The sequence below is a fragment of the Triticum aestivum genome, chromosome 5A (genome assembly GCF_018294505.1).
Source record: "Triticum aestivum cultivar Chinese Spring chromosome 5A, IWGSC CS RefSeq v2.1, whole genome shotgun sequence".
NCBI classification, from domain to species: Eukaryota; Viridiplantae; Streptophyta; class Magnoliopsida; order Poales; family Poaceae; genus Triticum; species Triticum aestivum.
In genome coordinates, this window is record NC_057806.1 from 53,477,743 (window position 1) to 53,549,831 (window position 72,089).

General features: G+C 46.4%; 2 protein-coding genes across 2 annotated transcripts; one reads left to right on the plus strand and one right to left on the minus strand.

The window, feature by feature from the left end:
• Positions 1-17,396: 17,396 nt before the first annotated feature.
• LOC123102286 (11-beta-hydroxysteroid dehydrogenase A) lies at positions 17,397-20,871 on the plus strand. The gene is made up of 6 exons (XM_044523587.1): positions 17,397-17,723; positions 18,927-19,119; positions 19,505-19,590; positions 19,734-19,865; positions 20,068-20,232; positions 20,354-20,871. Exons 1-6 carry the CDS (start codon positions 17,526-17,528, stop codon positions 20,633-20,635), a joined length of 1,056 nt encoding a protein of 351 aa, XP_044379522.1. The 5' UTR covers positions 17,397-17,525; the 3' UTR covers positions 20,636-20,871.
• A 302-nt stretch (positions 20,872-21,173) lies between these two features.
• Positions 21,174-38,095, minus strand: LOC123102285 (protein ROOT HAIR DEFECTIVE 3 homolog 1). The gene is made up of 22 exons (XM_044523586.1): positions 37,761-38,095; positions 36,727-36,793; positions 36,509-36,611; positions 35,442-35,512; positions 35,240-35,303; positions 35,075-35,140; positions 34,903-34,950; positions 34,488-34,550; positions 34,352-34,408; positions 34,065-34,223; positions 26,785-26,853; positions 26,624-26,715; positions 25,816-25,894; positions 25,575-25,740; positions 24,709-24,833; positions 24,315-24,577; positions 24,141-24,237; positions 23,897-24,055; positions 23,704-23,808; positions 22,684-22,778; positions 22,498-22,594; positions 21,174-21,920 (listed from the first exon to the last, which is right to left on the minus strand). Exons 1-22 carry the CDS (start codon positions 37,933-37,935, stop codon positions 21,567-21,569), a joined length of 2,574 nt encoding a protein of 857 aa, XP_044379521.1. The 5' UTR covers positions 37,936-38,095; the 3' UTR covers positions 21,174-21,566.
• Between the last annotated feature and the right edge of the window lie 33,994 nt (positions 38,096-72,089).

Below are 72,089 nucleotides of genomic sequence, written 5' to 3' on the forward strand. Positions count from 1 at the left end.
CCGTACGCTATTCCCTTTGTCTATCGATATGTTACTTGCCCGAGATTCGATCGTCGGTATCCCAATACCTCGTTCAATCTCGTTACCGGCAAGTCACTTTACTCGTACCGTAATGCATGATCCCGTGACCAGACACTTGGTCACTTTGAGCTCATTATGATGATGCATTACCGAGTGGGCCCAGTGATACCTCTCCGTCATACGAAGTGACAAATCCCAGTCTTGATCCATGTCACCCAACAGACACTTTCGGAGATACCCGTAGTCTACCTTTATAGTCACCCAGTTACGTTGTGACGTTTGGCATACCCAAAGCACTCCTACGGTATCCGGGAGTCACACGATCTCATGGTCTAAGGAATAGATACTTGACATTAGGAAAACTCTAGCAAACGAACTATACGATCTTGTGCTATGTTTAGGATTGGGTCTTGTCCATCACATCATTCTCCCAATGATGTGATCTCGTTATCAATGACATCCAATGTCCATAGTCAGGAAACCATGACTATCTGTTGATCAACGAGCTAGTCAACTAGAGGCTCACTAGGGACATGTTGGTGTCTGTTATTCACACATGTATTACGATTTCCGGATAACACAATTATAGCATGAATAAAGACAATTATCATGAACAAGGAAATATAATAATAATACTTTTATTATTGCCTCTAGGGCATATTTCCAACAGTCTCCCACTTGCACTAGAGTCAATAATCTAGTTACATTGTGATGAATCGAACACCCATGGAATTCTGGTGTTGATCATGTTTTGCTCTAGGGAGAGGTTTAGTCAACGGATCTGCTATATTCAGGTCCGTATGTACTTTACAAATCTCTATGTCTCCATCTTGAACATTTTCACGAATGGAGTTGAAGCGATGCTTGATGTGCCTTGTCTTCTTGTGAAACCTGGGCTCCTTGGCAAGTGCAATAGCTCCAGTGTTGTCACAGAAGAGCTTGATCGGCCCCGACGCATTGGGTATGACTCCTAGGTCGGTGATGAACTCCTTCACCCAAATTGCTTCATGTGCTGCCTCCGAGGCTGCCATGTACTCCGCTTCACATGTAGATCCCGCCACGACGCTTTGCTTGCAACTGCACCAGCTTACTGCCCCACCATTCAAAATATACACGTATCCGGTTTGTGACTTAGAGTCATCCAGATCTGTGTCGAAGCTAGCGTCGACGTAACCCTTTACGACGAGCTCTTTGTCACCTCCATAAACGAGAAACATTTCCTTAGTCCTTTTCAGGTACTTCAGGATATTCTTGACCGCTGTCCAGTGTTCCTTGCCGGGATTACTTTGGTACCTTCCTACCAAACTGACGGCAAGGTTAACATCAGGTCTGGTACACAGCATGGCATACATAATAGAACCTATGGCTGAGGCATAGGGGATGACGCTCATCTCTTCTATATCTTCTGCCGTGGTCGGACATTGAGCTGAGCTCAATTTCACACCTTGTAACACAGGCAAGAACCCCTTCTTGGATTGATCCATATTGAACTTCTTCAATATCTTATCAAGGTATGTGCTTTGTAAAAGACCTATGAGGCGTCTCGATCTATCTCTATAGATTTTGATGCCTAATATATAAGCAGCTTCTCCAAGGTCCTTCATTGAAAAACTTTTATTCAAGTAGGCCTTGATGCCGTCCAAGAGTTCTATATCATTTCCCATCAAAAGTATGTCATCTACATATAATATGAGAAATGCTACAGAGCTCCCACTCACTTTCTTGTAAACGCAGGCTTCTCCATAAGTCTGTGTAAACCCAAACGCTTTGATCATCTCATCAAAGCGAATGTTCCAACTCCGAGATGCTTGCACCAGCTCATAAATCGAGCGTTGGAGCTTGCACACTTTGTCAGCATTCTTAGGATCGACAAAACCTTCCGGCTGTATCATATACAATTCTTCCTTAAGGAAACCATTAAGGAATGCCGTTTTGACGTCCATCTGCCATATTTCGTAATCATAGAATGCGGCAATTGCTAACATGATTCGGACGGACTTCAGCTTCGCTATCGGTGAGAAAGTCTCATCGTAGTCAACCCCTTGAACTTGTCGATAACCCTTAGCGACAAGCCGAGCTTTATAGATGGTCACATTACCATCCGCGTCTGTCTTCCTCTTAAAGATCCATTTATTTTCTATGGCTCACCGCTCAACGGGCAAGTCAGTCAAAGTCCATACTTCGTTTTCATACATGGATCCTATCTCGGATTTCATGGCTTCTAGCCATTTGTTGGAATCCGGGCCCGCCATCGCTTCTTCATAGTTCGAAGGTTCACCGTTGTCTAACAACATGATTTCCAAGACAGGGTTGCCGTACCACTCTGGTGCGGAACGTGTCCTTGTGGACCTTCGAATTTCAGTAGGGGCTTGATCAGAAGTATCTTGATCATTATCATTAACTTCCTCTCTAGTCGGTGCTGGCACCTCAGGAACATTTTCTTGAGTTGCGCCTTTTTCCGGTTCAAGAGGTAATACTTCATCAAGCTCTACTTTCCTCCCACTTACTTCTTTCGAGAGAAACTCTTTCTCCAGAAATGACCCATTCTTGGCAACAAAGATCTTGCCTTCGGATCTGAGGTAGAAGGTGTACCCAATAGTTTCTTTTGGGTATCCTATGAAGACGCATTTTTCCGACTTGGGTTCGAGCTTGACATAAGCATCGCATCCCCAAACTTTTAGAAACGACAGCTTAGGTTTCTTCCCAAACCATAATTCATACGGTGTCGTCTCAACGGATTTCGACGGAGCCCTATTTAAAGTGAATGCGGCAGTCTCTAAAGCATAGCCCCAAAAAGAAAGCGGTAAATCGGTAAGAGACATCATAGATCGCACCATATCTAACAGAGTGCGATTACGACGTTCGGACACACCATTACGCTGAGGTGTTCCAGGCGGCGTGAGTTGTGAAACTATTCCACATTTTCTTAAGTGTGCCCCAAACTCGTGACTCAAGTATTCTCCTCCACGATCTGATCGTAGAAACTTGATTTTCCTATCACGTTGATTTTCAACCTCACTCTGAAATTCCTTGAACTTTTCAAAGGTTTCAGACTTGTGTTTCATTAAGTAGATATACCCATACCTACTTAAATCATCAGTGAGGGTGAGAACATAACGATAGCCACCGCGAGCCTCAACACTCATTGGACCGCACACATCAGTATGTATGATTTCCAATAAGTCGGTTGCTCGCTCCATTGTTCCTGAGAACGGAGTCTTGGTCATTTTACCCATAAGGCATGGTTCGCACGTGTCAAATGATTCATAATCAAGAGACTCTAAAAGTCCATCAGCATGGAGCTTCTTCATGCGTTTGACACCTATGTGACCAAGGCGGCAGTGCCACAAGTATGTGGGACTATCATTATCAACCTTACTTCTTTTGGTACTCACATTATGAACATGTGTAGCATCACGTTCGAGATTCATAAAGAATAAACCATTCACCATAGGAGCATGACCATAAAACATATCTCTCATAAAAATGGAACAACCATTATTCTCAGATTTAAAAGAGTAGCCATCTCGAATTAAACGAGATCCCGATACAATGTTCATGCTCAAAGCTGGCACTAAATAACAATTATTAAGGTTTAAAACTAATCCCGAAGGGAGATGCAGAGGTAGCGTGCCGACGGCGATCACATTGACCTTGGAACCATTCCCGACGCGCATCGTCACCTCGTCCTTTGCCAGTTTCCGCTTATTCCGCAGCCCCTGCTTTGAGTTACAAATGTGAGCAACTGCACCGGTATCAAATACCCAGGAGCTACTACGGGCACTAGTAAGGTACACATCAATTACATGTATATCATATATACCTTTTGTTTTGCCGGCCTTCTTATCCGCTAAGTACTTAGGGTAGTTCCGCTTCCAGTGACCGCTTCCCTTGCAATAAAAGCACTCAGTCTCGGGTTTGGGTCCATTCTTTGGCTTCTTCCCGGCAGCTTGCTTGCCGGGCGCGGCAACCTCCTTGCCGTCCTTCTTGAAGTTCTTTTTACCCTTGCCTTTCTTGAACTTAGTGGTTTTATTGACCATCAACACTTGATGTTCCTTTCTGACTTCTACCTCTGCTGATTTCAGCATAGCAAATACTTCAGGAATGGTCTTTTCCATCCCCTGCATATTGAAGTTCATCACAAAGCTCTTGTAGCTTGGTGGAAGCGACTGGAGGATTCTGTCAATGACCGCATCATCCGGGAGATTAACTCCCAGCTGAGTCAAGCGGTTATGCAACCCAGACATAGTGAGTATGTGCTCACTGACAGAACTGTTTTCCTCCATCTTACAGCTGAAGAATTTGTCGGAGACTTCATATCTCTCGACCCGGGCATGAGCTTGGAAAACCATTTTCAGCTCTTCGAACATCTCATATGCTCCATGTCTCTCAAAACGCTTTTGGAGCCCCGGCTCTAGGCTGTAAAGCATGCCGCACTGAACGAGGGAGTAGTCATCGGAACGTGCCTGCCAAGCGTTCATAACATCTTGTTCTGCAGGGAGAACGGGTGCGTCACCAAGCGGTGCTTGTAGGACATAATCTTTCTTGGCAGCTATGAGGATGATCCTCAGGTTCCGGACCCAGTCCGTATAGTTGCTGCCATCGTCTTTCAGCTTAGTTTTCTCTAGGAACGCGTTGAAGTTGAGGACTACGTTGGCCATTTGATCTACAAGACATATTGCAAAGATTTTAGACTAAGTTCATGATAATTAAGTTCAACTAATCAAATTATTAGTGAACTCCCACTTAGATTAGACATCCCTCCAGTCATCTAAGTATTACATGATCCGAGTTTAACTAGACCGTGTCCGATCATCACGTGAGACGGACTAGTCAACGTCGGTGAACATCTTCATGTTGATCGTATCTTCTATACGACTCATGCTCGACCTTTCGGTCTTCTGTGTTCTGAGGCCATGTCTGTACATGCTAGGCTCGTCAAGTCAACCTAAGTGTTTGCATGTGTAAATCTGTCTTACACCCGTTGTATGTGAACGTCTGAATAAAACACCCGATCATCACGTGGTGTTTTGAAACAGCGAACTGTCGCAATGGTGCACAGTTAGGGGGAACACTTCTTGAAATTATTGTGAGGGATCATCTTATTTACTACCGTCGTTCTAAGTAAACAAGATGCAAAACATGATAAACATCACATGCAATCAAATAATAAACGTGACATGATATGGCCATTATCACATAGCTCCTTTGATCTCCATCTTGGGGCTCCATGATCATCTTGTCACCGGCTTGACACCATGATCTCCATCATCATGATCTCCATCATCGTGTCTCCATGAAGTTGCTCGCCAACTATTACTTCTACTACTATGGCTAACGCGTTTAGCAATAAAGTAAAGTAATTTACATGGCGTTTCTTGATGACACGCAGGTCATATAAAAGAATAAAGACAACTCCTATGGCTCCTGCCGGTTGTCATACTCATCGACATGCAAGTCGTGAATCCTATTACAATAGCATGAACATCTCATACATCACATATAGATCATTCATCATTCATCACAACTTTGGCCATATCATATCACAAACCACTTGCTGCAAAAACAAGTTAGACGTCCTCTAATTGTTGTTACAAGTTTTACGTGGCTGAATTAGGGTTCTAGCAAGAACGTTTTCTTACCTACGTTAAAGCCACAACATGATTTGTCAACTTCTATTTACCCTTCATAAGGACCCTGTTCATTGATTCCGCTCCAACTAAGGTAGGAGAGACAGACACCCGCCAGCCACCTTATGCAACTAGTGCATGTTAGTCGGTGGAACCGGTCTCACGTAAGCGTACGTGTAAGGTTGGTCCGGGCCGCTTCATCCCACAATACCGCTGAAGCAAGAAAGGACTAGTAATGGCAAGAAAGTTGACAAATCTACGCCCACAACAAATTGTGTTCTACTCGCGCAAGAAGAACTACGCATAGACCTAGCTCATGATGCCACTGTTGGGGAACGTTGCAGAAAACAAAAATTTTCCTACTCGTTTCACCAAGATCATCTAGGAGTTCATCTAGCAACGAGTGATTAGATGCATCTACATACCTTTGTAGATCGCGAGCGGAAGCGTTCAAAAGAACGGTGATGATGTAGTCGTACTCGACGTGATCCAAATCACCGATGACCAGCGCCGAACGGACGGCACCTCCGCGTTCAACACACGTACGGGACGGGAGACGTCTCCTCCTTCTTGATCCAGCAAGGGGGGAAGGAGAGGTTGATGAAGATCCAGCAGCACGACGGCGTGGTGGTGGATGCAGGGCGTCACAGCAGCAGGGCTTCGCCGAGACTACGAGGAAGAGACGTAACGGGGGGAGATGGAGGCGCCAGGGGCTGTTGTAAAATCCCTCCTCTTCCCCCCACTATATATAGGGGTGCCAGGGGGGGCGCCGGCCCTAGTAGATGAGATCTACTAGGGGGGGCGGCGGCCAAGGGGAGGTTTCCCTCCCCCCCAAGGCACCTAGGGGTGCCTTCCACCACAAGGACTCCTCCTTGGTGGAACCCTAGGCGCATGGGCCTATAGGGGGTGACGCCCCAGCCCACTATGGGCTGGGTTCCCTCCTATTTCAGCCCATGTGGCCCCCCGGGACAGGTGGCCCCACCCGGTGGACCCCCGGGACCCTTCCGGTGGTCCCGGTACAATATCGATAACCCCGAAACTTGTCCCGATGCCCGAAACAGCACTTCCTATATATAATTTTTTACCTCCGGACCATTCCGGAACTCCTCGTGACGTCCGGGATCTCATTCGGGACTCCGAACAACATTCGGGTTTCTGCATATACATATCTTCATAACCCCAGCGTCACCGAACCTTAAGTGTGTAGACCCTACGGGTTCGGGAGACAAGCAGACATGACCGAGACGACTCTCCGGTCAATAACCATCAGCGGGATCTGGATACCCATGTTGGCTCCCACATGCTCCATGATGATCTCATCGGATGAACCACGATGTCGAGGATTTAATCAATCCCGTACGCTATTCCCTTTGTCTATCGATATGTTACTTGCCCGAGATTCGATCGTCGGTATCCCAATACCTCGTTCAATCTCGTTACCGGCAAGTCACTTTACTCGTACCGTAATGCATGATCCCGTGACCAGACACTTGGTCACTTTGAGCTCATTATGATGATGCATTACCGAGTGGGCCCAGTGATACCTCTCCGTCATACGGAGTGACAAATCCCAGTCTTGATCCATGTCACCCAACAGACACTTTCGGAGATACCCGTAGTCTACCTTTATAGTCACCCAGTTACGTTGTGACGTTTGGCATACCCAAAGCACTCCTACGGTATCCGGGAGTCACACGATCTCATGGTCAAAGGAATAGATACTTGACATTAGAAAACTCTAGCAAACGAACTATACGATCTTGTGCTATGTTTAGGATTGGGTCTTGTCCATCACATCATTCTCCCAATGATGTGATCTCGTTATCAATGACATCCAGTGTCCATAGTCAGGAAACCATGACTATCTGTTGATCAACGAGCTAGTCAACTAGAGGCTCACTAGGGACATGTTGGTGTCTGTTATTCACACATGTATTACGATTTCCGGATAACACAATTATAGCATGAATAAAGACAATTATCATGAACAAGGAAATATAATAATAATACTTTTATTATTGCCTCTAGGGCATATTTCCAACACTACCCTAGGTACATAGCTTCATCAGCCGCCGCATCTGGCAAGTCAATACGCCTAAGTTCCATAAGGGAAGTAGAATTCTAGATTGGGAGAGACGGGAGGAGAAATACAGGGGCATAAATCTTGGCAATGCATCAGAGTGTCGAGAGCTCACTGTGACGCCGTCGCAGACCGCTATTGCCGGCGCAGAGCGGTGCAGCCCCGCAACACTGCCTTGAGGAACCAGAGAGTTTACCACACCGCCGAGGCCACCACTGCCACCGAGCACCACAGGCTGAAACTTCAACGCCATCACCAACCACGGCGCCGCCCAAGACCTAGGCAGCTTCCCCACCTACCCATGGCGCCGCCGTGCGCCGCCAATACTCCAGATACGGTTCGCAACTCTTCTTTAAAAAAACAAAAATAGTTTGCAGCAGTTTAGAAAAGGACGGAGAGGTGGGACCGTGTTCGAGTCAACGCTTGAAACTTCAACCTCAATACTCCAGCGAGGGACAGTGGGTTAGCTTTTTCCCAATCGTAAAACGGTGCCTTGGCTGGAGGCATGGTCTGGCTCGGTTGATCGACCGGGGTGAAGAATTATTCTTCACCCTGAGTTATTAATAGAGTTTATATATATATAGTGTTACTATTCATCACCCAGGGTGCAGAATAAGTTATTCTTAACCCGAGGTAATTTTACGATCATTTCATAATTAAATTACGTTTGGAATTCAAATAGTTACATTCTTATTGATTCACTACGTAAAATTTGACATAAGAAAATAAAAATATAGGTCATAAGACAAAAAAAATTGCAGTTTATGTGTATTTTAGACTATATTGTTACATTTGTAATTTTACATAACATAAAATATTTTTTACGGCGATTATATATTTTCTTACGGTCAAATAAGATAAAACTTACGTAATGTAAAATTAAGGTGCATTGATGGTAAAATAAAGGGGGGTGAAGAATAACTATTCCTCACCCAGGATGACGAATAGCACGACCCTATATATATATATATATATATATATATATATATATATATATATATATATATATATATATATATATATATATATATAGGCTCTACATTTTATTCAACCCCCTAAAAATATTGTTGTGTTGCATCAAGACTACAACTTTTACCTTTTTTTTACTTTGTATGCCTTGTCTTTTGTTTTAACTTATTTTGTATTCTTTTAAAATTATTAGTTCTTTATTCATAGACTACTTGAGGACTTCTGCATAAACTAGAGGTTACCCAGCCGTAAGAATTGATTGATAGAAATTTGGGTTGATAACATGAGAACACAAATTAAAATATATTTGATTATGTATAGTTGTAACAATATTTATGAAAATAAATAAAATAATTGACTATAAAACATTTTCTTATGCATGGTAGAATGTTGCAGTGGGTCTTTTTTCATGCATGATTGTATGTTAAGGTGTGTCTTATCCCATTCATAGTTGTATGGTGAGATGAAATGCTTAGATGTCAAGATAAATAAGTTGGTGGGATGACTGTATTAGACATATATAGGAGCATCCTTCACAATTAATTTCATTATTTATTTATATGTATATTTTATTTATTAAGTAGTGTTAATTGTATCAGATTTGCGGCCCGGAGAGTGTATACCATGCGCTCCCACCCCTCAAATGCTCATATGGCACTATCTTCTAAGAAACACATTTTAAAGCTTCAAAAAAATCAAGAAAAACTATCCATGTTATCGAAAAAGGCTTTCGCCCCGCTTTATATTATAAAGCAACTGCCCAAGCCAAACATCCAACAAGGTTCAAACACACACACACACACACAAAAGGTCTAGTACAGACAAGTAGTCAAAGGGTTAATGCTGAGGGCACAACTCAACAAGCCCTGAAGAAACAAAAAACATGCACACGCGCGGGGTGCAGCAGAGCATCTAGTCGGGCTCTTGGGGGGGGGGGGGGGGGGGGAAGCGGAGGCGCCAAGCGGAAGGCCATCGATCGAAGGTCGGCGAGGAGGTTGTTGATGACGTCCCGGTCCTGGGGGTGGCTAAGCGGCCGCCAGAGCTGCAAGTATCCACACATTTTAAAGATGGCATCAGTAGTACGTCAAAGAGGCACTTTCTGTATGACAAGCTTATTGCGTACGGTGCAAACTATCCATGTTCACAAGACATATGTTGTGAACCTCTTAGAGATGCAACATATGTTGTCAACCTCTTAGGGATGCATTGACGATTTTAAGATCGGCAAGGGCATGTGCACACTACTCAATCATCTTGTGAAGCATATGTGGATTGACACTAGGGACCGTTAAATTGAGAGAAAACTTTGTTTTTGCCACCTTAGTTTGTTCCCACTTTGCTTATGCCACTGTAGATTTTGTCATTTCACTTTTGCCATTCTTAGTTTCTGACAATGTATCACAAATGCCATTCCGTGGCAAAAGCAAAATGTTTTCATTTCACTTCTACCACTCTTAGCTTTTGACAATGTATCACAATTGCCATTCTTTTTTTTTTTTGATTTTATGCTTGAACTATGCACTTCGGACAATATTTCTGTTTGAACCACATGTTTATTTTAAATTTAAAAATTCATTATTGAATCGCCTTTTGTTATTTTGATTGTTGTGTGCTATTTGTATGGTTTAGTAATCCACATGCATGAGTTTAAATGAAAATGAGGGTTTGCAAATGGGAGTGTGTTTCTGTGGCTGTCCGGACGGACAAATGTGAGTCGTCCGCTTCTGTTCACGCACGTATGGACTGCATAGAGGGTTTAACTAGGCAAGTCCGGTTAGAGATGCCCTTATAACACTATATCTATTGCATGGGCAGGCTAGTCTGCTCCAGCAACAAAATGAAGCCAAATTGAATGTTAGTTTGACCATAGTTATTTAAGTAGACCCAAGAAGTATGGTGCTCATTACTCAGTGGGAGCGGGTAAGCTTCAGATAAGTAGCTTTCTTTGCCCACAAAGCAGCATGGGCAACGCAATTATGCATGCACCGGGTCAATCACTCCTCTCCAGGAGACCGATGCCCCACGACCACCTCCACCACATCCATCTATGCATGGGCAGGCTACGACTTCACCTCAGCTCGCTCTCCCGGCCGTCCAAATCAAAATGTCAAATACAAACTCTCCCCCGTCGATCGGCACACCGGCGCAAGCCTCTGCCATATATCTTCTTCAACACTGACAGGGCAGTTTTGTGGTACTATGCATGCATGCACACCACGCGTCGCATGAACGATGACAGGGAAGCTCACGGCGCGACGGCGTCAAACACGCGGCCGTAGGCAGTAAAGAGAGTGGAAGGTAACTGGAAACGGCAGCGGTCAAGTCAAAAGCAGAGATTTATTATGCGGCGGCAGCGGCGTCTGGGCTAGCTCCTCCGTCTGTCGCCGCCGGTACGGCGCATGGTGTTGCATTCAATACGCCCACCTTCCTGGAGCCGTAGGCCGTCCCAGTACGTAGCAGCCGTGCTGATGGTTTTTCTCCCACGCTGGGTGTCCCGGTCGTCAAAGCAGGTAGCCTCTCCGTCTTCTTCCTCGGTGGTTTCCCGTTGGTGTTGGGCCGTTGGTGCCGGGGGCGAGAGTTACGGCCACCAAAGTGTTGGGTGCATCCATCCATCCAACTGACGGGAACGCCGGTCTATTTCATCGTCCAACTGACCGACGGGAACGTCAATCTGTTCATCTAATAACTGACGGCAACGTCAATCTTTTTTTTTAGAAAAGGAGAACGACCCCCTGCCTCTGCATCTGGACGATGCATACGGCCACTTTATTAATTATTGACACAATATCGTACAAAGTCATCAGGGCAGGCCCTGGGGAGGGGCAGAGGGGGCGGCCGGATCCGGCTTGCCTGCTCCCTCTCCGTGCTCCCATCTGTGCTCCCACTTAATCCTACGGCTGTCTTTTTTTCTTTTTTCTTTCTAATTTAATCATCTCCTCCCCTGATTTTAAGGGGGTGGGGCCGGGTCTTATTTTGCTCCAATTAAATCAAGCCACGTAGACGGGAGCACGGATGGGCACACGACGAGGAAGCAGGCAAGTCTCGTCCGGGGCGGCCGCCCCGAGCCCCCAAAATCCAGGGGCCCCTCCCTGGTATACACGTAGGCTATGGCCTATGGCCCAACAAAACGTACACACCCAGTAAGTCACGGAGGATGAGCCAACGAAACCATTCAATCCATTCAGTACATGCACATAGGAAAAAAGGAAATGATTGATCCCTTTCGATTCTTTCCTTAGGTTAGTACATGCACGTAGAAAGAAAAGGAACTGATTGATCGCTTTCCATTCCATTACGCATGCATTCATGCAACGCTTTCCAATTTCCCAGCAGTCGCCGATGTTTGTCTCTTGGCTAATCGCCACTGTGCGCATGGCGCTTCTTTTTTCCCTTTCCCCTAAATCCGTTTTTCATTCCTAAATCAGTGAGGTCGTCCGCCAATTTCAATTCCCCGGCGGCCGGTGCAACCTCGCTTTGCTCTCCATCCATCAATAATTCGACTCCTTAAGGTATATCTTATATTCATATTGTGGTTCCTACTTCCTAGTCTCCTAGATGAATAGCCCCCAAAATCTCAGGAGCGACCATGTTTATTAGTAGAATAAAAGTGATAGTTATGTTCGACTGGAATCCTAACTGTGGTAGTTTTTATTTAAATGCTCAGATTTGAGGCCCTGGATTTGACTAAAATCTTGTGCTTATTTTTGTTATTTGTTTTACATTTGGTTTTTCTTTTGAAATTCATCCATGGTTATTAATATGATGCCCAAGCACGATCTTGGCCCTGATTACATTATGGAAAAATGCATCCAAATATTCGTATTATTATTGAGCTCGGACACCCTGAAGTCATTGCATGATATTGAACTTGAAGAGTCTTGCACAAACTTTCTCTCTTAAGGGTTCATGAGATGTTCAGGTATATGATCTTATTTTTGAATTGAAGATTATAATATTAACTTTGCCATACGGTGTAATGTTTGCAATGGATATTTTCGAGCATGTCCAAGAAGTTGATTGTTATCCTAATATCTTCATTGCCTACCACATTTTATTTACTATAAGTGTGACTGGCTTACAAAGTTGAAATTACTGAATAACTATCTGAGGTAAACAATGGTTCAGAGCGGTTAAATGATTTGGCAACATTATGCATCGAGAGGAAATTATTGGATGATATTGACATTGATCCCATCATAGTTGACTTTGCATCGAGGATTGTTAGAAGAAAATTTTAAGGTAATATGTATAAATTATTTTATATGCATACCGATTTAGATGCATTTGAGTGTTATCAATAAATATTATATATATATATATATATATATATATATATATATATATATATATGTATATTCAATTTTATTGTTATGGCATCCATATTAAGGGCCCCGATTTTTATCTCGCCCCGGGCCCCCAAAATCTCAGGACCGGCCCTGAGAGTCATACAACAATAAGTTTAAAGCCATCAAACTAAGCAACAACTGTCGCTATCCCTATCCAATTGATGTAGGGGCGCTGAAAAAGTCTGGGCCTAATACCAAACAGACCACATAGCCAAACCTAAACATCTAAAGACTGGAGGTCCCACCCAGGACGCCTGCCGGGTATGGGCACCCACCAGTCCGACGTGCTTCTCAACCAGGACCCCTGCCGGGTATGAGGCCGCCGCAGCCACCTGCCACGAATTCATCTTCAGAGCTGTACCGCTGCATCAACCTTGGCCGGTCCAACTGCCGCCGACGCCACCATGACGCCAGGCAGCGTCACCCTCCTGCGCGAGTCCATCTCCGCTCATCAGGCGCCGAGTCTCCACTGCGCCACGCCGTCGAGATCCACCGTCATCAATGGAGCAGATGAAACACCGCTCCTCCTCTTGTCCCCTCCAACCAGCACTCGCTCCAAAACGATGCCTCCATGAGGGAGAACGATACCGATAGTACCGTCATTGTCCGATCCGGTAGACTCAGATCTAGGGTTTCCCCTGGAACTTCCCGATCAGGTTGATGAAGCCTACAACGACGATGCCTCCAGAAGGAAACGACGTCTGAGACGCCGCCATCGTCCGCCAAGACCGCAGTCTGGCACGATTTTCATCGGAAGCCACGTCTTCCCGACCTCGTGGCTGGCTGGAACCGAGCGGAACCTCGCCACGAAGACGTATGTTGCCGTCGGTACTCCGGCGGAGATCCGGCATCTCCTCACCGGTCCCTCCACGCGCCGCCGGTCGGCGAAAGGCCTCCCCACGACGGATCCAAACGGGGCGTTGGATCCGCAGTAGCCGTCGTCACCATCACGAGCAGGACAGCCCACCTCGCCGGATGGGGCGCTGCCACCGCTGCGGTCCATGCAGGGCCGCCGCTCCGCCGACGATGATGCTCGAGCCCCCGCCGCACAGCCCGGATACTTCGTCCTAGCTGCCGCCGTTGGATCTCATGAGAAGGGCCGCGCGCCCCCGCCGCCTTAGATGGGATCCGCCGTCTCCCCCCCGCCCAGGACCTTTGGCACCAGACCCGCCGCCACCGCGGCCCACGCCGGCGGTAGCGGCGGCAGGAGGGGGAGGTGCTGGCGGCGCTAGGGTTGGGGCCCCCGGCGTCGCCCGGGGGGAGGCGACGCGAGAGGTGCGAAGGGGTCGTTCAGTCTAAAAATGAGGGAGAATTTCACTTCCCCGGCCTCTGCACCAACTAGGGATGCATACGGCCATTTTAATATGAGTACCAAGATAAATATGGTCCTCAAATTTTTTTTAAATGAGTATCAAGATATTTTTTGATGAGTGGTTCCACCACACATCAAACTTGATCCTCAATAAATGAAGAAAACCCCTATGCATTACTTGTCAATTCTAGGAATTGAACTTGGGTCATTAGGCTGCACAACCGCATGCCCAACCACTGAGCCAAGGCTCTCAATCTGCAACCGGAGTAGCAGTATAATACAGTACAAAGCAGTACTACCACCAGTAGGTACGTACGTACGTAGTGAATACCGTAGACGTAGAGTATGAGCGTATGGCGTCCTGGTGACAAAATACTTACCAGTAGTACTCCCTCCGGTCCTTTTTACTTTGCATATTAGGTTTGTCCGAAGTCAATCTAATCCAACTTTGACCAAGGTTATATAAAAAATTATAGACATTCACATAACAACACCAATATCATTAGATTCATCTTAGAATATATTTTTATATTATATTTATTAGATATTATAGATGCTAATAATTTTAAATATAAATTTGGTCAAACTTAGTAAAGTTTGACTTTCAGCAAATCTAATGTGCAAAGTAAAAAAGACCGGAGGGAGTACAAGCCATGGGGTCAACGCTGGCATTTGTTGCCGCCAGGCGCTCGGCGCCATTAATCGTGCACCCTATACTTTTCGCCAGCGTTCCAACCAACTCGTTGCCAGGTTTAATAAATCTCATGGCCTCATATGGGCCGGGCAAGGTATAGACACTGTTTGACTTGGACTGGCATGGGACGGACGGACGACGCCAGTGGACGTGTCCACCATATTTTGGCCCGGCCGGCCCCCCGGTAGATGTCGCGACTGCGACAGCGATGTGTACTCGATCGTCTTCCTTGAGAAATGGTGTCTAATGGACTATACGGTTCGAATTTATAGTCCTACAAAAACTCCAAAGAAAACAATAACTAGGTAAGTACTCACGGGAATAGATTTTTCATTGCATCACTGTTACTGAAAGTACAGTACTAGCAGACTAGATTTAGCCGTAATAGCATGTTTAATCCTAATGTAGGTTGTGTACTACGTCTCCAAGGTCCAAGAGCTAGCAGATACTCCCTCCGTCCGAAAATATTTGTCATCAAAATGGATAAAAAGATATGTATTTAGAACTAAAATACATCTAGATACATCCTCTTTTATCCATTATGATGACAAGTATTTTCAAACGGAGGTTACATGATTGGCTTTGCTTCCAAAGGAAGCCAACCCCACCCCTCGACGGACAAGCCCACCGGTATTAACTTTGGTCATCACCTCACGTCCCGCTCCTCCCTGCCCATCACCTCACTACACCACCAATCTGGACAGTGACCAATGATTAGGGCACTTTTTTTAAAATAAAAAACTTTCGATCTAATCATGGCAGCTCAAGGAACACTAAAAATAATAAAAATTACATCTACTGAAGCGAGCCGAAGGCGCGCCGCGGTCATCACCTCTCTCTTGTCGGAGCTGGACAAAATTTGTTGTAGTAGACAATTGAGAAGTCATCGTGATAAGGTCTCATAGGACAGGGCCTCAGAATTGATCAAACGGAATTTGTAATTTTTTTTTGTGTGTGTGTGGTGGTGGTGGGGGGAGGATTTAGACCATAGAAAGGATTCCTGTACTTTTTTATATAGATTGCTTGGTTTGTGCTCCATTTGTTTTTAAAAGGAAGACATATAACTTCGGCTCTAGTCAAACGGTACAAAGTTTGACCGAGTTTCTAGAGAAAATATCAACAACTATAATACTACATCATAAAATATAGTTTCATATTACTTTTAGTTTTTTTTGCAGGGTACTTTTAGTATTGTAGTTGTTGGTAGTTTTCATGTAAAATTTGTACCCTTTGATTTCATTCAAAAGTTATGTGCCTTTCTTTTGAGAACTGAGAAAGTAGGACTTTTTGCATAACTGCAATTCTATTTTCTTTCCAATCACATGCACACAACAGCACTATACGGTATACCGCAAAAAGAGCACTATATGGTAGCTAGACGCGCCGCTTATGAAACCACGACACAGTTAAATGAAAGGAACGTGGTGCTTGGCATAGCAAGATCCCGGACAACAGGGGTGAGGACACGAAGGGTGGCGACATGTGTTTGTCAGTGATTGTAGCTACAGTAGCAATTGTGTGTAATCAACCACATGTTTTACAGAGTTGGGATACCATCAATGACATTTACGGTGTTATCTATAACCTGATACTTTTCTCCCTCCTTAATACAAAAGACACACAATTCTATTATGTATATTGAAAAAAAAATAACTTTCAGTCTCTGGCACCAATGCTCCTTGTGCCAAAAATATTTCCACTTTTGTAGACACATTTTCCACTTTTTAGGCCTGTCAGAAAATCACCAAAAGAATATACACGTTGTTGAACTAATAATTGTTTTATAAAATAATTCCGACGGATGTTTCATGTGCAAAAAATAAGAAGCTTGGCCGTTTTTGTACAAGTTTAAATCAGCCTTTTCGACCCCTGCTGCTTGTATTTTTGTGCAGCATGCTAATCTAAGTTTTAATTTTGAAACTTTTTGCGATGGTAAAGAACACCCCAATCTGCATGCATAAACTTTTATATGTTTTTCAGTATTACTAGAAATTTTGAAGAGAACAACATGCACCAAGAACTCTAGTGCGGGAGTCCCAAAAGGCTGCTTCATACGGAGGAAAAATATTCCATCCCATTTCATATTAATTGCCGCGGGTTTAGTACTTAACTTTGTATTAAACCATCGATTTAATATGGGTGAGAGGGAGTATTTGTTTTTCACTCGCAGAGAAAAGAGTGTTTCTAAAAAAAATTAGATGGAAAAAATATATCTTAATACAACTAGTACTACATTTTCTTTTTGGGTTGAATACAACATTTCAATGGCCCTATAGCCCACCCACTCATCAATTCCCTCTCAACCCCTCAACTCCACACACGGGCACATAGGCGGCCGGAGCCATAAATAAATAGACACCGGCCACGAGCTCCCCATCTCCACCACCACCTGAGCTACAGCCATCCAACATCTTCTTCTCCGGCGGGCAGGGCATCAGAAAGGACAGCCGCCATTAGCGAAGCTTCGTTCGGCATGGCGAGGCAAGCCCTGACGAACGGGTTCCTCGGCGGCTTCATGTACGTGGGGCTGGCGCTGGTGCTCCTCGCATACCTCCCCGTCGCCTTCCTCTGCCGCCTCGTCTACAGGCTGCTGATCAGGCCCTTCGCCGCCGGCGAGGACCTCCGCGGCAAGGTCGTGCTCATCACCGGCGCCTCCTCCGGCATCGGCGAGGTCAGTAAAGCCTGCCTGCCTCCCCCTAGGCTCTTGTACAGTCGTTCCCGACTTCCCGTTGCGCAGGTCATTCATGGCTTGGGTTCCACCCATGCGGTAAGATCTTGACCCGTCCGTCAGTCTCGGACCATTCCCTGCATCTACATGCATGCGTACATATGTACGTACGCGGTAATAAACAGACTAGACTAGACCCGTACGTACGTGTTGGTTTGTGCTGGCCACCCTTTTACAGTTCTACTACTGAAACTATCTCGACCGAAAATTATACGTTAGTTGTTTCTGTTCCATTGCTGGCATACTCGTTGTCAGATTATCGGTTGGTTCAGCAGAATTGGGTTTTTTTTTTCCTTCTAAATTTTATTATAAAGTCTGGTCCTCCTTTTGTTGGTGTATATGCATGCTTTGATTTGATGATGATAGCTCGTAGAGACCTCGTTTTGGCCCCTCATTTAGATTCCATGTACACTCATGAGGAACGCTGATTAGCAGCAGGCGTCTGAAAATGTTGTTCAAACATCTCTCTTTTGAAACCTTGTGCCGTAGCTAAAATAGCGTTTATCTGTGGCGGCCTGGCCCACGGTTTCCATAATCCACTACCACGTGGGAACGTCTTCTCCAGCGGCTTTCTTCTTTTCGGTTAGCGACACTCAAAACCAGAAAAAAGAAGTAGCACACAAAAATTGCGCCATATTTGGTAGTAGTAAAACGCAAACTGACTAGAAAACCCACTCATAGATAGAATAAATAGAGAAGAATTGTTATACGTGTGCAGAAGCTGCAGGAAGAATATAAGGAGAGGAGATACTACAGGAGTATATATATAGTACCACCTTGAAGGCCTTGAAAGCTTCCGGTAACTAGCGTAGTACCAGGAGTACAGTAGTACCAAGATGGCATCAATTGCTGATGCAGCGAGTAATTCCCTGGCCGGGCAGGGCAGCGCAGGATGGAATTGATTGAATTGAATTCTCACCGTCCACCCCATAAATCCTGGAGCATGGGCGCCAGTCCTGCCCGTCGCATCGGCCTCCTGGAAACCTGCGAGCACCGGCAGCTCTCGTGCACGCTGCCGCTGCATGTGGCTCCGCGGTCACCGCCCGGCCGGAGTAAATTATGAAGGAGAGCCTCAGTTATAAGGCGGTGGTCATGAATGAACTACAGTATTATTTACAGATTTTGGCTTGTGATTTGGATTTGCAGCACCTGGCGTACGAGTACGCGAGGAAAGGCGCGTGCGTGGCGCTGGTGGCCCGGACGGAGATCGCGCTGCGCGCCGTGGCCAAGACGGCGCGGGAGCTGGGCGCGCCGGACACGCTGGTGGTGCCGGCGGACATCACCGACGTGGACGAGGCCAAGCGGGCCGTCGAGGAGACCCTCGCCCACTTCGGCAAATGTAAGTGCTCTGTTAATCTCAGCGTGCGGTACCTGACACTGACAGCAAGCTCTCACTCAGATAGAGACGGAGTATGATTAATATATACTCCTACGTGCATCATTATGGCTATTAGTTGAAGCAAATCACTTTCCGGAGCAGTGATGCATGTGAGGTTGTCCATGCCTAGTCCGGTTGATAGGAATGTACCCCAGCTACTTACGGTTGTTTGCACCGATCAGGCGTTGAGTGAGTGAGTGAGTGCGTGGTCGTAGTCAGTTCAGCTTGCCGATTCAAGTCTCGCTGGATCATTTGGAGCTACTAGCTAGCAAAAAATGGCACTGCTCCAGTGAGTTTCAGCTGCTAATACTTCCTGTCTCGCTGGGTTCTGCATGAATGCACGCAGTGAATCACCTGGTGGCCAACGCGGGCGTGTGGTCCAGCTGCTTCTTCGAGGAGATCACCAACGTGTCCGCCTTCCAGAACGTCATGGTAAGCAACCTACTCACTTGAGAAACAAGCAACAGAAACCCACGATTAGTTTCCTCATTAGCTACTACCTTGTAAACAAGTTTATACCAAGTATAATCATGTTCTTAATTTCTCCACCATACGTACCACGTACGTGTACGCAGGATCTCAACTTCTGGGGCGCGGTGTACCCGACCTACTTCGCGCTGCCCTACCTGAAGGCCAGCCGCGGCAACATCGTGGTCACCGCCTCCGTGGCCGGCAGGGTCCCCGTGGCGCGGATGAGCTTCTACAACGTACGTAAACCCTTGTTTTTGATGTTGCTGAATGCGCATGCCGCACATGCCACCGCCACGGCAGGAGAAACCCAGATTTGATTTTAATCACCGCAATGAATTCGGGATCAGCAGCTCACCAAACATCTTTATCGATCGCTGCGTACGTGCCACGTTGAGAATTAACGCTCCGGTCGGTGGATGTACTCCATTGCATTTGCAGGCGAGCAAGGCCGCGGTGATCCGGTTCTACGAGACGCTGCGGGCGGAGCTGGGGCCGCACGTCCGCGTCACCATCCTCATGCCGGGCTACGTCGTCTCCAACCTCACCATGGGCAAGGGCGTGCAGAAGGACGGCAACGTCGGCTTCGACGAGGACGCCCGCGACGTACGCGCACACCCAACCATCTCCCTCCCTCCCTCGCTGAACCACCATTACATTCACGGCAGTTCCTCCGTCGATCGATAGGTTGGTTTCACTGATTGATTGATGACGGATGGGATTGCAGATAAACGTCGGGCCGCTGCCGGTGGGGAGGACGGAGACGCTGGCGGAGGTGGTGGTGGCGAGCGTGCGGCGGGGCGACAGCTACGTGACGTGGCCCGGGTGGTACTGGCCGTTCCACATGGTGATGTGCGCCGCGCCGGAGCTCGTCGACTGCTTCTCCAGGGCCTTCTACGTCTCCAAGTCCAGCGACAAGGACGGCGACGCGCTCAGCAAGAAGATCCTCATGGCCGTCGGCGGCGACAAGTTCTACCCCAAGAACATCCGCTCCTCCCAGCCCCAATAAGTCGATCATGACACAGAGCTAAGCCAGCCATGCACGCAGAAAACGTATGCTGGCTTGGTTTAGCACCAAAGTATAGCAGTGGTGTACTTGGGTCTCTTCTTTTCTTCTCCTCTCTCGTTTTTTCTTCTTCTTTTCTTTCGGTGTGATGTGATGTGAGTCCATACGATGTGAGATCTGTTGTTGTATTGGTGGTACACGACACAGGCGGTGTTGCAAAGAGTGGTGCTTCTAAATGACCGACTGTTGTTTGCTTGTACTGACCAAAAAGCATGAGGGAGACAGGTTGTGCGTGGACGACTGCTTCTCCCGGTCACCGTAATTTGTGTCTGTACAATGGTACGTACCTTCACGCGGATATCAGTGAAATGCGCCAACTATTACAGGGCACCACTGACAAGGAGCTTATCGCAAAACTTTCTACCCGGCGATCGCCAACTCGGCAGCTTACTGTGCTCTGCACTCTGCAGTAGGAGTATGCCTTCCCAATTCCCTTGAGAAACCTGCTTCTCACAAGCATTAATTAACATATCAAGGTATATGTCATGAAAAAAGAATGGACATTTTCCTTAAAAAAAGAAAAAGAATTGACATCAGGACTACGGCAAAAAATACGGTTCAGAATCGTGTCACTGGAGCCTGGACATGTCCTACGTGTCAATAAGAGCGTCTAGATCACTAAAGTAGTGATCCAAATGCTCTTATATTTCTTTACAGGAGTAGCTTCCTCTATGCTTGTATATAGTTCTATACATGCTCATGAAAATGTCATATGGTGACAGCTGCTTGTCCACTCTACAGATTATAACTTTCCTTACAAAATTGCAAGAGAGAAAGGGTGCTACATTATTCTATCCGGGCATATACTCACCAAGACCGTTTGCTATATGCATTCAGTTGGGGTAAGAAGATGCTCAAACCCCCCCTCCCGGGATCACACTATGGAGTAAGCACTGCTGGACTCGTTGTCAGGTGCTCGTCTTGGTTTCTGCTCCTCTGCCACTTTGCGGGGCGACGCCTTGGGTGACGGCGGCGAGGAGTGTGACGGGGACGATACCGATCTGCGCACCGGGCTCGGCGGCGTGTGCAGCCTCCGCAGTTCACTCATCGAGCTTTTGGGGCTCAGGAGTAGCGGGGGTGGCGGTTGCTGCGCCTCCGGAGCTTCTGCGGCCGGAGGGCGGTGCTGCTGCCCTTGTTGTTGCGGCTGCTGCTGATCAGTTGCGACTTTGTTTAGAAGATTCTGCAGAGTGGGTAGTAGTTTTGCTGAAACAGATAGGATCCCAGGAACCTGCAGAGTAACATCAATTTAATTTATGTGTTCATCAAGATGAAGAGGGTTCAGTTCAATCTGTCACAAGCTTATTTCGGAATAAACAGAGTTAAAGCTAACTAATACTAGGTCTCTTCTGTCCTCCTAAAATGGGCTATTCAATGTTAGGAACAACTGATTTTAGGAGCATAGAAACCCATGCCTCGGAATTGACTTGTTCTATAAAGTACTGTAGCTCAATAGACAATGCAGTTCTCTGGTCTATAGGATTCCTGCACAGTACTCGTGCTTCCTCCACAATATGTTGCTTTCTGATGAAACATAACCAGGCATCAAAACATGTATGGTAAGTACAAAATTAGTTGACATTCTGTGCATTTTTTTCAACACACCTTCTGCACAGATGATTTCACGATAGCATTGTACTCCCTCCGTCCGGAAATACTTGTCGGAGAAATAAATGTATCTAGATGTATTTTAATTCTAGATACATCCATTTCCATTCGTTTATGCAACAAGTAATTCCGGACGGAGGGAGTACAACAAGAAAAACACTACTACTCCGTTCCATTTTAACAAATGTTCAACATCTTACCATTCCATTTTGGAATTCTCTGCCAATATCTAGCTGCACTGCTAAAGCTCTGACAAGTAAATAACCCACAAATAGCAAGAACACGTATATAGGATTCCTGCACAGCAGAACAAGAATGACAGCACACCATGTTAATAGTTTTTAGTTTGTGTAAGAAACCCCTGCGCATACTGTTGAGCTACGTACCTCAGAAGCATCATGATCTCATCAAAACCAAGAACTGCCATAGCAACCAGCGCCCAAGGAGGAGGCAGTCTGCCATTACCGCGCCTGTGAGCTTGCTGGAGTGAGATAAAAAAAGAGTTCAAGTCAAAGACAATACAATAAGAATCTATTTCACCCTCTAGAAAAAAGAAAGCATCATCAGAAAATAAAATCGAATCCAGCACTACACAAAAAATGCACAATCATTAATAATCCAATTTATGGAGGGGAGCAATAAATTCTTCAAACTGAACAATTCTCTAATGCAACTATAGAGGTATTCTAAGGCCCTGTTTGGTTCATAAGTCCTAGGACTTTTTCTAGTCCTAACTAAAAAGTCCCTAGTCCCTAAAAAGTCCCTTGCCGTTTGTTTCCAGAGACTAAAAAGTCCCTAGTCCCTTCCTACAGGTTATTAAATGACCATGTTGCCCCTAGTATATAAAAAAAATAACAATCAAACAACACCATGGGGTGGCGGGCCAATGGGTGCATGGAGGGGCATTGTTGGAAAAGTCCCAAAAAGTCCCAAAAAGACTCTCCTTGAGAGTCTTCTTCATTTAGTCCCAAATGCCTAATTTAGTCCCTAAAAAGTCCCTCCCGTTTGGTAAAAAAGTCTCTAAGAGGGACTTTTCTAGTCCCTACACAAAAAAGTCCCTGAAAACAAACACCCCCTAAAGCTCTTTACTTCTTAAATGCAAAGGCATCACACCTGCCATGGTTCCTGAAAAGAGTTGTTCTACAGAAATACTCCCTCCGTCACAAATTAAGTGACTCAACTTTGTACTAGCTTTAGTACAAAGTTAGTACAAAGTTGAGTCACTTATTTTGGGACGGAGGGAGTAAATAATTTGCTAGCACAACATCTTGAATATTAAATACACTAAAAGAGACCAAAACTATGTACTCCTTCCGTCCCATAATATAAGAACGTTTTTTACACTACATTAATGTCAAAAACGTTCTTATATTATGGGACGGAGGGAGTATTAAATAAATTCAAACCTGCGTTGATACTGCTTGTGTAATGGTGAACTCAGTTTCTGATTGGAACTGCTTCCACACTGACTTGCACTGAGCTGGCGTAATAAGCGTATGCTTTGGATGAACCTGTTTCAGTTGTTTGGTAAAGTGATGGATCCTCGGTATAAGCAATTCCACTTTTTGCTGCATGAATAACAAATAAACACTAAACTACCTCTTCCCAGCTAGTTGAAGCAAGCGGGTCACCAGAAGAAGCACTTGAACTCTTTGACGCAACAGAACCATCTAGAAGTTTGGAAATCAGAATGTTTTCAATCCTATCTGGCTTGTCATCCCAGCGAATGACGGCTAATACAGACAGAAGTTTGAGAGCCTGCAATGTAAGTGTAAGAGCACTTAACAATAAAACAAAGGGATATATTGTTTGTCATCATGTTAGAAAGGCGAGAATCCTGTACAGCAGATCGAGCCTCCTTTGCTATTGCACGGACATCTTCCTTTCCTGTCCAGGTCCTTGGCATTGAGTCCTTGTCATGACTAAACACCACTGTGAACCTGGCAATAACAAGGAACTTTATCAGAAGGTTATAATGTTAATTGGTACATGGAACAAGCAATAAGTATTTCTGTACCTTTCCTTCATATGCATCAAAATTTTGCTAGCTTCTTCTTTAGCCTTATTTTCCACAATGCTTTGACCATAATCCCTTAATTTTGACACCATTTCTTCTGAGAATTCGCTTCCCATTTCAAACCCAGAAAGAGCTTTAAAAACCTCTGGCAGGATGGCCTGTGTCTCACGTTTATAGAGGCTTTCTATTGATGCCCAAGTTGTTTGGCCGGCGGCATCAAAAAGAGATTCCACAGGTTCAACAAGTGCTTTTCTTAGTTTCTCCTGAAAGTATGCATAACTTAAATTATGACCACGAGGTACCAAAAGCTATAGCAAGTGCCAAAAATATGCAGAAGCGAAGTATGTGCTGAGAAACTAATAAAAAAAAACTTCTCTAGGTTTCCATACTTAACCTTAGCATGATTTGTTAGTTCTGTTAGCTTGCTTTCACGAACTGAAAGTGCATGGTCTTCAATATCACGCCGAACTTTCTCTAGGATTTTAGAGTAGTCCCAATCCGCCTGCTTGATTACAGAATCTAGAATATGAAGACTTGTCAGATTGCAGTTTCGGTTTGAAAGGGTTGGTATTCCAAAGAAACAGACAAAATTGCCTTCCCAAATTGCATATCTTACAGGCACATGAAGTAGATAGGACAGACCCAGTGCATAGAAGCTCCCACACAAGGTGGGGTCTGGGGAGGGATTATAGGAACCTAGTCTTACCCCTACAAAGTGCAATGCAGAGAGGCTGGTTCAAACCCAGGACCTCTTGGCACAAGTGGGGAGGACTTCCCCACTGTGCCAGGCCTGCCCTCAGGCACATGAAGTAGATACAGGGATAAAAATGCAATACCAGAACAATAAGGTACACTGGCTCTAGACAAACCCAATGTACTTGGACTTCAAACATCACACTACTTCAATACAGGGAGCATATGATGGCTTGAAAGTTAGATTTATGGGAATCTCAGGATTGCTGGGAATCCTAACCGCAGAAATGAGATAGCAATAAGAATGTGGTGGGAATATCAGATACCTTCCTATTTCAAAGGGAATGCAAAACTCCTAAATCCCAGAAACTTGTTCCTCCCGTAATCTAATATTGCTAACTACTCTAGGTTCTTGTGTCAAACTCAGGAACCTTATTGGATTACCCTCTGATTCCAGGGAAGCCAACTGACATTCTAGTTACCAATCCCCATCAGTGTAGTCCTTGAATAAATTCTACATCATTGGGAAAATAATATTTATACAAATTATCAAGCGTGCAAATTTACCTGCACACCCTTGATTAAATTCACTGAGAGAGGATTCAGTAGTTTCTCGAACAGATGCTGCGAAACCTTTTCCACTCTCAAGAGATTGATTAAGGCCGGTTTTAAATTTTTCAAGAGCCTTAGTACGTAGATGACTCAAATTTTTCTGGAATGCAGGCTGGACAAGCTGCAAAGAATATGGGACAAAATAAGTGAAATGAAGGGGAAGGCGTAACAATGCCTATGTACAATAGCACCTTACATTCAGTATTCTAGATTCCAGCAGTTGCCGTTTGGACTTCCTAACAGCTTCATCAAAATAGACAGCTTCTTTGTCATACCTGACAAATAATGATGCACCTTAGTTTTATTCGTCAACATTAGTTTCCGTTTTTTTAAGAGAAAAATCAACATCAGTTTCCTGCTATCACAAAATATAGGGAATTCACAAAGGCCAATAGACAGTCAAATAACAACTTCAAGATTCAATGCCAGTACTTCAGTGATTGGATCACAGAGACGAGAAAGACACCAGCAATTTTATATGCAATTTAAAAAAATAAGGAGGCAGAGTAAGAAATGTATATTCTGTAATAAATCTTGAAACAGTAGATCACCAATTTTTTCAGTGTTCAGTACCAAAGTATATGCCCTAAATAGTGATAAAGTGTCTCATTCTTGCGACATTGTATGGTTCGGTGGTAGAGTTTTTAGATCTAGTAGAGATGAATTGTTGCTTCAGGGGTGGTTGCTTTGATTCAGAAAATGTTGTATTTTTCTCTGTTTTCTGAGCAAAACTCTGTCTTGTCAGTTGAATGAAATGAAAGGGGCCCCTTAACTAAAAAAACAGAGGCAATCAGGCAAACCAATATTATCTCTTATATAAATATCCCAGTACTCACATCAAGAGTGCTGGAAATTTTAGAGATTTTCTTTGCGAAGTACAACATGTTTATCAATCTACTGGTAGATGCATAGAACATACAAGTGAACTTTGTGCGGTCGCAAGGACCGAGAATCATGTTGAACAAACTACCAGGATGAACAACTAAAATAACACGCAGGCTTACTCTTCCATGTGGACCTCCACAATAGATCCAAGTTTTTTCCCAAAACTGAGTACTGAACCAGCCTGTACATCATTCTCCAAATCTAGCCATTCCTAAAGATCACAAACATATTAGTGAAAGCAAAACATCCATGAGTATTAAATGATAAGTGAAGTTCTTACAGCATCCGAGGTTAGGCAGCCAAACCTCTCATTTGCAATTTCATCACAGCGAACAGTAGCAACCATTACCTTGCATGATGAAGCAAATGGAATAAATCAACAAGTAGCAAGTTTGGGTCGTTTCTTCTGTTGGTGGTGCTACACCTCAGCATAACATGTAGGTTCGTAATCACAGCAAACAATTATAACTGATGATGTTTGACATGTTCCGTTTCAACTGTTGACAAATACCTAGTCTGCCGCTGAATGAGTCCTACTCCTGTTCTATGGGGTCTGCAAGGCATCTATCTATCCATGCACCAACGTGCTCACACAACTAGCGCATGTAATTCTCTCTCCCTACACAAAATATGACTATCATGGTACCAGATTAATCCCAGATCCTGCCACGGCTCCCAAGTAGGGCCCTTCGCGGCCACAGCCATCTCTGCCCTTTCACGCCCTGCAACCCACCTCCTTCCCGCTGCTCTTCTCCCTCTCTCCTTCCAGTTTCGCGGCATGAACAGGTCATCACCGTCGTGCTCGACCTCTACACTAGGCCATACTCCACATGGAAAGAAGCTCATGGAGCTCCTCGTATCCAGCTACAACGTCGGCGATCACATCGACACCGATGCGGAGCTGCAGCTCGCCGACAACATATGTGATGAGGACATCCCTACCACTGTTACACCCACAACCCCTGCCACTCACATGTTCAACTTAGAGCAAGACAAAGACGAGTCACTAGAGCTCGCGCACACCAATTAAATTATCAGGTACTTCCATTTCTCGGAACTAATTGTAATGTTCACGAGAATATGATACTGCCTAAATTACATATGTTTGTATTGCTCAGGAATGAAGGGACTAGCATGGATAATGGGATGAGCATTAGAGCATGATCAAGCATAGAGATGAAGGAGAGTGCTTGGGGAAAGACAATGAAGCCTCAAGTGGAGATTTAAGAACTAGGAAGCTACCATGATGACACATGAAAACATGGATGAGATATACAAGATGAGACTTCATATTTTCATTCATAGCTGATGTAAGGGATCGAGGACAGGGCACACCATACATTCCAGGCTGGTGCAGCTGGTCGAGCACCGAGGATGCCAAGAGCATCACAAAGGGAGCGTCGTGTCAAATGGCATGTGCCATGCCTGAACCATGCCAGCCCAGGGGCAAGGACCTGCTTTCTATGGAGATGGATCGGGGCACCAAATCCACTGTGGATGATGGAGCGCTTGCGCTTAGTTTGACGAGGGTGGGCTTGGCAAGCCATAGGAATTGTGCCCGCCATGGCTTGGCATGGGTGTGGAGGAAACACCATGTGTGCCAGACGACGGGAAGCCAGCAGCCAACAAGCCACATATAGAGAGCAACGCCAACTTGGACGTCAACCTGTTGGAGGAGCATGTTCTACACGTCGACGAAAGAAATCTTCGTTGTCTTTGTCTGGATGATCTTCTCCACCATCTGATGACGTTGATGCTGGTCACAGATGAGAACAAGGACGAGGAATTGAAGATTGATGTGCCGACGTCGTGCCGTGTGTCGGCGATGGACTTGAGGTGAGCGCAATAGCCCTTGGTGCCTTGCACATGCTGGTACAACTTTGACGTTAGATGAAGCACACTGGTGCGCTTGTTGTTAAGGAAGACGGACTCAACTACAACCCATGTCTGGCGCGTGGACTTGGGAGTGTCCATGACCATGGTAACCAACTCCGCAGAGATGGTGACGTAGATCCAAGACCTGCGGATGAGATTGACAAGCCACTACTTGTTTTTGCCGGGCTTTGCATTCGCGTCAATATGAAGGCTGACGTTGTAGCTTGAGATGAGGAGCTCCATGAGCCCCTTTCATGTGGAGTAGTTGTATAGACAGACAGAGAGAGGGAGAGAGAGAAAGGGAGGGAGGGAGGAAGAGAGGGAGAGGATTACATGCACTAGATCCTAGCATTGCATGAGAGAGAGATAGAGGGAGGATTGCATGCACTGATCCTAGCATTGCATGAGCATGTTTGTGTTTTATATTTATGATGCCTTTTGGTTTTCTGTATTTGGCATTTGGCCTCCCTTCTGTACTTGTATATATGACGACTTTGGCCTTCAGATAATACTAAGTTGCTATTCCTAACATGGTATCAGAGCCCTAGATTTTTTTTCTCGCACGCGCAACTCGTGCTCCTCTTATCCAATTTCTCGTGGCGGCCGTCGCGCTTGTATATATTGCTGCTGCTACTTTGCTATACCCATGTTCTTGATCTGCTATGTGTTTGTCCAGTCAGGACGCCATCAATCGTTGGCCGCCGCCACCTTGATTCATCTGCCTTAGTCCAGATTGAGTCACCAAACCAATTCCATCTCCTCCGGGTGCAGACTGTCGACCGCGTCCACCCGATTCCGCCCAAGATTGGCCGCCGGTTCCCGCTGTCGTCCGCCGGTACGCCCAGGTTGCCATCCGTGTTCGTCCGTTTCTGCCCAAGATCGGCCACCGGTTGCCATGCTATATCGGCCACTGACTGCCGATTCCCGTGCTCGATCGGCCGCTGGCCACTAGATCAATGTCACGCGCGTGCTTTGACTGCAGGGACGTGAATCGATCCACCTATGCATGTCTGTGTGCATGCGCGCTCCCTGCACGGCCCGCTCTACTTTGGGCTGCGGGCGGCCGGGCTACTCTGCCAGGTAGCCTGATTCGTTATGCTGCGGCTTGAGTTCTGTTGTTGTCTAAAAGAAGAGTAAAAAAAAGGTACAATGCTTTCGCAAGGTACGCGTCTCCCACGTTGCCCGATGTTTTTCGACGGCATTCCGTACATTGATCCTGTCTCGCACATGCGCTCGGTGCTTGGTGCTCGTCAGCTTGGAGGTGGTGGTTGTCGCTCTACTTCGACACCTTTTGCGAGTTCCATCGGTGTTGCTGGCCGCTCTACAACGACTCCTTCAGTAGTTGCACCGCCTCCTTTAGCCGCTTCTCTGCATGGCAATAGTCGTTCTACATCGATTCTCTTGGCTTCTTCTGTCGGCTATGTTGGTCGTTCTTCATCGAGTCTTCTCACTGACTTCCGCACCTGGTGATTGTAGCCCTACGCCAACTCCCTTAACGAGTTCTACACCCGGTGGTGACCACACCATGTCGACTTCTGTCGTGGCTTCTACCCACAGTTGTAGCCGCTCCACGTCGACTCATTCTATGTCGACTCACCACACAGCCTCCACGGGTGATGGCAACCGCTCTTCGTCAGCAGGTGGTTCTACCTCGACCTCTAACATTGTGTCATTGCCTGCGCATGGGATTGCGCAACTCCAATGCCTTTTTGCTGCTTGGGATTCTTCACCGAGAGGTTCTATAGGTTCGGCGCCTGAGTTTTGCATTGAGAGACCACCTTCTACTCATTCAGGCACATCCGCATTCAGTGGCGGAGACAGGCCCTAGGCAGCCGGGGCCGCTGCCTGGGGCATGAGATGTATTTCCTTTGAATACTGTAGCACTACTGTAGCTACAGTTCTACAGTGCCCTAAAGGCTGCCTAGGGCGTTGAGTTTTCCTGCCGCCGCTACTGTCCGCATTGATTCTTGATACTGGAGTGTCTTTTCATATGACTTATGATTCTTCGACTTTGACCTCCATTCGACCTATTGAGTCTCCTATTAGTGTTTTTACTATTGATAGTACTCCCCTCCCTGTCGCTAGTCGAGGCACTCTTAGCACATCCACCTTTCATGTTCCCTCTGTTGCTCATGTTCCTCAACATAGCATGCAACTCTTTTCAGGCAGTCAGATTGTTGACTCTCGTTGTAGCGTCAATCCCGACTTTGGTTCATGTTCTGTTCAGGATCATCGCACAGGCGCTCTGCTTGGTGCTGGCCCCGACGCCGTGATGGTCTCTCGGAGCTTGACTGACTTCGTCTTCCCTCTGATGTCGCCGCTGCCGGTCTCCCGGCCCTGTTGCTGCATCTGCTAGCTCTTTTCAGTAGTGAAATCATCGCCTTGGCCATTTATATGATTCTCATCTCTCGTCTTTAGTTCATCGTGGTGTCCTGGGACCTGTATGCGGTAACGCTTCATTGGATTGTCTGGGTTGTAGGCTTGGTAAGCAGATTCAGCTACCCTATCCTCATAGCGAGTCAGTGTCCGAGCATACTTTTGATCTTGTTCACTCAGATGTTTAGGGTCCGGCTCCCTTTATAGGCGATTTTACTCGCTACACTTGGATCTATTTCATGTCTTCTCGTAGTAAGGTCTTATCTATATACAAAAAAATGATGCCATGGTTCATACCCAGTTCTCCACTCCTATATTCGTGTTTTTCGCGCAGATTCTGCTGGTGAGTATATCTCTCGTGCATTGCGAGGATTTCTTGTTGAACAGGGTACCCTTCCCCAGTTCTCTTGTCCTGGTGCTCATGCTCAAAATGGTGTGGCTGAACGCAAGCACCATCACCTTCTTGAGACGGCGCGTGCAATGATGATCACTACCTCTCATCTGTCTCACTTTTGGGATGAGGCTATACCCACTTTCACTTGTTTCATCAACATCCAGCCATCTGCTGCTTTGCAGAGTGGTATTTCTTTTGAACGGCTTTTTGACCGTTCTCCTGATTATTCGGTGCTTCGTTTGTTTGGTTGTGTTTGCTATGTTCTTCTTCCACCACGTGAACGCACCAAAATGACCGCTCAGTCTGTTGAGTGTGTCTTTCTAGGATACAACGATGATCATAAGGGTTATCGGTGTTGGGATCCTGTTGGTCGACGGATGCATATTTCCCGGGATGTGACCTTTGATGAGTCTCGTCTTTTTTACCCGCATCCATCCTCCTCGACCTTTTCTGTGGAGGACATCTCTTTTATCACATTTCCCGATACACCTCCCTATGTGCCCCATATTCCTACCCCTGCTGTTGTAGATATGGCGCCGCCCTCTCCCACAGTTTCTTCTCCTCCCTTGTCGCATGACTCTCCACCTTCATCCCTGACACCTTCCCTGTCTTCACCTTCATCAACAATGCCTTCCCCGTCAGCACCGATGTCTTCCCCGTCTTCATCTCCAGTGATTCCTAATCGTCCACTTTTCCTTTCCATTACACTCGTCGTTCACGTGTTGCGGATGCGTCCACTGATGCGCCATCTACTTCCGATGTGCCCTCTTCCTCTTCTCAGCCGACTTATGGTCTTCGGACTCGGCCTTGTCCTCATCCTGACTTGAGCCTACCTCTTATCGCGATGTTGTTGTTCATCTTGAATGGCAGTTTGCGATGGCAGAGGATATTGCTGCACTTGAGCGCCACTGGAACGTGGGATCTGGCTTCTCTTCTTCCCAGTGTTCGTCCCATCACTTGTAAGTGGGTCTATAAGATTAAGACTCGCTCTGATGGTTCTCTTTAGCGTTATAAAGCTCCTCCTTGGCTCGTGGCTATCAGCAGAAGCATGGTCGTGATTATGATGAGACATTTGCTCCTATGGCCCATATGACCACTGTTCACACACTTCTCGTCGTGGCTTCTGTTTGCCATTGGTCTGTGTCTCAGCTTGATGTTAGGAATGCCTTTCTTAATGGTGAGTAGCGTGAGGAGGTTTATATGTAGCCACCACCTGGGCATTCTGTTCCTGATGGCATGGTTTGTCATCTTCGTCGCTCTCTCTATGGTCTTAAGCAAGCCCCCCCGCGCTTGGTTTGAGCGTTTTGCCTATGTGGTGACTGCAGCTGGTTTTTCTCCTCGTGCTCATGATCCAGCACTGTTTGTCCACCTTTCTGCTCGTGGTCGCACTCTTCATCTTCTATATGTTGATGACATGATCATCACTGTCGATGGTCTTCAGTACATTGCCTTTGTCAAGGCCCGTCTCAGTGAGCGGTTTCTTATGTCTGATCTTGGTCCTCTTCTTTACTTTCTTGGGATTGAGGTTTCCTTCACCTCTGATGGCTTTTTATTTCTAGAGAAAAGAATATCCAGGATCTTCTTGCTCGTGCGGCTCTTAGTGATGAGCGCACTGTTGCGACTCCTATGGAGCTTAATGTTCACCTTCATGCTTCTGATGGTGAGCCCTTGTCTGATTCGACTCGTTATCGCCATCTTGTTGGGAGTCTTTTCTATCTCGCCGTCACTCATCCGGATATCTCTTATCATGTCCATATGTCAGTTTGTTTCTTCTCCCACTTCGGTTCACTATAGTCACCTTCTTCATAATCTACGATATCTTCGTGGCACGATCTCTCACCGTCTATTCTTTCCTCGTTCCGGCTCGTTACAGCTCCAGGCCTATTCAGATGCTACCTGGGCTAGTGATCCTTCGAATCATTCACTTTCTGCTTACTATGTCTTTGGTGGTTCTCTCATTGTCTGGAAGACGAAGAAACAAACTGGAGTTTCCCGTTCTAGTGCAGAGGCTGAGTTGCGAGCTATGGCTCTTCTCACGGCGGAGGTGACTTGGTTACGCATTTTGGTATTTCTGTTACAAGACCTACAACACTCTTGTCAAACAGTACAGGTGCTATCAGTATTGCGCAGGACCCCGTGAAGCATGAGCTTACCAAGCATATTGGGGTTGATGCTTTCTTTGTGCGCGTTGGTGTGCAGGACCATGTTATTGCTCTGCAATATGTGCCTTCCAAGTTACAGCTAGCGAACTTCTTCACGAAGGCCCAGATTAGAGCGCAACATGGGCTTTACCTCTCCAAACTCAGTGTCGTGGATCCACCATGAGTTTGAGGGGGGGGGGGGGGGGGGTTAGAGTTATATTTATGATGCCTTTTGGTTTTCTGTATTTGGCCTTTGGCCTCCCTTCTGTACTTGTATATATGATGGTTTTGGCCTCCAGATAATACTAAGTTGCTATTCCTAACAGTTTGTACATGTATAGGACATGATCTGCATCCATATTCCATAGATAGATAACATGCATATCCTATGGAATAAGGGTAGGGCTCATTCAGCCGCAGACTAGGTATTGTCTAGCAATTTTGTGTTAGATTTAAGATAATTAGCAACATAAGCACTTCTTTAAGGAATAGCAAAAATGTTTGAAAATATTGTATCGACAGGCATTAAGTAGGCTCAGGAACAATGCACTCCCATTTCATGTCGTCTCTTTTCCAGAATTGTTTTGGCTGTTGATTAAAAATCAGAGGACGAGTTCTTTTACATAAAAAAAACAGGCTTTAGAGGATTGGTGTAGATGGATACTGTGGATTTTCTTATGTATGATGCATTTGATGCATACACCAACATTATGGAACTTAAAGTAACTCCTTTATGACTCATGTAATACTGATCCAGTGTACATCAAATTGTACCTTATGAGCAGGAAGATCAAGATCCTTGTTCTCTCGGATAATTTTCCAAATCTGCTGTGAACTAAACAAAAAACCTGAAGCAGGAACAACTCCTCTCCTATCACCTGCAAGACCTCCTGGTGCAATTGAATTTGCAAATCTCTGCCTAAGTTGTTGAACCTGGTCGAGATAAAAGTAAAGCGCTTGAAAAATAATATATTTAGATTCTCTTTTTATTTGGAAAATAATGTTGTACATTTATGTAGAAACAACTTAAGACGACAAGTTTCAAGTAATTGTTGAAGTACCTGCTCTCTGAATTGTTCTTCTTTTTCTTCAAAACTGGGCAATGCGGTGACTTGGACCTTCATATTTACAAAAGGTGTTATAATCAGTATAGTCTATAAGTCAATCAAGATTGTATAGCAGAATCAGAAAGCCCACATTGAAAAATTCACTGAGAGGGGTATCCTTGTGTGCCTCTGGCTTAGGAACCGAGTTCCATATCTGATCAAATCAGTCACAAAATTAGAACCAGGGAATGGGAATAAACTACTCCCACTGTTCACCAATATAAGATGTTTTAGATTTTTCAATATGAACTACATACGGACTGAAATGAGTGAACAAACACACTAAAACTTGTCTATATACATCCGATTCAGAAAAAAGTTAGAACATCTTATATTTGTGAACAAAGGGACTCCCTCCGTTCACTATTATAAGATGTTCTAACTTTAGTGTGTTTGTTCACTCATTTCAGTAAGTATGTAGTCCATATTAAAATATTCAAAACATCTTATAATAGTGAGCAGAAGGAAAAGTAAACAATCATGGAACAAGAGTAGGATACCAGCACCTTTTGAATATCCTCCCTTAGAACTGGTTCTAGATGTTCAAGTGGAGTCTACATGAAAATAATGATGTGTCTGAGATTCGCCCAAATAAATGGAGCAAAGATTATATTTCTGATAATAAAAAGAATTTAGTAAATATATTCAAAATAGGAAGATAACAAAGGAGAAGCAAACCCTTGTTTTATCGCGTATAACAAATAATAGTGCTGTCTTCCTGGGACTGAACAAACGCATCATGACCTACATACCAAGTTGTCCGAAAGTTACAAGTAAATCAGGACATATATCCCCATTGCTATTAAGGGTATACCTAAAAGAACAGAGATTGCACCTTGGTACCTGAAATACTGTCTTTAGAAGAGGTTTATTAGCAGCTTGCTCCCGACCAATATCATGGCACCACCTAGAAGAATACATGCAGTTAAAATATAAGGACTTGAGTGTATGGACAAAATCTCAATCTATAAGCATAAGGGGAGGGGTAGTTATCTTGACATCGAAAAATTGGAGCAGCATCCTGTTATCACAGAGAATGACTCACATGTTAATCAGAACTATGTCTGAAATCGCAAGAGCAAATAATGAACTTTGCTTCTCAAATGCCGTATCATCCTAAAATGAGGCAAAAGCACAGATCATCAGAAAAGAAGTGTCCCCAGTAAGCTCCTTACAGCAGTATGTCTAATAAGCCTCTACCATAATTCCATATGACATGACCAAGTCGCTTTAACTCATGCAAAATCACCTTTTGAACATAGTACTAATCAAACATGATACTCCCCCAGTCCCATAATATAAGATGTTATTACAACCGATATACTCACATATTGGCTGTGATAACATCTTATACTACGAGACGGAGGGAGTAGTTTCTATTTTTGTTCTTTTGAGGATCAATCACGTTTGTATTTGTTACTTGAAGACAGGAAAGCCAAATCAGTTGAGAATGCAATGCTCTTGCTTTGCTCAAGCACTATTTGAGAACTAAAATTCGCATTCTATTAAGAAATGATACCATACACAGGAGGAAAATACTCCTAATTATGTGAAGCTTCGGTCAGTACACTAACTGTGTCTGATGCTGGATTGTATGTAAATTAGGTAAATTATCGCAAAAGACAAATGGAAACAATCTGTTGATATCAGGTATCATTTCATAAATTCGTCCCATTCCATGCTTTAAGGTCCAAGTTTTTCTGGTCAGGGCACTAAATACTCACAGAATGACAGAAAAAAAGAAGGGCAGCCCGGTGCATGTAGCCCCCGCTTGCGCAGGGTCCGGGGAAGGGTCCGACCACTTTAGGCCTATAGTACGCAGCCTTTACCTACATTTCTGCAAGAGGCTATTTCCAGGGCTCGAACCCGTGGCCTCATGGTCACAAGGCAACAGCTCTACCGCTGCGCCAATGACAGAAAGAAAGAGAAAATGCAGTGTCTTTATTTCCAATCTTCTAGGTCTAATTGACAGTTTGGTGATTGTTATGTCAAACTGTACCAGTAACTATTCTAGTTACCAAGTCCATAACCTTCCAGTATCTCTCTAATGTTGCACTTTGCTACTCGAAAAGTCAAAAGAACAAGGAAATTAAACTGTGCAAGTAAGCATACCTCTCCTCTTTCTCTTCCATCAGTACCTTCCAAATCCATTACAACAGTACAGGGCTCAACACCAACACAGCGTGCCATCCAGATGCCTTTGGTAGTTTGGCTCCTAGAGACAGAAATATACTATCAAATCTAAGAGTGTACTACATTTGAACGCACAAATTCATGATAAGATAAATGAAAAAAATGAAAGAAAGATAGGTAAAGAAAATTGAGTATACCTTCCCCTGAACGCATCCATCTCCCTAAAATTAGTCCCAAAGAGTAGGTTCAACAAGGTACTCTTTCCTGCTCAAAGTAAAGTATGATTAATATTATGCCAACTAAATTTTGAAGTGCGTACTGTCAATTTGTGATAAAGGGAAGGAAGTCCACACTCACAGATATCATCCAAGAATACATGTTTAAGTTCAGTATTAGACTATCAGTCAAATGATGAAAATAAGCATTTTACAGCTAATATCAGAGAAGACAAACAAATAACCCCCAAGAAAAAGGATGTACAGTGCATTTATAATTGATTGTTCATCAGTGGACTCTGATTCTTAGATGTCATTCATGTCAGCAAGTGAAGGGCTTCAAAATAGATATGACCCTAGCTACTTTTACAATATACACATGTCACCCAGTTGGGGTTGCAAGGCTCAGTGGAAAAGAGTAAACCATGGTGGCTTACAAGTACTATGGCGCTATTGTCACCATAGCTTTGTAGAAATGGCAATGTCACGCACGAACAATGCAGATTCCCCTCAATGTACATACACCGAAGCAAACAAGCAATGATGCACCGGTCCCCATGCAGCCACTACGAAATTACCCTCTAAACTGGCAAAGCTTATACTGGCAGTCTGAGTTTGGAATGATATGTATGATATAACATGTTACTATTTTGCAACCCAAACATACTGAGCCCCGTCATTATTCATCGGGCATCGGCGGAGCGTCAATAATCCATCCGAAGACGAGGGCACGCCCTGAAACAACGGGAACATGCTGCCGTTCTATCGGACAAACCGCATCATGCATGGATAGCGGTTGACCTATTCGATCGACAAAATGGGCGTCCCCGACCACCCACACCAATTAATGCTCCAGAAACAGCACGAAACAAATCGGCGGCGGTGCGGATGCCCAGCGAAATTCACGAGCATTTGATCAAACAGGTGGCCAGCGCCGCGCATGGGACGGGAGCACGCCGGCCATACGATCGAGCCAACGCGACGGGCGTTCGCGCGCAGTGTACGTGCGTGCTTACCGCTGCTCTGGGGGCCCATGATGGCGACGACGGCGTAGGAGAGCCCGCAGCCGGCGACGCCCGCGTACGTCATGAACCGCTCCGCCGACTCGCCCGCGAACTCGCCCTCGCCGTCGATCAGCTGCACCGCCTGCGCCCCGGCCGCAGCCGCGGCCGCCGCGTCCACCTCCGCCATCTCCGGTAGATCCAACGCGCGCCGGTAGGGTTCGTGGGGTGGTGGGGAGGGGACGGAGGCGATCGATGACGGACTGACGCGGTCGCTGGCTCGCTCCGTCCGCCCCGCGCCGCGCCTCGCTTTCTCTCCGGCCTCTCGCCTTTCGCGGGCCACGACACGATTCGAGTGGCCTCCGCTGATTTTTTTGCATATATACCACGCCCCGTTATCTTTTTTCCTTTTTGAACCCTGAAAAAAATTCTTGTTTACATTTTAATTCTTGTTAGATTGCGCATAATTGCATATGGAGTAGATTTTTGTTCTAAAATACGCCCAAACATACGTATCATTACTCTTATAAAAGATGCAGGCACTTACCGTTCGTCGTTTGTAACAATGTTCACTTAGTTTTTTCTGGAGTGCATGCGTATGAGCCCGACTCTAGGTTTTGGCTGGGTTCGTTTGTTTTGGGTAGGCCCTTGGGTGTAATTGTACGAGTGGGCGTGCTCGTGCGCCGCGATCGACCCCACAACCAACTTCCTTACCCAGCGCTTCGCGGCTGCATAAAACGGCGCCATCCGGATGCCCGATAACCCTAGTTTCTTTTCCCATTTGTTGGGGATATTACTACTGGGCATAAACCGACCTACCTGAGCCGGATTAACTCCATCAGTAGTTCAAAGGTGTTAAAGCCCAAAGAGGCAGATAAAGGCCCAGGGCCCGTAGTCGGTTTACAACCTGTAGCTGTACATCAGCTTTGTGCACATACTTGTAATATGAGTTAGGAACAAGGAGAGACCAACCCAGATACGAGTATGAACCGGTGTTGGGACTCTCTGAACCGGCAGGCGTCACCCATGTATATAAGGGGACGACCCGGCGGCGGTTCAGGGACGACAGACAACGACTCAAGACATAGGCGAAGCTTATTCGCTCCCTAGTCATCGAAACACCCATCAATTCCATCACAACTAGAAGTAGGCTTTTACCTTCATTGAAGGGGCTGAACTAGTATAAACTCTCTTGCGTCCTTGTGTCCGCTTTAACCCCTTCAAGCTAACCCATAGCGATGGCTCCACGACTAAGTCCTTTCTCTAGGACATCTGCCGTGACAAAACCACGACAGTTGGCGTCCACCGTGGGGCTATCGCACGATGGTTTCCGGTTCTTGGAGGGCCGCTTTGAAGGACTCGAGGGCTATGCTGTAGGCCGGATGACTAAGAGTCGTCGTGGCAGGCTCTACATCGACGATGCAGGCTGGGGCCCCGAGGCCGGCTCAGTTGAGTACGGGGACCGGGTCCCCTTTGGTAGCATTCACGTTTTCATTGGGAAGATCGGTGAACCGGGCCCTGAGCCGGACATCTGCACCGACCTCGTCGAGACGGCTCAGCGTGCGCAATCCGCCCGGGTTAAACCGGCCATGAAGCGTGCCTTCGTGGGAGTCATCCGTGGAGGAAGTCATGAGGACGGATCGGGATTTCACGGGGCGACTGTCATTTGTTCTGGTGACGAGTTTTCGACCGGAGAAACTGAATCTCTTTATCAGCTACAAGATGGCCGGATTGGGAGCTGTTCCGATGGCGACAGTATTCCGGACCCCTCTGATCTTCCCAACCGTGTTGGAGTATTCATGGCCGGAACACAAGCAGCGCTTCATTCTTCGACAACTGCGGCAATGATTTCCGGTTCAGCAGCAGCAACGGCCGCCGGGGCAGGAGGCCCTGTGCGCCCGCCGGCTCAGGTTTTATCAGAGCTATTTGATGCGTTGGCTGTGCTTATGGCGGAAGTTAATCCGCCAGATCAGGACGTTCACAATACGGAGACTGCAAAGGTAAAGGAACAGATCACCCAGGCCAAGGCGGATCTGGCGGCTGAGGACACCAGGATGGCCGCAGAGCGGGCTGCTTTAGACGCACAGGCCTACAGGCTTATGTTAGACCAGAGCGCATCACATGAAGTCATGAGGAGGAAGCACCGGTCCCGCTTACCTCCGGTTTTCGAGGCCAGAGACCTTTTCAACACTCCAGGGCCAAGAGCCGGCAATCCGCTGGAGGGGAACCGGGCAGAAGCCCCTGAGACCGGTGCATCGGTTCAGCCTCGTCAGATCGACCCGCCTCGTCAAAACATCGTTGTACCTCAGGCTGCTTTAACACCCCCGGGTCACTACTCCAGCCCAATGGACAATCTTGTTGCCACTGCTGCACGGCTGGAGGCCATTCCAATTGAAGGTGACTCGCCACAGGCAGTAGAGACACGGCGGGTCAAGGAACTTCTGAGGACTGCTTTGGCCCAACAGGAAGCATACTCGTACAGCCGCGACCGGATCCACTCGACCCCTCGTCCAAGCCGGAGCTATAGCAGACATATGGATGAACCGGCAGTGTCGAGTAATGAACGACGTGGGGCACCCCGGGACAACAACCCGACGGGTGGTGCTGATGACGCTTAGGAAGTGGTGAACCGGGCCCGAGCGCGTAGGGAGGCCGAGTTAGCCGCACATCATCAGGCTCGGCAGCTCACGCCGGTTCGTCCAACCATTTCGATCGAACCTGGTGTTACTTCTAGTTCTTTGGGGGTGCCTTGCCTCGTCTCCGCTTTACGCAACATGCGCTTGCCCAAGGATTTCAAAGGCCCACGCAAGGTACCAAATTATACGACGGATCAACCACCAGAGACATGGGTAGAGAGCTATGAGATGGCCATGGAGATGCTTGATGTGGATGACATGGCGTGTGCGAAATACTTCACCATGATGCTTGAAGGAACGGCCCGTACTTGGTTAAAAAGCTTGCCCGCTAATTCTATCAGTTTATGGGCCCAATTACGAGCCCGGTTTATCAACAATTTCAAGGATACCTGTAAACAGCCTATGTCGATAGTGGACTTAGCTGCATGCGTCCAGGAGGAAGGAGAGTCAATGACTCATTGGGTGCGCCGGGTTTCACAAGTGTTGCACTCCTCAGACCGCATCAACGCTGACACCGCAGTATTAACCCTAGAAGGCAACTGCCGGTTTGGGCCCCTGAAGTTGAAATTGGGACGGATGAAGCGACATTGCACCGACATGGGGACCCTCATGGCCGCTTTGGTAAAATATGCTGATTCTGATAGTACCAAGGATCCGAATCTGATGATGACAAGACATGGAAGGGGAAGAAGAACAACAGCTCCAAGGGTCAGCAGCATCACTGGGTAGGCAATGGCGGAGGAGGCAAGCGTAAAGCGGATGGCAACATGGATTTTATGGCTAATACCAACGTACAGGACAATGGCCAGCGGCACAAGGGTAGGCCGAAAAATCGTAGTGGAGTGCCCAACCCCAACCCAAACCGCCTGAACTATCTGCTAAGCCAGCCCTGTCCAAGACATGGGACGAAGGAGGAGCCAGCAAACCACCTTTGAAAGGATTGCTTTATTATGCAGGAGTTCAAAAATTCTAATAATTTCCGGTATGATCACGGATCTGGCGGTGGCTCAGGGTCCGGGCCGGGTTACGGTGGAGGAAGTTCCGGTTTAGGATTTAATGGTAATCAGGGCGGACATAATGGTCAAAATAGTCAGAACAACCAGGGTGGTTACAACCAACAGCAGCAACAGTCAGGTTACCAAAGCAACCCAAAGCAGTTGAGTAATGGGCAGTACCATGTCTTTACCACTAGCCTGGACAAGCGAGACCGGAAGGTTCAGAGGCGGGCAGTCAACTCTGCTGAACCGGCCACACCCCGTTATATACGTTGGTCTGAACAGCCAATCATATGGAGCAGAGAGGATCACCCACTCCAGGTTGATAATCCGGGTCAGTTGGCTCTGGTGGTGGCGCCTCAGGTGGGAGGTTATAAGTTCACCAAGGTGCTCATGGATGGAGGGAGCAGCATTAACATCCTATACTATGAGACCTTCCGTCGTATGGGACTAACAGATAAGAATCTCAAACCGTCCAATATAGTATTCCACGGTGTAGTACCTGGCAGATCAGCATATCTCGTTGGTAAGATAGCTCTTGAAGTGGCCTTTGGGGATGATCATGATTCCAGGTCGGAGACATTAACGTTTGAAGTGGTGAAAATCCAAAGTCCATATCATGCCCTGTTTGGGCGTCCGGCATACGCCAAGTTTATGGCTCGGCCCTGTTATGTGTATTTGCAGCTCAAGATGCCGAGTCACAAGGGGACAATAACGGTTCACGGAAGCCGCAAAATCGCTTTGGAATGCGAGGAAGGAGATGCGGCTTATGCAGAGTCGGTTTGTGCCACCGAGGAGTTGAAGTACTATAAAGACAATGTTGATCCGGCGGACATGACTCCGTTGAAGAAGCCAACTACGGAGCATGATCCGGCCCTGAAGTTCAAATCGGCAGCAGAAACTAAGCTTGTTGACTTCGTACCTGGCGATTCGTCCAAGCAGTTCAGCATTAGTGCCAACTTGGATCCGAAATAGGAAAGCGCGCTCATCGAGTTCATCCGTGAGAATCGGGACATTTTTGCATGGAAGCCCTCTGACATGCCAGGTGTACCGAGGCAACTCGCTGAGCACACACTTAATGTGGATCCTAAATACAAACCGGTGAAACCGTTCCTCCGCCGGTTTAACGAAGAAAGACGCAAGGCGATTGGAGAAGAGGTAGCCAGGCTCTTAGCACCTGGTTTTATTGTTGAAGTATTTCACCCTGAGTGGCTTGCCAATCCGGTGCTAGTCCTTAAGAAAAACGGCACCTGGCGTATGTGTGTGGATTACACAGATCTTAATAAAGCTTGTCCAGCAGATCCTTTTGCCCTCCCCCGTATTGATCAAATCATTGATGCTACGGCGGGTTGTGAGCGTTTAAGTTTTTTAGATGCATATTCTGGCTATCATCAGATCAAAATGGCAGTTAAGGACCAGGAGAAGACGGCATTCATAACTCCCTTTGGAGCCTTCTGCTATGTGTCTATGCCCTTTGGGCTCAAAAGTGCCTAGGCAACTTATCAACAGTGTGTACAAAATTGTCTTCACAAGCAGATTGGCCGTAATGTACATGCTTACGTGGATGATATCGTGGTTAAATCCAGGGAGAAGGAGACTCTAGTTGATGATTTGAAAGAAACCTTTGATAACCTAAGGACGTACAAGATGATGCTTAATCCGGACAAGTGTGTCTTTGGTGTACCGGCGGGCAAGTTATTGGGTTTCCTGGTGTCCAACAGGGGAATTGAGGCTAATCCGGAGAAGATCACAGCCATCACCTCCCTGACTAAACCGAAGTGTATCAATGATGTTCAACGCCTGGTAGGCTGGATTGCCGCGTTAAGCCGGTTTATCAGCCGCCTTGGTGAGAACGCGATCCCTTTGTATCAGATGTTGAAGAAGACAGATCAGTTCGTTTGGAGTTCTGCTGCTGATGAAGCGTTTGAGGACTTAAAGGGTCAATTGACCAATCCGCCTATGCTCGCCGCTCCCATTGACAAGGAGCCATTACTGCTATATGTTGCTGCTAATGCTCGTGCGGTCAGCATGGCTGTTGTGGTGGAACGAAAGGAGGCAGGTAAGGAGCATCCGGTTCAATGTCCGGTCTATATATCATCAAGGTACTCATTGAGTCCAAGCAAATGTATCCGCATTGGCAGAAGCTGGTGTACGGAGTTTTTATGGCAAGCCGGAAGCTTAAGCAATACTTCCAAGGGCACCCAATTACGGTGGTCAGTTCTGCTCCTTTGGGAGATATCATCCAGAACCGGGAAGCAACTGGCCGGATTGCAAAGTGGGCTATAGAGCTGGGGCCGTATGGTTTGAAATATGTGCCTCGGACAGCGATTAAGTCTCAAGCACTTGTTGATTTCATCGATAATTGGACGGAAATGCAAGCACCTGAAGAAAAGCCGGATCATACATATTGGACCATCCATTTTGACGGATCCAGGCAGTTGGAAGGCTCGGGGGCTGGAGTAGTATTAACTTCCCACGAGGTGATAAGTTTTGTTATGTTCTCCGTTTAATGTTCCCTTGTACTAACAATGCAGCTGAGTATGAAGCCTTGCTCCATGGTCTTCGGATGGCTAAGGAGATGAATCTAAGTCGAGTTAAGTGCTTCGGTGATTCGGACCTTGTGGCTCAACAAGTGTCTGGCACTTGGGACTCCAAGGACCCACTCATGGCAGCATATCGTCGTGAGGTGGATATTGTTGCAGGTTATTTCAGAGGCTATCAGGTGGACCATGTGGACCGGCGGAAAAATGAAGCGGCGGATGCTTTAAGCCGGCTGGGCTCTCAGCTCAAACCGGTCCCACCCAATGTTTTTCTGGATGTGCTGCACAACCCGTCGGTGAAGATCCCTGGTGAAGAGGATTTGGCCATTCCTGATCCGGAGGCTCAATTGGTGGCAGTTCTTCATGTCATTCCGGATTGACGCTTCCTTACCTGGCGTACAAGAACCGGGGCGAGTTGCCAGAAGATGAGATTCTGGCCCGACAGATAATCCGGCGATCCAAGTCCATGACTGTCATCAACGGTGAGTTGCATCATTGCAGTGTATCAGGAGCTTTTCAACATTGCGTGTCTCCTGAAGAAGGCCGTGGAATTTTGCGTGAGATCCACGAAGGAGATTGTGGTCACCATGCCGGTTCAAAGTCTTTGGTGGCTAAAGCGTTTCGCCATGGTTTCTATTGGTTAACTGCTCATGCTGATGCGAAGGATCTGGTCAGACGATGTGATGGTTGCCAAAGGTTTTCAAGACGTGCTCATGTACCGGCTCAAGAATTGAGGATGATTCCAATTACTTGGCCATTTGCGACTTGGGGGCTGGATATGGTTGGGCCTTTCAAAAGGTCCAAAGATAAGAAGACCCACCTCCTGGTGGCGGTGGACAAGTTTACAAAGTGGGTGGAGGCAGAACCTGTTAGCAAGTGTGACGCGGCCACGGCGGTTCAGTTCATCAAAAAGGTGATTTTTGGTTTGGCTTTCCGCACAGTATTATCACAAATAATGGTACCAATTTATCCAAAGGTGCTATGAAGGAGTTCTGCGAACGGGAGCACATCCGGCTCGACGTTTCATCAGTGGCACATCCACAGTCCAATGGTCAAGCAGAAAGAGCTAATCAAGAGATCTTGAGAGGCATCAAGCCCCGGCTCATGGTTCCTTTACAGAGAACGCCGGGTTGTTGGGTAGAAGAATTATCATCTGTGTTATGGAGCATCAATACAACACCCAACAAATCAATAGGATACACACCGTTCTTCATGGTTTATGAAGCGGAGGCGGTTCTCCCCAGCAATATCCGTCATGACTCACCTCGTGTCACGGCTTATGTTGAAGCGGACAACGAGACAACACAACAAGATGCTTTGGACCGGTTGGATGAAGAGCGTGACATCGCAGCCGCCCAGTCGGCGATTTACCAGCAGGATCTTCGTCGTTATCACAGTCGCCGAGTCAGAACCAGAGCCTTCCAGGAAGAAGATTTGGTGCTTCGGCTCATCCAAGATCAGACTGATATGCATAAGTTATCCCCACCTTGGGAGGGGCCTTTCGTGGTCAGCAAGAATTTGCACAACGGGTCGTACTATGTGATCGATATTCGAGAGCATAAGGACTCACGTACATCAGAGGAGGAGACTAACAGGCCATGGAATATAGCTCATCTTCGGCCTTACTATACCTGAGCCATTGGCTATACTTATGTACATACAATGTATATATTATGATTAAGTAAAATAAACCGGAACCTCAGCTAAAGCGGGGTATCTGTTCTTTTACATCATGTGAGGTTACACGGAGTTGCTCTAAAGCGGCCTCCGGTTTACCCCTTGAGTTCACTTTGCTAAAAGCATCGTGTTATATCACTTGGAGGATTGGTCGTGTCCGAACCAATACCATGCCTCTTGATAGGCGAAAGCCACCAGATCACTTGGGGACTTGGTCATGTCTGAACCAATCATGCCTCTTGATCGGCCTAAGGCCACATAATCACTTGGGGGCTTGGTCGAACCCGAACCATGACCACGCCATTTGGTCGGCATAAAATGCCACAAAAATCACTTGGGGACCTGGCTAACTAGAACCATAGTTACACCTAACGGGAGCTTGGTCGTGTTTGGCCATGGTTACGCTATTTGATCAGTTTAAATAAGTCTTTTTTGGCAAACGTTTTTTTCGTTGCTTTTGCTTCATACTTTTCTTTGAAGGGGGGTTTTTGCTTTTTATTGTGTTTCTTAAACCGACAATTTTTTTTCAATTGACGGAACACAGTTCACGTCAATCTGGAGGCTATTTGACCGGTTTAATCCACGTTGTTAACATCCTCTTATGGAGTAACACGGTATTTATCGTAACCCGGCACGGTTTACATGGTAAACCAGCGTCATATATATATATATATATATATATATATATATATATATATATATATATATATATACAGGAGCTGTTATCTCCTCGAACAATATGGGTTTGCAAAACTCCGCTTCAAGATTGGCCAAGCCAACTTCACGCTCAATGACGGCAGGTATTATGTATCTCAAAATTTGGTCATACTTAAAATTTTGTTTTGATTTCATATATGCAGACATTATATTCCGCCTGACGGTACAACCGTGGTGGCACTTGACGAATTTTTCATTTCAGAAAGTGTTTTGGAAAGTTCATTGCCACAGGAAGAACAAATTATGCACGAAGGCATATCAACATCAAAGGTATCAGCTAGCCTATTACAAGGCAACATGGTGCCCATAATAATATAATTGTTTTTCGCAAAGAAGAGGCAGTTTTAAACCGGCGTCCGGTTCAAGCTTGGTCACCAGCCTGGCCTGATGGTTGTGGGTCGTCCTGCGCCGCTTCAGCCTCCGTATCCCTACCCAGTGGCTGGAAATCTACAGTTGTCCAGTCGATTCCCAATAATGCTTGAAAAACAACTTCATCGTGGATCAGCAAGGACGGGTCAATATCGGGAGCGTAAGTATGCTTACGGATTGGAGGAATCAGATTTTCCGATTCATGGATTGGCGCAGCTATTCGCTTGTTCTGACTGTCATATTGCGCTTGATAACGAGACAAGTCTGCTTCCTCAGCCAACTGACAAGCTAGTGGACACACCTCCCGGTTTATCGCTCGCAGATCCGCTTCACCGAATTCTGATCCATCTTCCTTCAAGCTGGGATAGCCCTGAGCCCACTTCAACAGGATCAAAATCTGGTACCCAAGATTTTGCCCGGATTAAAGCATTAATTGCGCCGGTTCGAGCAACAGATTTCTTTAGCTCTTCAATCCGGGCAGGAAGCACCGACAGTTTCATCAGAGTATCTTGAATCAAAGTAGGCATCGGTTTGTTATGAGAGGCGGTACAGATGATCTGCTGGGCACCAGTATACAATTGTTCAACCAATGTATAGGCGGCTTTTAGCTTCTTCCGTACATCTGACCCCAAGTGACCAATGCGTGTCCCTGAAATACCATAAAGGGTTAATAAGCCGGCGACTTTGTCAGAAGGCAGATCCAATTCAGTAGGAAAACTGGCTTACCAAAGATAGCAGCAGTCATGGCATGCACGTGCCGCTTTATGCTGGTCAGTTCATCTGCCACTGGTTTTAGTGCAGCCTCAGCATCCTCTGCTCGTTTGATCAAAGCGGATTTCTCAGTGGCCCAGTCCGCCCGTTTCTTTTTGAAGTTTTCCTTAAGTTGTTCCATGGCACTTAAAGCACTGGTCAATTCCTCTTTTGCTTTGGAGGTTTCAGCTTGTTGGGTTTTCAGGGCTTCTTGAAGATCGATGACTTGGTTCTCTTTCGTCTTCAGCTCTGCCTGCATGCATACAGATATATGCTTAAGCAAACTGGTAGAAGGATTCAAGTACCAACCACATAACAAGTTATGCGCTTAGTACTTGGGGGCTAATGCATATTTGATCTAAAGCGGCCCCCGATTTACCCCTTCATCTTTCGATTGTTTACAAAGTCCCAAGATCAATACAAGTATTCAACTTGGCACTTGGGGGCTAATGGCTATTTGATCATATATATTCTGATACGACAGTTTCAATTACTTAAAGTACCGGTTTAACTACGCTAAAGTTGAACCGGCCCTTGGGGGCTACATCAGCAAATTTCAAAGCAACAAGATTTATATTATATAAGTCCCGGTTTGAAAGAATATTCCAAACCGGCCCTTGGGGGCTAGGAGAGTCAGGAATGGAAGCATACAAGCAAGAAGGAGCATATGGAAATTACCTCATATTTGTCTTTCATCATGTTGACCAGACCGGCTTCATAGTCACGGCTGGTATACAGTCGGTTCAGATAGCCGGAATGGATATCTTGGACGTTCAGAGCAGCGTAAGTCATCAGATCAGCGTTCCACTTGCCTTTACCAAAGGCAGCAAGTTCTTCCTTGGCAGAATGTTTGGATAAAGCGACAGGATTGTTTGGCTCAGTATGGCCAGTACCAGTAATGACAACCTCATCATCGTTGGTACCGCCGGTTTGCACTGGAGCTGTTGGCTTGTCAGTAGGCTTTGCTGGACCGGTGGAGCTTTCAATCCGGATGGAACCTGTAGGCTGATGGGTAGGATCTGAGGTGTCAGTGGGTCTCTCTTCTGCAATAAGATCATCATCTTGTTGCGGTGGATCGTTGGGAATATCCACAGGAATAGCTGCTTCAGCGTTGGGTGTCTTGTCCGCTTCAAGAACGACATCCTCTTCGGCCGCTTTGCCCAGGCGGGCCTTCTTGCTTGGCCTAAGTTTGGCCCTAAGAAGGATAACAAAATCAAATACAGAATATGTTCTAAGGCAATGTACTGCAAACATTGCAATAAGTATAGCTTACCCAAACACCATTTTGAGCGGTGGGAGCTGAGTAGCCGATGACTCGCCAGAAGATGAGTGGGAAGTAACCTGATAATTGGAGTCAGACGGAGCAAGAGGTTGACGAAAGCAGCCCGCTTTAGGACAAGTATTGACAAGAAAATTAGAGACCTCGGAATGGCGCTTCCGAACCGGACTGTTCGGTAAACTGGCGGAGGTAACTACCTGGCCGCTGTGACGGGTGGTGCGGCGAGCTTCATGTTGTTGGGTCTTCATAAGAAGTTTAGGATCCAAATAAGCAAGAGGATGAGAAAATTTAACTTTCCGGTTTGCCTGACGGATTTTTTGTGAAGGCAAGGTTTCTGAATCAGAAGAGAGAATAATTACCTCGGCAACATCCGCGTGGTTGGCTTCGACATCATCCTGACAAATATCATCATCAATAAGATGCATGAAAAATAAACCAAGTGAGTCAAGCTCTACCTCAAAATCCGGATTATCAACCTCATCGTCAGGAGCTGGATTAGAAGAGGCGGTGGTTCTTTTCCTATGGGCAGTCTTCTTCACAGCTTTAGTCTTTTGCCGGGCTGCTCTTTCCGGTTTGTCTGGTTTTTCTGGCTTCTCCTACGGCAGTTTTTTGCTCCAAAACGGATCATCGCCCGGATTATGCAGACACTGATATTAAAAACAATGACCAGACATATCAATAATAGATTCAGTAAAGGGAGAAGTCAAAGTCTTACAGCTGGCGGTTTGTTGGTGGCACAGAAGGGAAGCAGGCCGGTTCTGGCGCAGATGTGTTCCGGTTCATTCAGTATCTTACGCACAGCCTCTGTGATTTCTTCACTAGAGAGCTGGAGTCTTGAGTGTCGCAGTGGGTCATCAACACGATCAGTATACTGGCACATCAAACCGAAGCGCAGACTAAGAGGCAGTATGCTCCATGATATCCAACAGCGAGCAAGATCAACCCCTGTTAAACCGTTGGCCATAAAAGCTCTGAGCTTTGATAGCTGAGGAGCATATTTACTTCTCTCCTGTGCAGTCAATCTTTGTGGAGAAGGGTGTGTGTTGCTAAGCCGCTCCGGTCGAAAGCCAGGCAAGGGATTCTCACCAGCAGGGGAGGTATCTTTGCAGTAGAACCATGTCTGATTCCATTCTTTGGGGTGGCTATGCAGTTTTGCATGAGGGTATGTGACCTCTTTCCTTTTCTGAATCGCCACACCACCCAACTCCGTATTGGAGCCGTCAGTAAATTCAATACGACGGTTTAGATGGAATAGGTCTCTGAATAGTTCCACTATGGGCTCCTCTTGAAAGAACGCTTCACAAAGCACTTGGAAGTGACACATATTTGTAACAGAGTTGGGGCCAGTATCTTGTGGATGGAGCTAGAAATCGGCTAAGGCATCCCGATAAAATTTAAAACCGGGCGGCTTAAAGCCCCGGGCTAAGTGATCTACGAAAACAACAACCTCTCCTTCTCGAGGTCAGGGAGGGCATTCTTTGCCAGGAGCCCTCCAATGGATTGTATCCTTACTGCCTAAAGCACCAATCAGGACTAAATCGTCCAGTTCAGCCTCTGTGACGCGAGAAGGAACCCAATTGCACTCATACACTTGCTTGGCCATGATGGAATCTACAAAGTAAAAGATCCCGGTTCAAAAATGCATTGATTAAAATGCACTGGTATGTACAATGTTAAACCGGAAACAACCCTATCTAAACAGGAGTTTCATGAAGCAACCTACATCTGGCGGTTCAACAAGGGGATTAATGGCATATACCAGTTTGCAAAATTTTCTATAAGCTTAAACCGCCTGACCTAAACATTGAAGCAATTGAGATTGCGGATGGTTAAGTATGCAGAAACAGGTTTCACAAGATCTTATTACGGCATTGGATCTGAAGCAAGTTTAGAAAATAAGAAAAATAGTCGAAGATCAAAGCAGAACAGTATTGAATCAATGAGCAGAAGTATATGTGAGATCTATGGTTTTGGGCAGGAAACTAGCGGCGGATACTGAAAGTTACGCTACACAAAGCAAGGGTTTACATGTGCATCCAGGAGCTAATACATGAGTATGAACAAGTGATGAACACCGCAAGAACACGAAGCCCTAGATCAGATCTATATTGAGAAGAACAGAAGACCTACGAGAGCTGAGGAAAACGCGGAAGGTCGCCGCGGCTTTCTGGCGCGTTCAAGTTGATGCAGTGGCCAAGGGTGATGCAGAAGACGACGACGGCTGCGGAGCTCTGAGACTGGCGACGCGAGGAAGACGAAGAGGAAGGGCATGAAGGGAAGAAAAGAAATGACCCTTCGGGCCTATTTATAAGGCAAAGGACATGTGTCAGGCGCAGGAATCAAGGGACCGCAGATTTTGGAAGTAGGGCGGTCACCTCGGTCATTGCGAATCTATTAAACAAGAAGATATCATGGATGTTTTCTTTATGACAGATGATGTCACGCCGATTTACAGCAAACAGAGAAGATGACGTCACGGTGGTTCAACAACTACAAGAAGATGTTGAAGACGAAGATTTTTGCTAAGGATTGACATGAACCTATTCAAATCAATCTGGGGCCTAATGTTGGGGATATTACTACTGGGCATAAACCGGCCTACCTAGGCCAGATTAACTCCATCAGTAGTTCAAAGGTGTTAAAGCCCAAAGAGGCAGATAAAGGCCCAGGGCCCGTAGTCGGTTTACAACCTGTAGCCGTACATCAGCTTTGTGCACATACTTGTAATATGAGTTAGGAACAAGGAGAGACCAACCCAGATACGAGTATGAACCGGTGTTGGGACTCTCTGAACCGGCAGGCGTCACCCATGTATATAAGGGGACGACCCGGCGGCGGTTCAGGGACGACAGACAACGACTCAAGACATAGGCGAAGCTTATTCGCTCCCTAGTCATCGAAACACCCATCAATTCCATCACAACTAGAAGTAGGCTTTTACCTTCATTGAAGGGGCCGAACTAGTATAAACTCTCTTGCGTCCTTGTGTCCGCTTTAACCCCTTCAAGCTAACCCGTAGCGATGGCTCCACGACTAAGTCCTTTCTCTAGGACATCTACCGTGACAAAACCACGACACCATTTCTCTCACCCAATCCCTTCTCCCATCCCATCTCAATCTTTTCTTCGCACGCGGTGGCTGGCGCAGGTCTACGTTTAACACAAACTTGCTTTTCAGAGTGTCAAAAGACTACGGTTAACACAAAATTGCTTTTCTCTCACAACCCGGTAGATTGACCGTCTGTTATGATTGTATATGCCAAAACCAAGTTTCACAAGATTAAAATATATATACACAAATTTTGGAGTTGTTCCTATTTTTCAAAATGCAAATTAGCATGACAAAAAGTAACTTGTACTACAACTCGTATTTTATCATATCACACTGCTTTGAAGAAACAAGTGCAAGCCCTAAAAACTACACAAAAGCATCTTAAATTATATGCAACCAACATTTTTTTTATCATATCACATTGCTTTGAAGAAACAAGTGCGATTAAAGGAAAGTTGTTTCTACACAGGCAAATTTATAAAGCAATTCTCCTTTTCTCACATGGCAAAGTCATATCATGTTTGTTTTTCTAATCATGGCCAATTCGTTTTTTCTTAATGTCCACATGGAAATTTAAGAATTTTCAAACTTGTCACATGGCAACATTTGAAAATGTCCACATGGCAAAAAAGTCATGATTACATGGTAAGTTTTGAATTATTTGGTTTATAAGACATGCCAATTTTTTGATATGTTTCTAATAATCACATGGCAATTTTTAGATTTTAAGTTTATAACTTAACAATTATTGCATGTTTTTTTGTCTCATATCACTTGTTATATGTGATAATTCTTATTGAAACTTGTCACGTGACAATTCAAGACATGAAATCCCATGGTAAAGCAATATTTTTTGTCTCTCTAAACATGAATGTTTTTAGGTCTTTTTGTAATTGTAACACCCCGGATGTAACTTTCCCAATTTGTACTCCAACTCTAGCCGTTTTCGGCGTTAAGTTAATTTATTTCCTCGGGTTCGGGTCTTTGTCTCCGTGTGTTGTTATCGTTGTCATGCATCTCATATCATGTCATCATGTGCATTGCATTTACATGCGTGTTCATCTCATGCATCCGAGCATTTTCCCCGTTGTCCGTTTTGCATTCCGGCGCTTCGTTCTCCTCCGGTAGTCATTTCTACCTTTCTTTTGTGTGTGGGGATTAAACATTCCCGGATTGGACCGAGACTTTCCAAGCGGCCTTGGTTTACTACCAGTAGACCGCCTGTCAAGTTTCGTATCATTTGGACTTCGTTTGATACTCCAACGGTTAACCGAGGGATCGAAGAGGCCTCGTGTGTGTTGCAGCCCAACACCCCTCCAATTTGGCCCAAAACCCACTAAAACGCTCTCCAACATCTAGAGCGTTCGATCACGATCGCGTGGCCGAAAACCTCACCTCTTTTGGACTCTCCTAGCTTCCTCTATGCCTATAAATAGACCCCCCCCCCCGAAATCCGGATCCTCCCCCGTCCTAACCCTAAATTTTCGGATCTCCGCCGCGCCGGACATAGTCCGCCAGGCCGGACATTGTCCGCCCGATCCGCCCGGGCCAATCCCACGAAGCCAAGTGGCGCCGTGCCCACTTCACCGCCTCCCGCCGCCGCCGGCCCGCGGGGCCCGCGTCAGGCCCGCGGGGCCCGTTCCCTCCATCGCTCCAACCCGACCCCGCCGCCCCTCCGTGCCAAGCTCCAGGGAGAGGAGCTCCCGAGCTCCGGCGGACCTCGTCGCCGGCGCCCTGCGCGCCGCCAGCCCGCGGGCGCCGCCCCGCGTCGCGGCTGCCGTCTCCTCGGCGTCCGTGCCGCCATCGCCGCCTTTCCCTCGCCGCCTTTCCCTCGCCGCCACGAGCTCCGGCCGGCCTCCTCCTTCCTCCGGCCATCGCAGACCGCAACTCCGGCGAGGGATCCGGTCAACCTCGGAGTGCGTGCCCGATCTAGATCCGGGTGAACAGTAAACCCTAGGTGATTTTCTTCAAAGTCCCGAAATTCCAGATCCAAGTGCTCTTGTTCATAGCCCCGTAACTTTGCATCCGTAGCTCCGATTCATGCATATAGCATATCATAATGTTCATCTCAGAGAGTACATCATTTCATTCCATTGCATCATTTTCATTTGAGTTCATATTGATGCCCGAAATGCTGTTAAAAGGAGGCTACTTGAGATAATTGTCAGATCTGCCGCTCCATTTAGGTTTTTGTCATTTTTGCCATGTTTAATGTGTGCATGTTATGCCCTGATGCTCTACATCTGTTTTGTTAAGAGTTTTGCCATCTTTCCAGAGGTGCAACCCATGTATTTTTGTGATGTGTGTGGTGACTAGCACAAGCTTGCAAAGTGGTGCACTTGATAATTCTGATTTCAGGGACTTAGCATTTCCACTAAGTCCTTGATCTGTTTATCTCATATGCTCATATGTTCATGTTGTTTCCTAGTGATCCGTGTCTTTTTTCAGGATTATCAGTAAGGATGTTTTGTTAATCTTGTAGTGCTCTATCCATCCATGTCTTTGTTTGAAGTTATGGAGCACCCTAGCTTGAGTCAATCGAGCTCTACTTTTGCTACTTTGTGAATCTGGGCAGATTGTCAACTTGTTTGCAATTTTGCCGATGCTGTTGTAGTTGATCCGTGCATGCTATGCTATTGTTCTTGCCATGTCTAGCTTGATTTTTGTGCCTTCTTGATGGGTGTATGCTTAGTTTGTCATGACTTGCCCTGTGGTGAGTGCATCAAGCTCGTAAACATGCCTACTTGAGTTATGTTTCAGCATGTGCCAGTTTTTACTAAGTCTGAAAACTGATTATGTTTTTGCTATGTTCACATGCTTGCAATTGTATTTTCTGATCCCTTTTGGCTCAAGGTCACTAAGGGACTTTTGATAATCTCTTTGAGTAGCTTCATGCCATGCTTTACTTTGCCATGTTCAGGTCATGTAACATGTAGTTTTGATGCTCCGAAGAGTGTTACCTGATCTGAAATTCCAGACAAGTGTTAATTTCACTAAGTCTGAGATCTGTTTGCCATATGCATTTTTTCCATACTTGTTTGAACCTGTTAATGGATGAATTGGACGTAGCTCAGTGCTAGACTTTTGTTAAGCATCTTGAATGCATCCCTGCCATGTATTTTTTTGCCATGTTTGGGTGCTGTAGCATGTTCATCTCATTGCATTTAGATGGCTACTTGCTGTAAATCGTAGAACGTGGCCATATTTGAATCGCTTGCCATTTCCAAACCGTAACTCCGATCCCGACGTTCTTTATATCGTTTTCAAGCGATTTCATCTCATCTTTCTAGTGGCACACTTGGATCTCCAAGTTGAGGCCAGGTTATTGCATTTCCTGTCATATCTTGCATATGCATCCCGCATCGCATCCCGCATAGCATATCATCATTGCTTCGTATTGTTTGTTCCTTGCACGTGGTTGATTGTGTCCTTGTTGCTTGTTTGTCTTGTTTGGGTAGAGCCGGGAGACGAGTTCGCTAACGAGGAGCCTGTTGAGTTTGCTTTCGAGGATCCAGTCAACTCTGACAACTGTGCAGGCAAGATGATCATACCCTCGAAATCACTACTATCTTTGCTATGCTAGTTTGCTCGCTTTTTTGCTATGCCAATGCTACGATGCCTACCACTTGCTTTCAAGCCTCCCAAATTGCCATGTCAAACCTCTAACCCACCATGTCCTAGCAAACCGTTGATTGGCTTTGTTACCGCTTTGCTCAGCCCCTCTTATAGCGTTGCTAGTTGCAGGTGAGGATTGGAGGCCGTTCCTTGTTGGAACATTTATTTACTTGTTGGGTTATCATTATATTGCCATGTTAACTTAATGCATCTATATACTTGGTAAAGGGTGGAAGGCTCGGCCTCTCGCCTAGTGTTTTGTTCCACTCTTGCCGCCCTAGTTTCCGTCATATCGGTGTTATGTTCCCGGATTTTGCGTTCCTTACGCGGTTGGGTTATAATGGGAACCCCTTGATAGTTCGCCTTGATTAAAGATTTTCCAGCAATGCCCAACCTTGGTTTTACCATTCGCCACCTAGCCTCTTTTACCCTTGGGTTTTCGGAGCCCGAGGGTCATCTTATTTAACCCCCCGGGCCAGTGCTCCTCTAGGTGTTGGTCCGAACTGAGCTGCCTGCGGGGCCACCTCGGGGAAACTTGAGGGTTGGTTTTACTCGTTGCTAGTCTCATCTGAGTGTGCCCTGAGAACGAGATATGTGCAGCTCCTATCGGGATTTGTCGGCACATTCGGGCGGTGTTGCTGGTCTTGTTTTAACCTATCGAAGTGTCTTGAAGAACCGAGATACCGAGTCTGATCGGAACGTCTTGGGAGGAGGTCTATTCCTTCGTTGACCATGAGAGCTTGTCATGGGCTAAGTTGGGACTCCCCCGCAGGGATTTGAACTTTCGAAAGCCGTGCCCGCGGTTATGGGCAGATGGGAATTTGTTAATGTCCGGTTGTAGATAACTTGAACCTTAATTTAATTAAAATGAATCAACTGAGTGTGTTACCGTGATGGCCTTTTCTCGGCGGAGTCCGGGAAGTGGACACGGTGTTGGAGTAATGTTTGCGCAGGTTGCTCTCTAGTTTCTCGCTCGTGCTTTGCCTCCTCTTCTCGCTCTCTTTTGCGAATAAGTTAGCCACCATATTTGCTAGTCGCTTGCTGCAGCTCCACATATTTACCTTACCTCACCTATAAGCTTAAATAGTCTTGATCGCGAGGGTGCGAGATTGCTGAGTCCCTGTGGCTCATAGATTACTATTACACCAGATGCAGGGCCTGATGATTCCGCTCCAGGAGACGCGCTTGAGCTCAAATGGGAGTTCGACGAGGACTCTCAACGATACTATGTTTCCTTTCCCGATGATCAGTAGTGGTGCCCAGTTGGGGGTGATCGGGACTGTGTTGCATGTTGGGTTATCTTTTATTTTGGCGCCGTAGTCGGGCCATGAGTGTTTGGATGATGTAATGTTATTTATGTACTTGATTGACGTGGCGAGTGTAAGCCAACTATGTTATCTCCCCTTTATTATTCATATTATATGGGATGTTGTGAAGATTGACTAACTTGCGACATATGCCTTCAATGCGATTATGTCTCTAAGTCGTGCCTCAACACGTGGGAGCTATAGTCGCATCGTGGGTGTGACAGTAATGCTCCCATTACAAGCTTCAGGAATTTTCTACCATACTCATGCAATTTTGGAAATGTTTCTAATTTGTCACATAACAATTTTAGATTATTATTTTTGCATTTTTCTACACATTAAAATTTTTGTATGGCAAACATATTGTTTGGACCATGGCAAATTTCACTATACACACCATGGCAAATTTCATTGCACACATCACTAAATTTTTATTTTGAACATAACCATGGTAAATTATTTTTGGACCATGGAAAATTTGTTTCACACAATGGAAAATTTATTCAACAAACCATGTATAACAAAATTTAATAGCATGGCAATTTACTTGGAACATACCATGGCAAACTTGTTGAACAGAATACCATGGCAATTTATCTTGCCATTATCTTATGAAACGAGTTCTTTGGTAAATCTTGATATGTGATGGCAACAAACAAGGATCAATATTCGTAATGCTCTTTTGAGAAACAATTCCCCCTTTAATTTTCCATGTGACCATTTTTTCCCTAAATCTTGCCATGATTTTTTAGTAAAAATATTTTTATATAACCATCCTAACTTTCATAAGTTTTGCCATGACCTAGATAAACATTTCTTCTGTTTAAAGTTGCCATCGGACTATTCTTGTAGTTTATAAATTAGAGCTTGGCATATTTTTTCTGTAGATACCTTGGCATATTTATTGAATATACTCTGGTAAAATTTAAATTAGAGGATGGCAGTTTAGCAATGGTAATTTTTAATTTTAGAGTGTGACAATTGTAATTTTTTGTTTCTATGTCTTTTACTCCAAATTTATTCAACAAACCATGTTTAAAAAATTGAATAGCATGGCAATTTATTTTGAACATACCATGGCAAACTTGTTGAACATAAGACCATGGCGGCAATTTATCTGGCTATTTTTCATATTTTCCCTTTAATCGCTTTTGCCATTATCTTATGAAATGAGTTTTCTTTTTTGTAAAATCTTGCTATGTGATGGCAACAAACAATTTCAAAATTTGTAATGCTCTTTTGAGAAACAATTCCCTCTTTAATTTGCCACGTGACCATTTTTTGTATATGTTATATATCAAAATATTCACTTTTCATACAACCAATTCCCTTTGAATTATATCGCAACCGATTGCCACAACAATGATTTTTTGCGGGGAACTTTGAGGTTTATTCAAACAATCTCAGCGCCAACATGATCAGACATGACATTGGTCATGAGGAAACAGGTTGGGGAGTCCATCCAACAGTCGGTAACCCCAAGTATGCTAGCATGTTTCGCACACAAGTGGGCCGATATATTGGCATTTCTCATTACATGTTGAATATCAAACGAAGAAAGGAAAATGCTAGCTCTTCAGCAATGTGCGAGGTATCATTAGTTTCACAAATTTTGAGATACGTACATATGGAGGAGCAAATTACAGTGTCTGTTCGTCGAGCTACTACTTAGTACATGATACCATTGTAGGCTGAAAGAGGCAGGGTGAGCCAATCGTCATTGTCTCCGCCGTCGCTGATCAGATCATCGCCATTGCCGATGCTGTCGAGCGCATCGAACACGTCTTGTGCTATCACGCCGTCTCCTCGCTCGTCAGCCACCAAGCCCTCCAGCGACCTCGCATGCTCATGTTCATGCTCATGCTCATGCTGACCTTGTTCATCTTGGACGTGTTCCTCTGGCAACTCTTCTGCGTCGGAATCAAACCAGCTCAGCAAGTCGCTCATGTCGACCTCTGGCGGCTGGGACTCCGACCCACTGGCCAGCTCGTCCTCGCCAGCTTCTTCTTGGATCGTGGTCTGGTGGCCTCCTTGCTGGATGGTGCTCTGGTCCTCTGCCATTTCAAGATCAGTCTCCAGTGACCTCGCGAAGTCGTCCATGTCCTTGGTCAGCGCGGGACTTGGTTTACGAGGGCTTGTCGTCGCGTGGCACTGAGGCGGCGGCGCCGACAGGAAAGCCGACGGCTCCGAAGGATACCAGGATGGTCGCTTCGACCCACCGATGGCTTGTCCAACTGCGACGTTGAGAGCCGACAGTGCTGCGGACCCGGGGACAGCAGCAGCAGCAGCGCGGATCCGCTTGGGGCGCGGCGGCTCGGCGACGGGATGCGCCGGCCGCTTGGCCACCTGCTGCGTGGACGTCGTGGTCACCATGGTCGCAGGCACCGCCACGCGACGTTTATCAAGGGCACGCGGCGGCACGAGACGCGGCGGCGCTGGCTTCTGGATCACCTGGGGCTGCCTTGCTTCTTGCGGGCGCGGGAGCGCTGGTTTCTTGTTCACCTGCGGCTGCCGTGGATCATGTGGACGCGGCGGTTGCTGCTGCACGGCCATTGCGGCGTGTGCTCCGGCGACTCCACGTTCAACAAGAAGACGATCCCCTGCTTCAGATTGCTGGCGCGTGACGGACCCTGGCTTCGAACCGGGCGAGACGTAGATCCTGCAGAGGACGCGCTCCTCCCCCTTGTCGTCGACGGCGAATTCGTCCAGGCCGCAGATGTGGTACTCCTCCATCAACCAATCCGACTCTTTGCTCTTGTCCTTGTACGTGTACCGCAGGGTATCGATGAACCCGATCGTCTCGCCGGCGTCGTTCTGGACCACCTTCTTGCCGTTCGAGGCCCACCCGCCGGTGCCGGCGCCGGCGGTGCGCGAGATCCTGTAGCCGCGCCCCGCTTTCTGACGCTTGCACGTGGTGAAGAAGAAGCGGTCATGGGTTCCCGGAAGCCGAGGGAACACGGCGGCGAGGTCCTTGGGCTCCCAGTCGTAAACCCTCGCCTCGCGGATGACGCCGGCTGCGTCCGGCAGCGGCTGGCGGAGGACCCGGCGCCGGAGGTAGAGGTCGATGGCCACCGCGGGCGTCGGGTTGAACTTCATGCCGCAACGGAGCGCAGCCGTCGCCATCGTACTTGCCAGATCGTATCGTAAGAGCGTAAACAGGCAGGTTGGTGGCCTGGCCTGGCTACATATATTTATGCTGCGACGACCTAGTAGACTAGCAGGATTCAGCTAGCTAGCTCCGATTCGGATTTAGACTCATGAATCCGTATATATTCCGTATTAGTATGTTACATTTTACGTGAGCACCTAAATGTCACGCACCCGAAAACGTTTTCACTACCGGAACAAGGCTCTAAGCCGACAGCCAAATATATGCCGACGGCTACCGTCGGCCTAGTCCGAGATATGCCGACAGCTAGCTCCTGGCCGTCGGCGTACAATGGCCGTCGGGCTATCCACATCTACGCCGACAGCAGCCGTCGGCACATAACAGCCGCCGGCTTATCCCAGACTACGCCTACAGCTGCCGTCGGCATATATAGGCCGTCGGCATAGATGCGGGCCCGCCGACAACGGGCATCACGGCCGGCTAACGACGTCAAATCTATGCCGACGGCTGTGACGGGTGGCCGTCGGCATAGATACGGGTGACACGTCACCGATCCAGAGCGCACCGGCCAGGACCTATGCCGACGGCAGCCGTCGGCATATCTGACACGTCATCGATCCGCGGCGCTGTCCATCTGCCCTGGCCGCAGCTATGCCGACGGCTTTGCCGTCGGCATAGTTTTTTTTCTTTTTTTTCTTTTTTCCATATATTATTGTTATTATTATTGTTATTAAGCATACAGTATGTGTTAATAAGCATACATATAGATTGTGTTAATAAGCATACATATAGTATGTGTTAATAAGCATATAATATGTTATAGTATGTGTTAATAAGCATACATATAGTTTATTTTCTTTTTCTTCACTATTTTCCTTATTATTATTATTTAACTAACTTACATACAGTATGTGTTAATAAGCATACATACATTATTTTCGGTTCTATACAGAGCGGTGTGACCCCCCTCACGAACGGTGCCGCCGCCAGCCGGCAACTGGAATGGGGAACAGCCGCATCGGGTCTATACGAAGGGGACTTTGCTCCAAGTGTTTATATATATCGGATGACCTACCATAACCGGATGGTGTTATGGCATGTCCGAAGAGGCGGCACGCATCTCCGGGGTGTGGCCCCGTCACGGACGGCGCCGCCGCCGGCACCTGGAGGGGGGGAACGGACGCGTCGGGTCTACATGGAGTGGATGTATCTGTGGGTTTGGCTCGGATGTTGCTCCCGGGTGTCCCTATGGGCGGACCTGACACAACCGGGTGGAGAGGTCCACTGGTCAAAGACCGTCCGTGCAAAGTCAAAGGGCTAGATCCCGTGGTCAAACGCTACAGGGTTAGCCGGGACGGGGGCCCTAGGGGGGTAGCAATGCCACCGGAGCATCGTACCGGGCCCTCATATATGCGGGGTGGTGTTGTGGCATGTCCGAAGAGGCGGCACGCGTCTCCAGGGTGTGGCCCCCGTCACGGACGGCGCCGACGCCAGCACCTGGAGGGGGAAACGGACGCATCGGGTCTACACGGAGAGGATCTTGCTGTGGGTCTGGCCCGGATGTTGCTCCTTAGTGTCCCTCTGGGCCGACCTGACACAACCAGGTGGAGAGCTCCACTGGTCAAAGCCCGTCCGTGGGAAGTAAAAGGGCTAGATCTCGTGGTCAACCGCTCCAGGGTTAGGCGGGACGGGGGCCCTGGGGGTAGCAATGCCACCGGAGCGTCGTACCGCGCCTCATACATGTGGGGTGGTGTTGTGGCATGTCCGAAGAGGCTGCACGCGTCTCCGGTGCGTGGCCCCCCTCACGGACGGTGCCGACGCCGGCACCTGGAGGGGGGAAACTACCGCGTCGGGTGTAGACGGAGTGAATTTAGCTGTGAGTTTGGCCCAGATGTTGCTCCCCGGTGTCCCTCTGGGCCGACCCGACACAACCGGGTGGAGAGGTCCACTAGTCAAAGCCCGTCCGTGCAAAGTCAAAGGGCTAGATCCCGTGGTCAAACGCTACAGGATTAGCCGGGACGGGGGCCCTGGGGGTAGCAATGTCACCGGAGTGTCGTACCGGGCCCTCATACACGCGGGGTGGTGTTGTGACATGTCCGAAGAGGCGGCACGCGTCTCCGGGGTGTGGCCCCAGTCACGGACGGCGCCGCCGCCGGCACCTGGAGGGGGGAAACGGACGCGTCGGTCCCTCATTTTATATGTAAACGAAACTTTTCAATGCGTATGAAAATAATATACACTAAAAATATATTTGAATACAATTAATAATATTTTTATAAAAATGTTAAACATGTATAAAAGTTGTTGCAAAAAAATATATTAAAAATGCATTAAGAAAACATTAAAAATGCATATGAAATAATAATACATAAAAAATATAACTTATGACTATAAAAACATCAAAAATTTATATGAAATAAAAAAACAGAAAGAAGAAAAAATATAAGCTATTAAAAACATTAAAAAAATAAAAAATATAACTATGCCTACGGCTAAGCCGTCAGCATAGGTGCCACGTGGCATCGCTTCCTATGCCGATGGCTTAGCCGTCGGCATAGTTCGCTCTTATCCTCAGCCGGTCGACCTCCACTACTCATTCGCCCCGATAGCTGCTCGACCCGCGCCGCCGCCAGAGCTCGACCCGATAGCTGCTCCTCGTCGCCCGCGTCGCTCCCCGCCGGCCGCCCGCCGCCGCTCCACCCGCGCCACCCCCTTCCCTCGCCCCTCCCCCCTCCCCGCCTACATCCCCGCCCCCTTCTCGCGCCGCCGCTGCCACCACGCCGTCGCCAGCTCGTCTCCGCGCCGCCGCGACCACCCTCCTCTCCGCCCCTCACGCCACCACCACCCCCGTCCCTCCGCCACCTCTCGCCAGCGCCGTCCACACCTGTCCCCGACCCCGTGCCCTTCCTGTTGGGGAACGTAGCAAAAATTCAAAATTTTCCTACGTGTCACCAAGATCTATCTATGGAGAGACTAGCAACGAGGGGAAGGAGAGTGCATCTACATACCCTTGTAGATCGCTAAGCGGAAGCGTTCAAGTGAACGGGGTTGATGGAGTCATACTCGTCGTGATTCAAATCACCGATGATCAAGTACCGAAAGGACGGCACCTCCGCGTTCAACACACGTACAGCCCGGTGACGTCTCCCACGCCTTGATCCAGCAAGGGGAGAGGGAGAGGTTGAGGAAGACTCCATTCAGCAGTAGCACAACGGCGTGGTGGTGATGGAGGAGCGTGGCAATCCTGCAAGGCTTTGCCAAGCACCTACGGGAGAGGAGGAGGTGTCACGGGAGGGAGGGAGGCGCCAGGGACTCAGGTATGGATGTCCTTCCTCCCCTCCACTATATATAGGGGCAAGGGAGAGGGGGGAGGCGCAGCCTTGCCCCTTCCTCCAAGAAAGGGGTGCGGCCAAGAGGGGGGGAGGAGTCCATCCTCCCCAAGGCACCTCGGAGGTGCCTTCCCCCTTGAGGACTCTTCCCTCCCCAAGTTTCCTTGGCGCATGGGCCTCTTGGGGCTGGTGCCCTTGGCCCATGTAGGCCAAGGCGCACCCCCTACAGCCCATGTGGCCCCCGGGGCAGGTGGCCCCACCCGGTGGGCCCCCGGGACCCTTCCGGTGGTCCCGGTACAATACCATGACCCCGAAACTTGTCCCGATGGCCGAAACAGGACTTCCTATATATAAATCTTTACCTCCGGTCCATTCCGGAACTCCTCGTGACGTCTGGGATCTCATCCGGGACTCCGAACAACATTCGGAAACCACATACAAGCTTCCTTTATAACCCTAGCGTCATCGAACCTTAAGTGTGTAGACCCTACGGGTTCGGGAGACATGCAGACATGACCGAGATGTTCTCCGGTCAATAACCAACAGCGGGATCTGGATACCCATGTTGGCTCCCACATGTTCCACGATGATCTCATCGGATGAACCACGATGTCAAGGACTTAATCAATCCCGTATACAATTCCCTTTGTCTAACGGTATTGTACTTGCCCGAGATTCGATCGTCGGTATACCGATACCTTGTTCAATCTCGTTACCGGCAAGTCTCTTTACTCGTTCCGTAACACATCATCCCGTGATCAACCCCTTGGTCACATTGTGCACATTATGATGATGTCCTACCGAGTGGGCCCAGAGATACCTCTCCGTTTACACGGAGTGACAAATCCCAGTCTCGATTCGTGCCAACCCAACAGACACTTTCAGAGATACCTGTAATGCACCTTTATAGCCACCCAGTTACGTTGTGACGTTTGATACACCCAAAGCATTCCTAAGGTATCCGGGAGTTGCACAATCTCATGGTCTAAGGAAAAGATACTTGACATTAGAAAAGCTTTAGCATACGAACTACGATCTTTGTGCTAGGCTTAGGATTGGGTCTTGTCCATCACATCATTCTCCTAATGATGTGATCCCGTTATCAATGACGTCCAATGTCCATGGTCAGGAAACCGTAACCATCTATTGATCAACGAGCTAGTCAACTAGAGGCTCACTAGGGACATAATTGTGGTCTATGTATTCACACGTGCATTACGATTTCCGAATAATACAGTTATAGCATGAATAAAAGACAATTATCATGAACAAGGAAATATAATAATAATACTTTTATTATTGCCTCTAGGGCATATTTCCAACAGTCTCCCACTTGCACTAGAGTCAATAATCCAGTTCACATCGATATGTGATTAACACTCAAGGTCACATCCCCATGTGACTAACACCCAAGAGTTCTGGGTTTGATCATGTTATGCTTGTGAGAGAGGTTATAGTCAACGGGTCTGAACCTTTTAGATCCGTGTGTGCTTTACAAATCTCTATGTCATCTCCTAGATGCAGCTACCACACTCTATTTGGAGGCATTCCAAATAACTGTTCTACTTGGAGCTATTCTAAATTGTTGCTCCATTATACGTATCCGGTATCTCTACTTAGAGCTATCTGGATAGGTGTCAAGCTTGCATCGACGTAACCCTTTATGACGAACTCTTTTACCACCTCCATAATCGAGAAAATTCCTTAGTCCGCTAGTTACTAAGGATAACTTTGACCGCTGTCATGTGATCCATTCTTGGATCACTCTTGTACCCCTTGACTGACTCATGGCAAGGCACACTTCAGGTGCGGTACTCAGCATGGCATACTGTAGAGCCTATGTCTGAAGTATAGGGGACGACCTTCGTCCTTTCTCCCTATTCTGCCGTGGTCGAGCTTTAAGTCTTAACTTCGTACCTTACAACTCAGGCAAGAACTTCTTCTTTGACTGATCCATCTTGAATACCTTCAAGATCATGTCAAGGTATGTGCTCATTTGAAAGTATTATTAAGCATTTTGATCTATCCTTATAGATCTTGATGCTCAATGTTCAAGTAGTTTATTCTAGGTTTTCTATTGAAAAACACCTTTCAAATAACCCTATATGCTTTCTAGAAATTCTACATCATTTCTGATCATCAATATGTCAACAACATATACTCATCAGAAATTCTATAGTGCTCCCACTCACTTCTTTGGAAATACAAGTTTCTCATAAACTTTGCATAAACCTAAAATCTTTGATCATCTTATCAAAGTGCATATTCCAACTCCAAGATGCTTACTCCAGTCCATGGAAGGATCGCTGGAGCTAGCATACCTTTTAGCATCCTTAGGATCGCCAAAACCATTCTGATTGTATCACATACAACCTTTCCTTACGCAAGTTGGTAAGGAAACTCGTTTTGACATCCATCTGCCAGATTTCATAAATGCTGCTAATGCTAACATGATTCCGACGGACTTAAGCATCGCTACGGATGAGAAAATCTCATTGTAGTCAACTCCTTGAACTTGTGAAAAAACTCTTCGCCACAAGTCGAGCTTCATAGACGGTGACATTACCATCCACGTCCTTCTTCTTCTTAAAGATCCATTTATCTTAATGGCTTGCCGATCAACGGGCAAGTCCACCAAAGTCCATGCTTTGTTCTGATATATGGATCCTATCTCGGATTTCATGGATTCTAACCATTTATTGGAATTTGGGCCCACCATCGCTTCTCCATAGCTCGTAGGTTCATTGTTGTCTAGCAACATGACCTTCAAGACAGTATCACCGTACCACTCTGAAGTAGTACGTATCCTTGTCACCCTACGAGGTACGGTAGTGACTTGATCCAAAGTTTCACGATCACTATCATAAGCTTCTACTTCAATTGGTGTAGGTGCCACAGGAACAACTTCCTGTGCCCTGCTACACACTGGTTGAAGTGATGGTTCAATAACCATATCAAGTCTCCACCATCCTCCCACTCAACTTTTCGAGACGAACTTTTCCTCGAGAAAGGACCCGATTCAAGAAACAATCCCTATTGCTTTCGGATCTGAATTAGGAGGTATACCCAACTGTTTTGGGTGTCCTATGAAGATGCATTTTATCCGCTTTGGGTTCGAGCTTATCAACCTGAAACTTTTTCACATAAGCGTCGCAGCCCCAAACTTTTAAGAAACGACAACTTAGGTTTCTCCAAACGGTGTCGTCTCAACGGAATTACGTGGTACCCTGTTAAAGTGAGTGCGGTTGTCTCTAATGCCTAACCCATGAACGATAGTGGTAATTCGATAAGTGACATCATGGTACGCGCCATACCCAATAGGGTGCAACTATGATGTTCGGACACACCATCACATTATGGTGTTCCAGGCGGTATTAATTGCAAAACAATTTTCACAATGTCTTAATTGTGTGCCAAAATTCGTAACTCAGATATTCATCTCTATGATCATATCATAGATATTCTATCCTCTTGTCACGAAGATCTTAAACTTCACTCTGAAATTACTTGAACCATTCAATAATTCAGACTTGTGTTTCATCAAGTAAATATACTCAACATCTACTCGAATCATCTGTGAAGTAAGAACATAATGATATTCACTGCATGCCTCAGCACTCATTGGACTGCACACATCAAAATGTGTTGCTTCCAACAAGTTGCTATCTTGTTCCATTTTACTGAAACCGAGGCTTTTTAGTCATCTTGCCCATGTGGTATGATTCGCATATCTCAAGTGATTCAAAATCAAGTGAGTCCAAACGATCCATCTGCATGGAGTTTCTTCATGCGTATACACCAATAGACATGGTTCGCATGTCTCAAACTTTTCAAAAATGAGTGAGTCCAAAGATCCATCAACATGGAGCTTCTTCATGCGTTTTAAACCAATATGACTTACATGGCAGTGCCACCAGTAAGTGGTACTATCATTACTATCTTTTGGCATGAAAATGTGTATCACTACGATCGAGATTCAATAAACCATTTTTAGGTGCAAGACCACTGAAGGTATTATTCACATAAATAGAGTAACTATTATTCTCCTTAAATGAATAACCGTATTGCAATAGACATAATCCAATCATGTATATGCTCAACGCAAACACCAAATAACAATTATTTAAGTTTAACACCAATCTCGTTGGTAGAGGGAGCGTGCGATGTTTGATCACATCAAACTTGGAAACACTTCCAACACATATCGTCAGCTCACCTTTAGCTAGTCTCCGTTTATTCCGTAGCTCTTTTATTTCGAGTTACTAACACTTAGCAACCGAACCGGTATCTTATACCCTGGTGCTACTAGTAAAGTACACATTAACATAATGTATATCCAATATACTTCTATCGACCTTGCCAGCCTTCTCATCTACCAAGTATCTAGGGTAATTCCTCTCCAGTGGTTGTTCCCTTATTACAGAAGCACTTAGTCTCGGGTTTGGGTTCAACCTTGGGTTTCTTCACTAGAGCAGCAGCTGAATTGCCATTTCATGAAGTATCCCTTCTTGCCCTTGCCGTTCTTGAAACTAGTGGTTTCACCAACCATCAACAATTGATGCTCCTTCTTGATTTCTACTTTCGCGATGTCAAACAACACGAATACCTCAAGGATCATCATCTCTATCCTTGATATGTTATAGTTCATCACGAAGCTCTAGCAGCTTGGTGGCAATGACTTTGGGGAAACATCACTATCTCATCTGGAAGATCAACTCCCACTCGATTCAAGTGATTGTTGCACTCAGACAATCTGAGCACAAGCTCAACGATTGAGCTTTTCTCCCTGAGTATGCAGGCTAAGAAAATCGTCGGAGGTCTCATACCTCTTGACGTGGGCACGAGCCTGAAATCCCAATTTCGGCCCTCGAAACATCTCATATGTTCCGCGACATTTCGAAAACGTCTTTGGTGCCTCAACTCTAAACCGTTTAACTGAACTATCACGTAGTTATCAAAACGTGTATGTCCGATGTTCGCAACATCCACAAACGACGTTTGGGGTTCAGCACCCTGAGCGGTGCATTAAGGCCATAAGCTTTCTACTGTCCGCATAATCGCTACTGTCAACTTTCAACTATATTTTCTCTAGGAACATATCTAAAAGGTGGAACTAAAGCGCGAGCTTACGACATAATTTGCAAAAGGTCTTTTGACTATGTTCAGGATAATTAAGTTCATCTTATGAACTCCCACTCAGATAGACATCCCTCTGGTCATCTAAGTGATCACATGATCCGAGTCAAACTAGGCCGTGTCTGATCATCACGTGAGACGGACTAGTCATCATCGGTGAACATCTTCATGTTGATCGTATCTACTATACGACTCATGCTCGACCTTTCGGTCTCCGTGTTCCGTGGCCATGTCTGTACATGCTAGGCTCGTCAAGTTAACCCTAAGTGTATTGCATGTGTAAATCTGTCTTACACCCGTTGTATGTGAACGTAAGGATCTATCACACCCGATCATCACGTGGTGCTTCGAAACGACAAACTGTAGCAACGGTGCACAGTTAGGGGAGAACACTTCTTGAAATTGTTGTAAGGGATCATCTTATTTACTACTGTCGTTCTAAGTAAACAAGATGCATAAACATAATAAACATCACATGCAATTATATAGTAGTGACATGATATGGCCAATATCATATAGCTCCATTGATCTCCATCTTCGGGGCTCCATGATCATCATCGTCACCGGCATGACACCATGATCTCCATCATCATGATCTCCATCATCGTGTCTTCATGAAGTTGTCTCGCCAACTATTACTTCTACTACTATGGCTACCGTTTAGCAATAAAGTAAAGTAATTACATGGCGTTGTTCAATGACACGCAGGTCATACAATAAATTTAAGACAACTCCTATGGCTCCTGCCGGTTGTCATACTCATCGACATGCAAGTCGTGAATCCTATTACAAGAACATGATCAATCTCATACATCACATATATCATTCATCACATCCTTTTGGCCATATCACATCACATAGCATACCCTGCAAAAACAAGTTAGACGTCCTCTAATTGTTGTTTGCATGTTTTACGTGGCTGCTATGGGTTACTAGCAAGAACGTTTCTTACCTACGCAAAGACCACAACGTGATATGCGAATTGCTATTTACCCTTCATAAGGACCCTTTTCATCGAATCTGTTCCGACTAAAGTGGGAGAGACAGACACCCGCTAGCCACCTTATGCAACTAGTGCATGTTCGTCGGTGGAACCAGTCTCACGTAAGAGTACGTGTAAGGTCGGTCCGGGCCGCTTCATCCCACGATGTCGCCGAATCAAGATAAGACTAGTAACGGCAAGCATATTGAACAAAATCAACGCCCACAACTACTTTGTGTTCTACTCGTGCATAGAAACTACGCATAGACCTAGCTCATGATGCCACTGTTGGGGAACGTAGCAGAAATTCAAAATTTTCCTACGTGTCACCAAGATCTATCTATGGAGAGACTAGCAACGAGGGGAAGGAGAGTGCATCTACATACCCTTGTAGATCGCTAAGCGGAAGCGTTCAAGTGAACGGGGTTGATGGAGTCGTACTCGTCGTGATTCAAATCACCGATGATCAAGTACCGAAAGGACGGCACCTCCGCATTCAACACACGTACAGCCCGGTGACGTCTCCCACGCCTTGATCCAGCAAGGGGAGAGGGAGAGGTTGAGGAAGACTCCATTCAGCAGCAGCACAACGGCGTGGTGGTGATGGAGGAGCGTGGCAATCCTGCAGGGCTTTGCCAAGCACCTACGGGAGAGGAGGTGTCACGGGAGGGAGGGAGGCGCCAGGGACTCAGGTATGGATGTCCTTCCTCCCCTCCACTATATATAGGGGCAAGGGAGAGGGGGGAGGCGCAACCTTGCCCCTTCCTCCAAGAAAGGGGTGCGGCCAAGAGGGGGGGAGGAGTCCATCCTCCCCAAGGCACCTCGGAGGTGCCTTCCCCCTTGAGGACTCTTCCCTCCCCAAGTTTCCTTGGCGCATGGGCCTCTTGGGGCTGGTGCCCTTGGCCCATGTAGGCCAAGGCACACCCCCTACAGCCCATGTGGCCCCCGGGGCAGGTGGCCCCACCCGGTGGGCCCCCGGGACCCTTCCGGTGGTCCCGGTACAATACCGATGACCTCGAAACTTGTCCCGATGGCCGAAACAGGACTTCCTATATATAAATATTTACCTCCGGACCATTCTGGAACTCCTCGTGACGTCCGGGATCTCATCCGGGACTCCGAACAACATTCGGTAACCACATACAAGCTTCCTTTATAACCCTAGCGTCATCGAACCTTAAGTGTGTAGACCCTACGGGTTCGGGAGACATGCAGACATGACCGAGATGTTCTCCGGTCAATAACCAACAGTGGGATCTGGATACCCATGTTGGCTCCCACATGTTCCACGATGATCTCATCGGATGAACCACGATGTCAAGGACTTAATCAATCCCGTATACAATTCCCTTTGTTTAACGGTATTGTACTTGCCCGAGATTCGATCGTCAGTATACCGATACCTTGTTCAATCTCGTTACCGGCAAGTCTCTTTACTCGTTCCGTAACACATCATCCCGTGATCAACCCCTTGGTCACATTGTGCACATTATGATGATGTCCTACCGAGTGGGCCCAGAGATACCTCTCCGTTTACACGGAGTGACAAATCCCAGTCTCGATTCGTGCCAACCCAACAGACACTTTCAGAGATACCTGTAATGCACCTTTATAGCCACCCAGTTACGTTGTGACGTTTGATACACCCAAAGCATTCCTACGGTATCCGGGAGTTGCACAATCTCATGGTCTAAGGAAAAGATACTTGACATTAGAAAAGCTTTAGCATACGAACTACGATCTTTGTGCTAGGCTTAGGATTGGGTCTTGTCCATCACATCATTCTCCTAATGATGTGATCCCGTTATCAATGACATCCAATGTCCATGGTCAGGAAACCGTAACCATCTATTGATCAACGAGCTAGTCAACTAGAGGCTCACTAGGGGCATAATTGTGGTCTATGTATTCACACGTGTATTACGATTTCCGGATAATACAGTTATAGCATGAATAAAAGACAATTATCATGAACAAGGAAATATAATAATAATACTTTTATTATTGCCTCTAGGGCATATTTCCAACACTTCCTGTCCAGCTGCACCGACCGGCCCCGTCCACCCTTCGCCGACGCCCTGCCCTGCTGCGCCCCTCCACCGACGCCCTGCTGTGCCCCGGCCGGGCCCGTCCACCCTTCCCCGGCGGCTGCCCCCTAGCCTCACTGCTGCCCGCTGCACCGGCGGCCAAGGTGAGGCTTTTTTCAATTTTTTGCAATTTGTTACTGTTTTTTTACATAGATGGATATATATGTAATGAATGGATATATGCATGTACAGATTGATGCTAGATAGATGGATGGATGCTAGATGAATAGATAGATGGATGAATATTTAGATACATACGCATGCAAATATGCTGCCATTTTGGAAACTTGGATGGGTGTTTTTCCATTGGTTTTGAATGGAAAACATTGTGGCACCTTGCAAACACAGGGCCATGTCATTATCAGGGCACTGCACTAAATTTTTTATGACAGCAAAAAAAGGCTGCAAAATAACAAATTGCAGCAATTTTATAGAAAAATATATACAGAGTTGTCAAGAACAACATGGAAAATAAATAGGTAATAAATGGTGATGGTAGGCCAAGAAGCAGACGTGTATGGAGGTCCATGGAGCAAGTTAGTGTTTTGGTAATGTTGATTCATATATAAGAAGCAATTCGAGGCACTTGGTTTCTAAAATATTTAATGAAGTTTTTTTTTACAATTTGACATGTTTTTTCATGTTCATTCATAATGTTGTGTCAATGCTTAATGTGAGGTGACGACCTAATTTTTTTCACTCGGTGTGATTAACAGGATTTGTGGTGTTCCATCTTCGTGGAGTGATCGTTGACGTTGGAGGTGT

Excerpts from the sequence above, each read along its gene's own strand:
- LOC123102285 (XM_044523586.1), bottom strand. The coding sequence starts at position 37,935 with ATGGCGGAGGTGGACGCGGCGGCCGCGGCTGCGGCCGGGGCGCAGGCG. Across the intron at positions 35,304-35,441 it reads GACATAGTTCTGATTAACAT|GTGGTGCCATGATATTGGTC; the intron begins GTGAGTCATTCT and ends GTATTCTTCTAG. Across the intron at positions 24,056-24,140 it reads CAAAGGAGGCTCGATCTGCT|GCTCTCAAACTTCTGTCTGT; the intron begins GTACAGGATTCT and ends CTTACATTGCAG.
- LOC123102286 (XM_044523587.1), top strand. The coding sequence starts at position 17,526 with ATGGCGAGGCAAGCCCTGACGAACGGGTTCCTCGGCGGCTTCATGTAC. Across the intron at positions 19,120-19,504 it reads CCTCGCCCACTTCGGCAAAT|TGAATCACCTGGTGGCCAAC; the intron begins GTAAGTGCTCTG and ends GAATGCACGCAG. Across the intron at positions 19,591-19,733 it reads CCGCCTTCCAGAACGTCATG|GATCTCAACTTCTGGGGCGC; the intron begins GTAAGCAACCTA and ends ACGTGTACGCAG.